Below are 72,089 nucleotides of genomic sequence, written 5' to 3'. Positions count from 1 at the left end.
AAATTTTGAGATTTGGATTCTAGCTTCTGCCTCCTCAACAGAACCATACTATATTCCTGGATGAGCTGTCAAACACCCTGATAACACTGTTTAAAATTCACAATTGGGCATATGTTTCAATTTAATCTGAGGAATAGGAAGGCCCATTCTGGCCAGTGATACGGTGCTTATCTTCCACTTTCTCCTCAGTTGTCACTGTTTCTGAAATGCCAGTGCTACAGGCAAAGCAGTCTGATTAGGACATCAGCCTGCCTTTGAGCAAACGCAGCCAACCACCAGCCTGGGCCTGGAAAGGGAAGGTCCCTGAGCTCTCGCCTAGGGTTGGGGAGCCAGTGAGGAAGTCCCTGACAGATGTAAGAAACCGCTTTGGAGTCCATGTTCCCCAAAACTAGCCCGATGTATTTGGAAATCTGAGCCAATATCGAAAGATGCCTTTTGTAGAGGAACATATCCAGGCACCCTCAGGGTTTCTCAATTTCCATTTTTCATTATAGATGGAAAAGTATCACTTTATATTCATAACAGTAAAAAAGATAACAAATTAGTAAAAATGTTGTCATTTCTTTTCTCATTTCAATTTGTATTGCATAATTAACATGGGGATATATTCATGCTGCAGAAGAGTCAAACATCCAAAATTACATGATTTAAAACATGATCCCTTTCTGTTCTCCCTTTGTATCATTTTTACATGGATTTATGTACATATATGAACACTTTCTTCCCACGAAGGAGATCAGGCTGGCTCTCATCACTTTAGCGACACCAACCTAGAGACAGGCCCATGTCTAAATACACAGCTGTGCTTCAGGGTGCCTGGGTGGCTCAGTGGGTTGAGCTTCTGACTTCGGCTCAGGTCATGATCTCACGGTCTGTGAATTCGAGCCCCGCATCGGGCTCTGTGCTGACAGCTGAGAGCCTGGACCCTGCTTCGGATGCTGTGTTTCCCTCTCTCTCTGACCCTCCCCGTTCATGCTCTGTCTCTCTCGATCTCAAAGATAAAATAAAACATTAAAAAAAATTTTTTTTTAAATACACAGCTATGCTTCATTTTTTTTAAGACTTAATTTTCTTAAAGTGCTTTTAGGTTTACAGTAAAACTTAGAGGCAGGCACACAGATTTCTCATATGGCCCCTGCCTCCACACATGCACAGCCTCGCCCGTTATCAACACCACTCACCAGAATATTACATTTTTTACCATGGATGAACCTACATTGAACATCATAATTACCCAAAGTCCACAGATTACCTTAGTTCATTTCATGCTCCCTCATGTTTTAAGGGGTGACTATACCTTTAATATCTTTGCTTGTATTTCTTATATTTCATAAGGCTTTGGATAGGAGAAGAGATAGATGTATACGCTCCTTCCCTACTATCTCAATCCACTCTCTTGGAATTTATAAAACAAAGACACCAAATCAGTCATAATCCCTCCACCTTTTACATAGTTTTGTTTTTGTTTTTTTTTTTTCATTTTTCATATACTCCCTTCTGGTCTTTATCCACAGACATAGTTTCATGTTGTTATAACCAAAATGTACTTTGAGATTTTACATTCTTCTTTTCCACTTAATATGCCTTAGACATTTTTCTGCGTAATCTTCATAATTACCACTTTAATGGCTACATAATTATAGGTTAAGGTGATCTAGTATCATTTGCTTACTTACCCCCCAATTTTCCACTATTATAGATGAGTGGAAATAAACATTCTGAAACATATACTTTCTTTTCTTCAGATGGATTATTTCCTTAGGATATATACCCAGGAATGGAATTACAGGTGAGATGAAAGGAATAGTTTTAAGGTTCTAGTTCCATTGTGTCATACTGCATTTAAAAAGGATTTTACCAATGTACTCTTTTCACTATAATTTTCTCAGCAATGGGCACTATCATTTTTGTCTTGCTGGGAAAATGAATAAAGTTTTACATCATAAGATAGCTGATGGCACTAAAACAAGCTCTGGTCTCTAGCTTGGAGACCCCTCTTCCAGGTTCTTCTTGCCCTGTTTGCCACGCACATGAAAACCCTCCACAGATATGGAAGCTGACAACTATAAATTACCCTTCCCACTTGCATTCGGCGCTCAGATCTTTGGAGAAACGGTCTCCTCTGAGCTCAACAGTGTTAAATAAACCTCCAATCCACCAAGATCTCCGAGTGCCACTTGGTTTTTCCGCCAGCATTCCAGCCTGTTTCCATAACATATTTGGTTCCCTGACCGGCAAACCCAACCGCTCTGGCCAATTGTTGGCACCAGTTTGGGAGAACAGCGAGGCGGTGACAGAATGATGGATCTCAAGAGAGAAGGTGTGCCCTGCCTGAATTTCCACAGTTTCCTGCTCGGTTGCCTCGGGCCAGCCCCACTCTGCCATTCCCATTGGACTTGAGGAGACTTGGCAGGTGATGACCTGGACCCAACATCAGAACCGGTAAGGCTGGGCCCAGTCTAGTCAGGCCCACTGGCGAGGGTGGAAGGGGGACCTGATCACTCCCCAAGACTTCAGAGGCCTCACAGGTAGGAATTCTGTGGGAGGGAATGTAATAACCTCTGGTGTGTATGTGAGTGTGAATGTGCAACTCAGTCTAGTTTGCCTGCTGAGTTTGATTCTGTGGCTCCATGGGCGGATGCCCTTAAGGTCCCCAAAAGCCCATGGAGTCTGAATGGGCCTGTCTGCAATTCCATGGTGAATGGCACACAGCCTATGGTGGCATTGGAATAGTTTCCTATCATAAGGCACAAAGCTGAGACTGCTATGGCTAAGCGTCACCTAAGTTCCTTCGGGACACGGCCAGACGGGCATCTGACCGATCTCCTCATTAGAGGGGGCACCCCATCCCTCTGTCTGTCTTTGCGACTCTGCCTCATGGGAACATTATGGGGTCAGGACAGAGGAAAGAAGGGGTTTTGGGGAGACTATGGAATTAAGATAACCCCTGGCACATTAAGGACCCTATGTGAGTTAGAATGGCCCCCTTTTGGTGTAGGAGGGCTCTCTGAGGGAATTTTGGATGTCCCAATGGTCCACAGCATCTGGCATGTTGTCTCCAGAGACCTAGGTCACCCTGATCAATTTCCACACATTGACTCCTGGCTTGAAATTGCCCGAAATCCTCTGCCTTAGGTGCAATTCATCCATAGCAAACAGAGCCAGGCAAAGGTTTTAGCTGCTTTATCCAGAGACTCACCCAGGGAGCCAAAGAAGAAACCCACCACTCCCCTAGTGTTTGCAAGAAACCAGAGGAAGATCCCATCTTTCCGCCACCTTGTGACTCACTGGGCTCCCTCCCCACTGCCCGAGCTTGAAACTCCTCCCCCAGCTGTCTCTCCTCCAGCCCCTGACGTGCTGCCCATCTCTCCTCCCCTCCCAGACCCAGAGAACCCTTCCCCACAAGGACTAGCAGTCAGACTGTACCCTCGGCCAGGCGCAGATGCTCTCCAGATGCTGGTCCACATCTGCCGGTACCAAGAGGCTCTCCTCTGGGGGAATCAGAGCAGGGGCTGAGAAGCCCGTGAACAGGCCCAGCAACAAGGGGATTCCCCCAGGGATTATTATGAGAGGCTATGGGAGGCTTACACCCTGTTTGCTGCAGAGGCACAAGAGAGCCACAACAAAAGGATGGAAGGTCTAGCCACCAAAAGGGAGGAGGCCCAGAACCTCCTTAGCAAGGGGTCAGTGAGCCTACTGCAAGGAGAAAGGACATTAAAAGAATAAATGTCCCAACCAGGGAAAGGCCCAGAAACCCAGCCGATATCAGGAGGAACCTCAAGAAGGGGACCTTTTTTGTCTGGCTGAGATAGAATCAGACTGAAGGGGACACTGACTCTCTCTTCCTGTTCCTCTACCCCTAATAGAGTGAGGGATTCTCCCTCATTTCCCAGGTAAACAGCTATAATTGGAGCCAACAGTGGTTAGTCTACCTTGGGATGGGGACTTTAAGGAATGTTCCCAAGCAGCTGCTGAAACGCCATTTGTTTAGAGGAAATTCCCGGTCTTCTCTGGCCTGATGTGGACTCCGTATTTCCACTTTGGTGGAGAAAAAACACGGGGCCTGCTCCTCTGTCTGAGTTAAAGTTTTGAATTAGGTTTTCCTTCTCTGCCTTCTCCTGGCACCTTGCCTTTTCTGCCTTCTCCTCCCCCTGCTGTTTCTGCATCAACTTGGGAGTGGTCTACATAACTGGTTCCTATACCCTCCTCAGTGCCTCAGGCACCATTCATTGGCTCCTCCTCCCATCCTCAAGGTCAAGGAGTAAAGTGCACCCACTTGGCTATCTTTTCCAAATAGAAATTAAATTGCTCCAAATAAATTGCTAACGCTTTGATTACTGAACACAGGTTTGTGTTTTTAACTTCTTATTGCAGAGAAATTAAGGCTATTTGGACTTATTGGAAAACACACTTTGTACCTAATTGGTTCATGAATTTACCATCTAAAAAAATTCTGGTGTAAACACCTCTCAGTTGGTTACTAAGTCCTCAATTGGAGACAAAGGTTTCCTAAGAGTTAAAATTCTGCTAAGTGTACTTAAGACTGATGGAAATAAGGAAAGCAACCCTGTATGTAGGAAAGTAGGAGGTATGTAAGAAAGATACAAGGAATGGAAATACATTTTTGTTGAGGATAGAAGAAAGTAATTTTGTCCTAAATGAGACTGGTTATTTGGAGAGAAATGCCTTTGGGACAAAGTGTGAAGGCAAAGGAAAGTTGCAGAAGGTTCATGAAGGGAAATCTTTGGAAAGGAATTTTGTGTGTGCTCAGGATGGACTAAGGTTGAGATGAATGGAATTTTAAAAGTACACTGATAATAGGTTGAAATTCTGCTTTTTCTCTGCTCAAATGATAAAATTTTCTTGGACTGTTAATCTGCTCTTGATAAGACAATGAAAACAAAGGTCTGTCTTCCAGGAAAACCAAAGTTTTAGGTTTCATCTTTATCAGGTCTTTGCTCACTTAGTTAAAACGTCTCAATGTTAAAGGAGCTAGGTTTTGGTAACAACTATATAATGCTATACATTCACCTTTGGGATCTTTTATTGCCACCTTGGTTGAATAAATAAAATTTTAAGATTTGTAATAATCTGTAATCCTATTTAGGATGAACTTATAACTTCTTAAGGTTTTAATAAACTTCCCAGGATTTAAATGGCAAATGAAGTCTTTTTGACCAATTAGGCCCTTTTATTTGGGATGCTAAGTTACTTGGAAAGGCACTGTCGTACAATGGTAAACCTTAGGTTGTATTGCACAGGTAAATGCTGTAACTGCCCAAATATATATGCAATTCCTAAAGCTTTAATGTTTTGGTATAAGGTTGTCACTTAATATTCTGATTACTTGAAGTGTTATGTGTGACAGAAATAACCAAATTTCTTTGTCAATTGCATCATAATGAACTCTCATCAGATCTTTAACAATGTCTATTCCTGAGATTTTGTCATTTATAATTGTTCTTATTCTCTCACAAAACGTGTTTCTTCTTCAAGGAGATTTATACAAAGGACTTTGGGGACAAATACAGGTTTTTGACATCTTTAAGATTAATACTAAAATGGGTAAGAATTTCCAGAACTAAAAAGCTGCATTCAAATTGAACAAGAATTAGGAACATGGGATTAAATGAAATGAGGAAGATTATAGTTTTGTGATTCTTGTTGAAAATATTGCTGGTTCTCTAATGTTTGCCCTTCCAGATTAAGGAAACTTTCTCTTAAGATACCTATGATATACAGAAATATCATAAAGTATTCATTTATAAACTGAAGCATTTATCTTTTCTCTCTACATAACTCCCCTGAAATTCAAAAACTCTCAGTGAGTATTCTTTCCTTCTTTCATGGCAATTACAATTGTTTGCATAAGTTCAATAAGAATCTGTTCATCTCATAACAGGTCATCATCGTTGGAAATACTGGTTATGTTACCAAGGCTTTGACTGGAATGTCATATTTGAGGATGGCATTCATGGACTCAGATGACCAGACAGCTTTAAGGAACTAAGGTTGGCTTTATGAAACATGGAGCCATAAAGCCCCTTGGAAATGTTGGCCTGATACCTTGCTTACAGAGTTGTCAGCAGCCTCACCAGGTAAATAAAGAAGCTCATTTCCTGGCCAGTCAGGAACCTCAGGATATCTTGGGGATCTCATAAAGAGGAATTTGCCCAATTCTACAGGTATTGCAGGACTGTCTGATGGCAAGTATTTGGCCTGGCTTCTGGCCTGGAGAAGCTACTAAAAGTTCAACCCAGAGATTCTTTATAAAAGGTCCCAGCAAAGCAAACTTTAAAAGATCCTCATGATCAATCGCTATTCTTGCTGAGCTTATGTAAATAATTAGGCCAGGTTTGTTAAGACTGGACTTGTTCCACAAATGCATTGGTCTCAATTTGGCTATCTCTGGAAAGGGGGGTTTTAAAGAGAAAAACTGTGTTTCAACAATGCACCGTTATGGATGTTAAATCCTAGTTCTGATTGTCTTTAAATGTTTGTTGTTTGCCTAAACTAGACAACTTGAGGTAAACTTCAGAAAAATTGTCACAGTATTTTATGTACAGACAATCTTCTGTGCTTATTATTCTGTGGGAATAATAATAAGACCCCATGGGCATATGACTATTTAAACAACTGGAAAATAGGATGGATCTCTAAATATGCAAACCATATCTTCCCTAAACCTGATCTGACAGTTACCAGAAACCCGCCCCTTTTGAAGACTTGGAGGTTAACTTTACAGACAAACAACCAAATAGAGGATTCAGTTTCAGGTATCACCCCATGGGTCCATCACTCCAGAGCTAAGAAGGCCAACTCAGAGGAACCCTGAACCTGGCGAAGTGATCCCGTCCAGTCAACCCACTTAAACTGACCCTCAAAAAGACACTATCCCCGGAGACCTCCAGCCCCGCTCCAGCCACACCCCAGAAGCTGGCTGGCCTGTGCACGGCAGAAGCTTGAGGAACCAACATGTGGAACAAGCCCTGGGGTTCGGATGCAACTCTGCCAGTCCTTGCCCCTTACTGGTGTCATCGCCCTGATCTTGCTTCTTGCTGTCGGGCTAATAGAGACGGCACCAACAAGCTGGCCAAGGAACGGATGGCGGACTCCCTGGTAACCTGACAAAGCCAAATCAACTCCCTGGCAGCAGTGTCCCTCCAAAATAGGCGAGCCCTCGACCTCCTCACTTCAGAAAAAGGAGGGACTTGTATCTCTCTGGGGGAGGAATGTTGCTATTTCATAAGCCAGTCAGGAATAGTTACAACTAAGGTTAAGGAACTCAGGGAAAGAATTCAACGTAGACAACAGGAAAATATCAGTCAATGGAGAGGATGGGATCTCGAAGACTGGGCATCCTGGCTCCCCGACCTGGCAGGGCCCCTCTGTTCCATAATTTTACTTATGACCATTGGTCCCTGTATATTACATACCCTGGTACGTTTTACTGAAAACACTGCTGCTCGCCAAACTGCAGCACGTTTCTTAGCCCTCCGAGGTACCAACCCCTAGAGCTAAAAAGTGATGGCCTAGTAAAAGATTTTTTTAAAAAGGCATCACAGGGGGGAATGTTGGGAAAAATGAATAAAGTTTTACACCATAAGATGGCCAATAGGACTAAAACAAGCTCTGGTCTCTAGCTTGGAGACCCCTCTTACGGGTTCTTCTTGCCCTGTTTGTTGCCCACATGAAAACCCACCACAGATATGGAAGCTGACAGCTATAAATTACCCTTCCCCTCTTCATTCGGGGATCAGATCTTTGGAGAAACAGTCTCCTCTGAGTCTGCCAGTGTTAAATAAATCTCTGATCCACCAAGATCTCCAAGTACCACTTGGTTTTTCCACCGGAGTTCCAGCCTGGTTCCATAACAGCTTCACTCGTAAGTATAAAAAATTACCTTGTTTTTAAAATTTTTTTTTCAACGTTTTTTATTTATTTTTGGGACAGAGAGAGACAGAGCATGAACGGGGGAGGGGCAGAGAGAGAGGGAGACACAGAATCGGAAACAGGCTCCAGGCTCCGAGCCATCAGCCCAGAGCGTGACGCGGGGCTCGAACTCACGGACCGCGAGATCGTGACCTGGCTGAAGTCGGACACTTAACCGACTGCGCCACCCAGGCGCCCCAAAATTACCTTGTTTTAATGATAGTTTGGTTTTCATATCTTTAAGGAATAAACAAATTGAATGCTTTCATTTTCTCTTTTTTCTCTTCTATAAATTATATACCATAAATCAAATGAGGTATTAATTTTATTCCTTATACGTGAATGAGGTTTTTTACATGTTGTAGGTATTCATTAAAACCTCTCTCATAATAAATGCAAATATCTCCTTCAATCTGCTTCCTTCTTTTAATAATTTTGACTTTTTCATTACTTGTAAGTTTTATATTGTGATGGTGGTAGATTACCAAATGTTTCTTTTGTGATTTTTTTTTCTGTTCAAAATTAAGAAAACTAACATACATACCTTGGGGAATAAGCTTAGGAATTCCCTGAGCCTGCACTGATGGGCTAATAAGGCATAAAGATGATAAAGCCATAGGATGAGCACACCCAAATTTGGGTAAACAAGATTAGGTAAGTAAAATTAGGTAAAGGGGGAAAAGGCCCCCATTATAGGACAAAGGTATAGGACAATAGCAGAAAGCTGCTTTCGCAGATAGAAAGGACCAAATTAGGTAAACATGGCTATAGACTGCAGCAGGGTGAAGTTGCCCAGAGAGGAGCTAATCAGCAAAAGAAAGATGCCTTGTTGACCCTAAGGTAGCATGCTTTGTCTTTCTTCTCCCCTAGGCCAGTTTAGGTGGGATCTCATGTTTGCTGTAAATAACCTTCCACCCAGCACCAGAATCTTGTTTTGTAGTGACCCAAACCCCTAACACTGCATATCTCCAAAACCCCCTTTGCCCCACGCCCATGAGTTAATGTTCCTGATTTCACTGTCTCTCTATGTACTCCCATCTCACTTGTAAGCCTTCTGATCCTAATAATAAGGAAGCAAGGACCCTTACTCGGGGCTCTTGTCTCCTCCCAGACACTAGCCTCTCTCCTGTGTCCCACTCTTGCTGGACAAGAGAGGACTCCAGACCCAGATTCTACAACAACATACAAATTATTCTGGTAAATATTTTAACTTTTTAGATCACATGGAGCTGATTTGGGATGTGTCATTAGGTATGGACAGATGTCCCCACCCCACCCAGATACTTTGGAAATATATCCTCAAATACAGAATTGAACTCAGGCAGAGCCACATCTCAAAGGGAGAAGAAAATCCTGTGGTGTCCAATATAGTAGCCAAAAGCCACATGTGGCTGCTGAGCTCTTAAAATCTGGCTAGTCCAAATTGAGATGTGCTAAAAAAGTAAAATATACTCAGATTTTGAAGACTAGTTTTGAAAACAAAGAATATAAATTGTCTCATTAATAATTTCTTATACTGATTACATATATGATGTGAAATAAAATATATATTAAAATAACTTCATCAGATTTGTTTCTACTGTTTTAATGTGGCTACTAGAAAACTCAAATTGCATATGTAGCTTGCACACGTGGCTTACATACGTGGCTTGCATTAGCTTCTGTTGGACAGTAGAGCTCTAACAGATACTCTCTCTGTTACAGCTCTTGATATGAAGCAGAGCTGAGCCAGGAGGATGATGGCAATTACTGCAACTCTCTTAAAGGAGAGAATACTTGCTTTACAGTTTAATGAGACTGAGAGGGGAGAAAAGTTTCACCATCCAGTGTTGCCATCTTCTGTGTCACGACTACACTTGTGCTCATCTTTGAGCAAGATCTTCAAATTGACTCATTATTAAAAACTCTGGGGACCCAGAAGAAGGGCAAGGGTACAACACTAGCATTGGCCCAGCTGTTAGAACCATTTACAGATTTCCAGCCACTACAGGCCTGGAATGTGCCTTCCTGTTCCCCCTACTTAAATTTCTCCCGTTCTTTAAGATTTGTGTAGCTCCCTCTAATCGCTCCTCTCTGCACTGGCCGCCCCACATCACCGAGTTCCTGCACACTCAGCGTCTGTAACACGATTTGGCAAATTGTGCTTTTTGCTAATAATTTCAGGTGACACCAGAATCCAAATGGGGCATTTTGGTGCCTGTCATAACTCTAGGACTGGTTTTTCTGGTAATATTTTCAGAATATGTGGCTAAGAGCATCCATTCCCTTCTTTGGCCTATATTTTCTAAAAATTTAAGGTAATAGTAACTCCATATTCCGCCAGTATTCTCCCAAAGTATTTTCACGCTAATGATCTCATTTCAGCACAAACAAAATCCAGGTCTAACTTGCCAATTTTATGCCTCTCTGTTCAACAATGTATAATAATCTAGGGACAAGGTGAGGGATTCCAATCACTGCTCCTCTACAAGGTCCATGCCACAAGGAGTCTTGGCTCAATCACAGAACTGTTCAGAATGAAGCTCTCCCTTTATATAAGAGAGCTGTCATTATACAACTGCATTTTATGCCATTACTAACTTTTTCACCACTTTGCATGGGAATGCATATTTGTATGACAGTAAAAGTGATTAAATAACCAAGTGGACCTTGTAGTAAATGAGTTATTTCTTTGCTTTCATTATGTCTAATTCACCAAACATTATTCAGTCCGAAGGCTTTTTAGAATCATAAGTAGCCAAGATCATTTTTCACCTCATCATCCCATTATCCATAATGAGAAAATACTTCTAAATGTGAAGATTACTCTTTCCAAAGATCCCTAGTGAACACTCCTATAGAGTAGTGAAATCTATTAACTACATATATTTTTTCACAGCAGAAAGAAGATGCTAAAGGATACCCACATAATCTTTACAGCAACTCCCAAGAGTCAGATTCCTTCCAGACTATAAGTGGGTTCTTGGGGATGATGTTACTGAGGTGAAGTGGCTGACCACCTCACCACCTCTTATTGCATGGCATGTTAATGGGCTTTGAATTCACACCCAAGGTGTTCAGGAAGAAGTCTAGATACAGCATGAAATTTCCTAAGGAATATGAGTGGATCCAACTAGAGCCAGCTTGATTCCACAGCTCTACTAACTCCTCTATGTGCTTTACTTCTACAAAGGGCTTCCAAATCCATTTAGTCAACTACAGCCTGAAAGGTATCATTATCCACAGTTTCAGATGGGGAAAATGAGTGATTTGCACAAGATCACAGATGAAGTTAACAAGAGGGCCAGACCCCATGCCCAGGTTTTCTGAATTCAGATGCTGAAGGAAGAGAAGTTCAAGGAACAGCTCAAGAGAACAAAACTTCAACGTCTGTTTGGACAGTGGCAATTTTGTGACTTTAGGTAAGTCACCTCCCCAAAATGGATTGAACCAGATAATCACTACAACTCCATATTACCTTAATATTCCAAAAGTTGTAGGGAGCTAAATTTAACTCCTACTTTTATATCTGTTCACTGCGGTCCTTGCAATGGATTCTTAACACTGTTTCCAAAGTTAGGTATGTTCTTTGGGTTTCTGCTCCATTTTCTCCTATGCCCAGCATGATCCCAATACTTCCATTTGTCCCAACACAGAGCAAAATGTTTAATATAGGCCAAAAAGTCCATTCACACCGAAGAGTTTCTGAGTCTGTGTAGGAGAAAGCAGAGGAGGCGGAGCCTTCCCTCTGCTTAGGAATTCCCAGAACCCTGTGGTTAAAAGGCAAAGCCAAGTTCATCGTTCCTTAATTCAAAAATTGGATTTGAAATAGACTGAAAGTTATTTCAAAAATAACCCCTATTATTATAGATTTAATAATACAGTGATACCAGGAAATACTTGCAGGATGGGAAGCTCATGTCCTCTTTAGGAAAAGAAGCTCAGGAACATCACAGTCATGCATCAGATGATACAGGATGGATATCTGAGTACATCCACTTGTGTTGAAAAGTGAATGCTCAGGTCAAGATAGATGTCTGTCCTTGGTTGATTTGAACATGATAAATCTATTTTTATAGAGTTAAAAATGTCTTTTTCTCAGTTGTCTCCACAAAACACTAGCCAATAATTCATGGAATTGCCTGCCCCCCAAGAGAGATGCTATATCACCTTAGATACAAACTCATGAAAAATTTAAGTGGTAGATAAAAACCAACTGCAACATTATCCCTTCCCTCTCTCCTTCCTCCCCCCTCTCCCTTTCCAAGTGGAGGAGAAATTTCAGTAGCAAGTCTTGAATGCAGTATAAAAAAGAAACAAATTGCTTTGTAGCACTTAATCTACATCTGTTCATGTTGTCTTTTCTTCTGTAGCACTGGAGTAGCAAGCAGAAGCCCAAATGTGCTCAGGATTCAGAGTGGAGTTTAGACACCATTCCAGACACTAGAACTAGCATGAAAAAAAAAAATTAATTGTATCCATAAAAAGGGATGTAACCCAGAACTTGAGGGGAATATTTTTTTGAATAATCATTTGGTATGGTCCTATGCATCTAAGCAAAAGAGAATTCAATCTTCCTAAAAGAGATGAATATGCCTCATGTACCTCAGGATGGAAAAGTGATCTTCCTACTGCTTAATAATGCAATGTCTGGAAAGGAAATATGCTGATAGAAAGCATATAGGGCTTGCATTCCCAAAACGCAGGTTCCAGGCTACAACTTTTACTAAATGGACATGCTGACTTAGGAAAGTCACTTAACCTTTCTGAGCCTCATTTTCTTCAACTTCATTACAAATTTTTACTATAATCTTCGTTACAGTAAAAGAAAGGAATTTTATTTATTTTTTTAATGTTTCTTTATTATTGAGAGACAGAGAGACACAGAGTGTGGGCAGGGGAGGGGGAGAGAGAGAGGGAGACACAGAATCTGAAGCAGGCTCCAAGCCCTGAGCTGTCAGCACAGACTCCGACACAGGACTCGAACTCACAGACCACAAGATCATCACCTGAGCCAAAGCCAGATGCCCAACCGACTGAGCCACCCAGGCACCCCAAAAGAAAGGCATTTTAAAAGCCATAATATAGAGAGGTGGGCAGCTAACATCAATAGCTGATAAATCATACACACACACACACACACACACACACAAGAAATACCCAGATTATGAATTTTCAAGGAAAAATAAACCTGATTCTGATAAAGCCTCAAGATCTAACTACCAATTTACAGGGAAAACAGTGGGCAGAGGACTATATTAAGCCATACCACGGGGATGTAATCAGCAAAATTCAGACTATGGGAAACATTATAAAATAGACAACCCAGTGTCTTTGACAACAATAACAGAAAAAAAAAACAGCAAGAAGAACAAATATACAGGAAAAGAAGAACAAAATATACATCAAAAGAGACTTAAGGAACATATCAACATTAGGTTATATAAATCTCATTTGGATTCTGACTCAAACAAACAGTTGTGAGAAAAAACGTGTGGAGTCTCCAGTTTCCACTTGGGGATATAGACAGCTAGACTGAACATCAGTCCCACACTTAGTACAACCAAAAAGGAAAAAGCCAGGGGTACCTGGGTGGCTCAGTCAGTTGAGCATTTGACTACTGATTTTGGCTCAGATCATGATCTTGAGGTTTGTGAGTTCAAGCCCCATGGTGAGCTCTGTGCTGATAGTGTGGAGCTTGCTTGGGATTCTCCATCTCTCCCTCTCTCTCTCTGCCTCTCTCTCTCTCTCTCTCAAAATAAATAAACTTAAAACAAATATTCTTAAAATGCCAGAATCTACAAATCTTCAAATTCAATTTTTTTCTTCAAACTCATTGGAAAATGAGGTCTCAGGACAACCAATTGGCCCAAAACTCAATGCTTTCCCATTCAGATCAAACCAGGAATGTCCTCTCTCACCACTCCTATTCAACACCATACTGAATGCATCATACTGGGCACATTCTAGCCAGTGCAATAAAACAACAAAAGGAAATCAAAGGCTTACAAATTGGAGAGGAAGAAAGAAAATCATCTCCATTCACATATGACATGATGGTCTATATAGAAAATCCCAAAATATGCACCAGACATATCTCTTAGAGCTTGCATATGAGTTTGGCACCTCTGCAGGATACAAAGTCAATTCTGCACACTTGCAGTGACAAATTAGAATTCAAATTTTTTTTTAAATACCATTTTTAGTAGCACTCCAAAAATGAAATTTAGTTCTATATATGTCATTCATGTTATAATATATAACAGAATATGTGCAGATCCAAATAATCACATTTATAGACTGGAAGACTCAGTATTATTAAATTGTCAATTCTTCCAAATGGGATGTACAGATGTAACAGAAAATTACTGGCATATAGAAACCCTCTACACTGCTTTTGAAATCCTTCTGTAAAAAGGATTTTGAAAATTATCTCAAAATAAAGAGCTTTTAAAATTTGTAAGATAATTGGGAAATTAATGAATTATTGTTCATTTGGTTTTAAATGAGATGAAGGTATTGGGGTTATGTTTTAAAAATCCCACCTCTTATTACTGGAGGGGTTATGGGAGGGGGGATGGGCTAAATAGATGGGCTACTCCTGAAATCATTGTTGTACTATATGCTAACTAACTTGGATGTAAATTTAAAAAATAAAAAAATAAAAACAATCCCACCTGCTAGACTCATAGATTTAAAGTTTAAATAATTGGAGAATCTCTAAATGGCAGCCACCATAGAATTACTTGTTTCAGACAAGAATCATGGATGCTAAAATGAGCAAGTGAAAGTATTAATAAGAAACAACATACTTGTATTGTCTCAAAATACCTCCCCAAGACACTTATTAAATATAAAGAGAATGATAGCAACTTTACAGTGAAGTAAGCTGGCAATATTATCTTCAGCAAGTACCTCCTGATATCATGCACAGAGAAGGACACAGTACCAATGCTGAAAACTCCTGCCAAAAAGCATAACCTGAATCTTAATCACAAAAGACCATTACATAACCCATACTGAGGGACAGTCTACAAAATGATTGGCTGTACTCTTTAAAAATGTGGAAATCATGAGAAACAGAGAGAACCTGAATTACTGCTCCAGACTGAAGGAGACAAACAATATGAGATCCAAATGCAACACATGATCCTGGGTTAGATCCTGGATCTGAAAAAAAAAATATTCTCTTTGTTGTAAAGGACATGAATGAGGCAATTGGCAACACTTAAATAGGCTTTTACATCACCTAATAATGCTGTGTCGTTTTTAATTTATTGATTTTGGTTACTGTACAGTGGTTATATTTTTCAAGAATCACACATTGAAGTATTTGGGGAAGAGAGGGACACCATATCTTCAATTTACTCAGTTCAATAAATTATATATAATACATAATATAAAATATCCACATAGTGAAATATTAGAGAGAATATTTACTATATTTATATACTATACATTGTAGTTATATGTTTCATGTATATATTTATTTATGTGGAGAGAGAAAATTATAAAGCAAATATGTTAAATTGTTATAATTTAGGTACTTATGTGAAGGATACACAAGCATTCTTTGCACTATTTTTGTAACTTTTCTAAAAGTCTGAAATTATCCCAAATTAAAATTTTTTTTTTAATTAACCAAAGAGAGGTAATAATAACATCTTGAGTGCATGGCCTCCCCTATTTCCAACTGGTTTCTGTCTATTCCAGAAGCAAACCAACTCTATGTCTTTCATCCATTAGACTATTTCAGCCACTTGGCTTAAAACCACACAAATTCAGACTCAGCGGCCACTGCACAGATCGGACTTTGCCAGCTCACATGTCTCACTCAGCTTCCTCTACAACTATGTCTGACAAACCCCATATGGCTGAGACTGAGAAATTCGATACATAGAAACTGAAGAAGATAAAAATGCAAGAGAAAAATCCACTGCCTTCAGAAGAAACCACTGAATGGGAGCCACAAGCAGGTGAATTGTAATGAGGTATGCAAGCCAATACATACTGTCTGTTCCACAAGCATTGTCTTCTTATCTTCTGTCTTTGAGCTGTTTAACTTTGTAAGAAGCCAAGAGGTTGGATCCAGTTTAAATGACTGTGCTGCCCCCTTTCCAAGTCAAAGAACTACTGGCAAGGAAGGCTGAACCTGCCTCTCCAAGGGGCCTCTCTGGCTGACAAGGAAGGAAAAGAACTTGCATCTTGGTGAAGAAAGAAGCTGGGAGGGGTGGGCGGTGGGTGGCAGGCTGGCAGAGAAATCTCTAGTGAAAACCAAGCTGGCCCAAGGTATCCTGCAGGCTGTAAAATATAGTTTAATCAGAGTACCATTTGTTGTTGTTGTTCAAATGATTTTAATTCTTGCAATGCACAATTTTTTCATAATCAAAGTTTTAAAACCAAAATTTTAAAAAATACACAAGTGTATTATCTTACAGTTCTGCAGCTCAGAAGTCCAAAATGGCTCTTACTGGGCTACAGTTGAGATGTTAGCAGAGTTAGAACCCTCCTTTCTGGAGACTCCAGAGGAGAATGTGCTTCCTTGCCTTTTCCCAGCTTCTAGAGGCTGCCTGCATTCCTTTGTTCATGGCCCCTACCTCCAACTTCAAAACCAGCAGCAAAGCATCTTCAGATCTTTCTCTGACTTCCTCTTCTGCCTTCCTCTACTTTAAAGGATCCTTATGATTTAAAATGAGACCCACCACGGAACACCTGGGTGGCTCAGTTGGTTGAGCATCTGACTTCGGCTCAGGTTATGATCTCGCAGTCCATGAGATCGAGCCCTGCGTGGAGCTCTCTGCTGACAGCTCACAGCCTGGAGTCTGCTTCAGATTCCGTGTCTCCCTCTCTCTCTGCCCCTCCCTGGCTCATACTCTGTCTCTCTGTCTCTCAAAAATGAATAAATGTTAAAAAAAAAAAAAAAATTTAAATGAGACCCACCAGAATAATCCAGAACAATCTCCCTCTCTTCAAGTCAGCCGATTAACAAGCTTAATGTCATCTGCAACCTGAATTGTTCCTTGCCATGTAAGGTAATATATTCAGAGTTTCCAGGAATAAGGATGTGGACATCTTTGAGGGCATTATTGTGCCTGTCACAGCTACCCTCTGCCTGAAATGCCTGGAAAGTGTGCCCCATCCCCAAGCTCTTCTGGCTAATCAGATCCTTAAATCATACTTCCTTCAGAAACATGCCTTAGTTAGTTGGAAATGTTATGGTTACTGCTCCATATGTAATTTTCTTAACTCTTCCATCCCCAGTCAACTTACCGATTTTATTTATTTGGTTTTCCGTTTGTTTGTTTATTGTACAGCCTCCTTTCTTTGGCTGTTACGATCGTTGACTGAGTCTATAAGTTGTAAGGCTGATGCAGACAAGTAAAATAAATTCACTCATAAGAAAACACTTCCTAATGTTTAAGTGAAATTGCCTTTGTTGAAAGGTAATCATTTATTTCTGTCTTCACTTTGGAAGTAATAGAAAGCAATTAGTCAAAATCCACTATAAAAACCTTTTAGATTTAGAGTCTTTCTAATGCCAAACAAACAAACAAACAAAACCAACATAATATGTCAACCAACCAGCCAGTCCAGGATAAAAGCCAGTAAAGTTGGGTTTTGCAGTGATAGAGTGATACAGTGAAGCTCACAGATAAGTAGCCATCCCAAAACATAACCAAATGATACCCCCAGCTTTTCCTCCTTAGCCAACAGATTTACTAGGTCCTTGCCTATTTCCTAAATTTCTCATGGCTTAGGTTGTCATCCCTTACTTCTGATTCCTTCCCGACTCTTCTATGTAAGTTGAACTTGGACCTGAACTTTTTCCTTCTCGAAATGGCAAAATCTTGTTCATCTCTTAAGATTCTCACGTGATCCCTTTACCCTGCCAAGAACAATTAGCCATTCTCTTCTCTGTGCTCCCACTGGATGTGCTGGGGGTTTATGCCTCTAATACAACCGTTAACTTGTGGAAATTGAAGTTCTCTCTACATCAATTTTGAACTCAAGTCTGGTTACTGGACTGTGAATTCCAAGGAGGCAGCTATTATGTGTCACATTCATTATTTATTAAATAAGTCAGTGCTCCAAGATTTCTTCCTACCTCTTTGTTTATTCCTTATTTTCAGATTAATTACCCTTGACCTAGGAGAATTCCAACTCAATGTTGGAATGCTTCCACACTTGATCTTTGGTCCGTGGTCCTCTTCTCCTCTCAGTATGTATTCCTCTCCTAGTTAGTTTTATCCATTCCCTCAGTTTCAGGGCTACTTTTATGCAAATTATTCCCAAGCTACATCCATCCCAGAACTCTCCTCTGAATTAACTCCATGCATCCATTGTCTTTTGAAGATCTTTAAAGGTACCTCAAACACATGTTCAGAATAAAACTCAGGAACTTTCTCCGTCGTATTGAGAACTGTTGGTTACTTTCCTAGCACCAATTTTCCCCTACTTAACAGCAGCAACATCTCAATTTCCTTCAAGGACTTCATCCCTCCCACTCTGGGCCAAATGAGTTTCCATGAGACTGACTCCACCCTGATCCACAACCAGGGGTAAGCAGTGATTACACCAATCCACATATCCTATCCCCCTAAACAGGGTGTCTCTTGGCCTGTGGGCATATAATCCAATCAGAGCACATCAGTCACCATGATGCTTTAGCTGGCTCCTGGAGAGAAAAGCCCTCTTCCTGTACTTGGTCATATGAGAATGTGGTCATCTTGCTTCCCCCCTAAGCAGCCAAAGGTACCCAAGGGAAGCAAAGCTGAGAGACTGATCCTTGTCACATTGTTTGTTCCCTAAACAAGTCCTGCTTAAAGCCAGTCTACTTTTTTTTTTTTTTCCCATTTCTGTTAGCCAACTAATCCCCCTTTTGTTTAAGCCAGCTTCTATTAGGTTCATAAAAAACCTTAACTGGTACTCCCTCGCCTACACCTGACCTTCCAGAGTCTCCCATCTGAGGGAAGCGCATCATCATCCATTCAGCTAAGAAAGTCAGACACCTAGGAGTCATTTCAAATACCTCCTTCTCCTTCACTTGCCATAGCCAATCTGTCACCAAGTCCTGTCAATCAGGAGCCCTAACTATTTTTGAAATCTATTTCTCTCCATCCTTATTGTTCCAACTATGTTTGCCTAGACTATTACAGTGCATGAACTATTCCACCCTCACCTACCCTGGCCTTCCTCCAATCCATTTTCCACACTGCAGCCAAAACGATCTCTTTGAAGTGCAAAAGTGCTAATTCACCATCCTGTTAAAACAATCATTTTCCACAGCTTTTAAGACAAAGACAAAATTCCAAGTTCCTTCACATGGCATCTTTCTCTGGCTCCCCCCCGCCCCACCCAAACAACAGAACACAAAAGCTTGCCTGTGCTTTTTCATTTGGGAAGTGACCCCAAGGAACAGGAGTCATGGTTTAGGGAAAGGGAGGAAATGAATGAGCAAGTGGACCACCCTGTGAGCAGCTGTGATCAATCCAAAGGGAACTTCTGAGGGAGTGTGGGGAATGCATTTCAGAATTGCTCCCAGAGACAAAGGGGAGAAGCTTTCACCTATAGGCTTTCATCCACCAATGGCTGGGGTGGGGGGCGGGGGGGGGGGTAGCCTGTGGGTGCTAATTCCCTGGCACTTGAGACTTGCTCACATGTGACTGCCGGTGGTCTCCTATAAGGGAAGCAGGCCTGGGGACCAGCGAAGCCCCAGGCACAGTTGGAATGAGGTCAGCACAGAATTGGTTGGAGCTTGCATGGTAGGATCCACATAGCCTTGGCTGAAAGCAGGCTGAGGCCATGCGGTAACACAGTACAAGCATCTGATACCATGCACAGTCTGGCCTCTACCTGCCTTTCCAGCTTCCTCTCAACCTCTTATTTTACTCAAACCATGCTAGTCTTACAGTTCCTGGACTCCACATGTTCTCACCCACCACAGGGCCTTTGAATGTGTTTCCTCTGCCTGGAATGCTCTTTCCTTCCCTATTTGTCTAGTTCCCTCTGCTTATTCATCACAACTCAACTGGAGTACCACTTTTCCCTGACTGCTAAAGCCACCATAATGGGCACTCACAGCATCATGTGCTCCTTCTTTGAGGCACATGTGAAAGTTGCAATCGTCTACTCATGTGATCCTCTCAGACTGTCTGACTCTCCTCCCTGGACTATCTGCAACATAAGGACAAGTACAGAATCCCCAGCATATGCATGGTATTTTGCACATGTCGGGCACTCAATAAATCATCACTGAAAGGATAAACAAAGTTATCTTTTTATTCAGGATGGTATCTGGAACAAACAGGTGCTCAAATATTTTTAACATAGTTAAATAACTAGTGGAGCTAATGCTTTAAGAAGAAGTGTTACTTTCTGGTGGAATTTATTTAACTTTCACTGAACTGCATTCTATTCCTTAAAACTGCTATAGTGAGGCTCTTCTGTGGGAAGCCAGACATTGTTTTTTGTTTTGTTTTAAGACAAATATTTCTTTAAAATGTGTGATACCTGTAAACAGCAACTAGATTCCCCCAGAAAGAATAGTTGAGAAAGAGAGAAAAGAGAAATCATCGGTGTAGATAAGAAAGCTTCATTGTGGACTAAGACAGGGATGCTATCTAAAACAAATGGGTACAGGTTATTGACCACAAGAAGAAAATTCATTGGTATGTAAAAACAAACTCCCCAGAATCACTCTGAGCTCTCCCTTTTAGCCAGCACCATCAATTATGGTTATTAAGCGCCTGCTCGGCTGCTGTGCAGTGGAAGAGGCAGGGAGGTTTGGTAGCTAGGCAACGGCCTGGAAACTCAAAGGGTAGGAGTTGTGATGCTGGCTCCTCCATAAAAGTGATAAGTGGCCTTGGGTAAAACTCCCCCTGCCTTGTTTTCTTCATCTGAAAAAATAGTATCACCAGTCTGCCTTTCTACATTGAGGGAAGAAAAACAGAGTGAACAGTACACGGCAATTGTAGGAAAGTGAGCTTATGGGGCTTAGGGAGTGAAGGACTCAACAGGGGACCAACTTTTCAACTGAAGTCACCGCTTTATTACTAACAGGTTGAGCCCGAATAATCTGTGCCTCAGTTTATCCATCTGGAATGATTCATTGATAATGGTCAGGTCCTGACTTAAAATACAAATTAAAACGGGGGTCTTTATTTCTATAAGACCTCTCCCCCAAAGTGTCCTCAGAATTTCTCAGGTAGCCCTAGAGTAAGCACCACAAAGGCAAATGTCATATTTACCAGATTCACTACATAAGCCCCAGCACCTGGCCCAGGGTCTGGCACACAGTTAGTACTCAGGTGTTTACTGAATGAGCTCCTTGATTATTTAAATAATACCAGCTTTTTAAAAGGGGACAAGAGAGTATATAACCTTAAGTGACATGTTACTAGTCTTGAAGAAAAAAGTCCATGGAACAACCTTAAAGGAAATGGTCTAAAGAGAAATCCATGCCGGGTCATGAATAGTCATGAAAGAAATTACATTTTGACTAATTCTCTTTTGTTATTTTTACTATTATTTAGAACAGTCCCAAATAATATAGTTCCAGCCCAACAGTGTTCCTCTCTCCAAATATAACTGTCATTCCTGTAGAGTAAGTTTAAAAAATGTTTATATATTATCAAAATTAAGTTTCAAAATGAGCTACAGTATCTGGAAAAAGGGGATAATAATATTTCACAGAAACTAATTGGAAACTTGTTTTGAAATAAAGTAGTTATTATTTCCATCATGGAGAGATGAAAGTACGAAGATTTCCTTTTATCTCACCCAGCCTAGTATCTTACATTATTTATTCAAGCTAAAATTAAAACCTGGCCAAATCCTACTGAGGCATTGCATATCAGTTAGAGATTATTCTTCTGGAAATGAACTTTTGTTCACAAATTTCATTATGCAGTTACAAATGACTATTATTAAAATGTAACATATAAAACTAAATTGTCTTTTTTTTCCTCCTGGCTATGCACAAGGTCCACTTTCCTAGGCAGTATTCTTCTTTTCTTCTGCATCTGGCAGTATGCTGCCCCCCCCCCAACCCCCGCCCTGCCCATTGCCTCGGCTTCCAGAGAACCTCACAGCACCCATTCCACTCACCTGGGCCCCTCTCAAGGCTACTTTTTATTGCTCTATTGCTGGCACCCCAAGGAACAGACACCAAGGGACATTTTCTACCTGGTGACCTTGCTAAGGCCCATTTTCATCTTTTCTTCAGATTCAAACTCCAGGTAAAGTGATTATCTACAAAAAGTACCTGAGGGCACCTTGTTGACTGAGTTGGTTAAGCCTCCAACTCTTGGTTTCAGCTCAGGTCATGATTTCATGGTTCATGGGATTGAGCCCCACGTCAGGCTTAGGGCTGACAGCACAGAGCCTGCTTGGGATTCATTCTCTCTCTCTCTCTCTCTCTCTCTCTCTCTCTCTCTCTCTCTCTTCCTTCCTCCCTCTCTCCCAGCTTGTGCTCACTCTCTCACTCTCAAAATAAAAAAACATTAAAGAAAAAAAAAGCACTTGGAGTGGTTGATTTCAACCCACCTGCAGGTTTCTGAATGCCTAATTCTTTCTTGGCCACCCCAAGGCCCTGTCACATCCTACCCACTTTGCTTGGAATGCTCTTCCTTGATTGCCTACCTCTGACTTGTCCTTCAGGAAGGTCTCAGTTTAGATGGAACTCCCAGCTGCTAGGTCAGGTACAGCCTCTGTATTGCCATGGCGCCCTGCACCAGGTAGCACCTGCGACTTTTTCTTTTTAATTGGCTCTACCTCCCCTTAGATTGTAAGCCCCATGTGAGCAAGAGTAGGTCATATCACAGGGCAGCCTGGGTGGCTCAGTGGGTTGAGAAACCAATTCTTGATTTCAGCTCAGGTAATGATCCCAGGGTCATGGGACTGAGCCCCATGTCAGGCTCCATACTCCGTACGGAGCCTGCTTAAGATTCTCTCTCTCCTTCTGCCCCTCCCTCCCACTCATGCACTTTCTCTCACTTTCTCTCAAAAATAAAAAAAGCAAGAAGTGAGTCAAAAAAAAAAAAAAAAAAAAGGAAAAAGAGTAGGTCATATTGCCTACTGTTCACTGACGAGTGCCCAGTACTGTGACGGTCACAGAGCAATCAACGAGTAAGTATTTCATGAATTTTGGATTTAGAGCCCACTCTGGTATTTGGTCCCTTGGAAAACCAATCTTCCATCCGAATCCCAAAGAGTACTTACTATCTTCAAGCTTTCCTGGTATTAACTTTGTGGTTCCCCAGAGTTCTCCTTGGCTCTTCAGCTTGAGAACTGTAATTTCTCCTTTGCTCATTTCCTTCTACTCCTGGAAGGTCCTGCCTGGCACATCTTCTCTTCTAGCTAATCTGTTCCAATTGTGCTCATTAACCAGTTTCTAAACCTGGTTCTACTTTTGGGGTTCTCAACATCTATATCTATGTCTCATCTCCTATACATCCAGGCCACATTTTGCTTTCTTTCTACCTTCTAGTTGACTCCATAGCTCTCTCTGGCTCAGCAAGAATAAAATGTGGTATGCAGCTGTTAAGGGGGGAACTACAAACGTATCTAGGAACAGCATGGATTGTTGTACAAGACAACAATTTTAAGAAATTTCTCATCCTAGCTTCTCTGCACCTATATTACCTGTGCTCTTGATCTTGCTCAAACTTCCCGTTGGCCCCAGGGCACTGACACTCTGCTACTTTCTATTCTAAATAACAGGAGGTCCGCCCCAATCCTGAGAGTCATTTTCCAATCAATTCCTTCTAGCTTTTCCCTCCACCTAGTGCTGCCAATAGCTGTTTTTCCATCATGAGTTTCCAGATTTATTTATTTGTTTGACCCCAATGAAAGACAGAAATGAGGGCAGATTTACCCAGGGGGAAGTCAATCAGATAATTTTTTTTTTAATTTTTTTAAATTTTTTTTTTTCAACGTTTTTTATTTTTTTATTTTTGGGACAGAGAGAGAGACAGAGCATGAATGGGGGAGGGGCAGAGAGAGAGGGAGACACAGAATCGGAAACAGGCTCCAGGCTCCGAGCCATCAGCCCAGAGCCTGACGCGGGGCTCGAACTCACGGACCGCGAGATCGTGACCTGGCTGAAGTCGGACGCTTAACCGACTGCGCCACCCAGGCGCCCCCAATCAGATAATTTTTGTACAGGTTGCCTAAAGACTGTCTTGGTTCAGGGACACCTGGGTGGCTCAGTCAGTTGGGTGTCCGACTTCGGCTCAGGTCATGATCTCCGGCTCATGAGTTCGAGTCCCGCATCGGGCTCTGGCTACCAGCTCGGAGCCTGGAGCCTGCTTCGGATTCTGTGTCTCCCTCTCTCTCTCTACTCTCTTCCGCTCATGCTCTGTCTTTCTCTGTTTCAAAAATAAACATTAAAAAATTAAAAAAAAAAAAAAGACTGTTTTGGCTCACACCTTGGTTACATGTAAAGAAGGGAGCTAACGAATATTGCTTACCTTCACTCTTACTGTTTGCATTGTTTGAGATATGAAAGAATCAATAAATAACATCCCTCTTGCCTCTTCTTAAGAATCTCTTGAGAAACAAGACAGAGGAGACAAACAGAAATCAAAGTGTCAGCTTTATTATTATTACTGATAAAACTAATTAGAGAATTTGACTTGAGGTCTGGACAGAAGAGACTTGCTAATACTGCTTCTCAGTTAGGCAGATTGACCCACCAATCACAGTCATCACTACACTACTGTAGGACCTCCCCCACCCAAGCAGTGGCTGCTTCTATAAGTTTCTACCAGGAGTCAGTATCCTGTAGAAAGGAGAGCTCCAAGGAAGAAAAGCCTAAGTATATTAGTTCTTTCTCCAATCAGAGAAGGCCAAGAATGCAACGGTTGTCGTGCCAAAGAAAATCCATTTTGAAAACATAAAGGCAGGAGGATAAAGAATCCTCCCATACAGCAACCAACCAACTTCTATCAAAGATTCCAAAGGCCCTAATATGGTCCAAAGATCTGAGAGGCTCAGGGTTCCCTTGGTGATTGCAAATTTACCTTTTCACACTGCTATGAAATAATATTTTACAATTCCCATGAGGTATTACAGATTTGTTTGGCCTCATCTGGGATAAGTCTTCCTTTATCATTCAAACTAAGCCAGAAGGCTTGGAAATGGGTGCACTGGCTACTTGGATTCTCTGATTGAGAAGAAAGTTCTTTTTTATTTCAAACTAGACTCAAATCGGAGACTTTATAAAAATGCGTCCATTTATTTTGCCCCTGCCATAAGTACACTAAATGTAATTTAATCTTTCTTTGTTAATTCGTGGTCTTTGAGAGCCTCACATCATCATTGTCTATACCAATTCTCACTGTTTGACATGGGGTACACAAAGAGATACAACATATGAAAAATTGGATTGAATGTGCCCTAACCACAGGACAAACTGTGGCTCATGAGGAACTCTCTGATTAGGTCAGAATTTTTAAAATATATTTGATGGGGCGCCTGGGTGGCGCAGTCGGTTGAGCGTCCGACTTCAGCCAGGTCACAATCTCGCGGTCCATGAGTTTGAGCCCCACGTCAGGCTCTGGGCTGATGGCTCAGAGCCTGGAGCCTGTTTCCGATTCTGTGTCTCCCTCTCTCTCTGCCCCTCCCCCGTTCATGCTCTGTCTCTCTCTGTCCCAAAAATAAATAAAAAACGTTGAAAAAAAATTTTTTTAAATAAAAAAATAAAATAAATAAAATAAAATAAAATATATTTGAAAGATGATAGGAATACATTAGAAATGATGATGGTGAAGGTGTGCCAGATACTATTCTAAGCCCCTTGTATTAAATCGTTTACGCTCAAATTCTACCAGGTAAGCATTATTATCTCCACTTTACAGACAAGGCAACTCAGATGCAGAGAGGCTAACTGACCTGTCCATGGTCTCACTGCTATAGTAAGTGCAACAGCCAGGATTTGCCCTTGGTTGTGGCTCGAGCCCTCACTTACAACTGCATACTAAACAAGAGAAAAATGTGCACAGGAGTATTAAACTGAAATAACATGATAGGAGGGTAATCCCTCAATGTCCTCTTGTGAAATATGCCTATGTGAAACACACTTAAGGCTTTCATCCACAAACCTGGAAGCACACACACCCCTTATCAGCTACAATCAAAGTAAAAGAGATGAACCTTAAAAACACACTCACTTCTTGGGACAGATGATATAACATTAACAAACAACAAAGAGAAAGTCATAGATCACAACTTCTGTTGTATTTCCATCTTTGGTATCAAGGAGAATGATCTTTAAGCTCAGGAGGGCTGAATAAATGTAGTTTAGAAGAAACTGAAGTATGAGATAACTAAAGTGATAGCAGGAGACCATCTTGCTGTTTTAAATGAGTTCAAGTCTCCAGGCCTAAACAAATTACATCCTAGAGTGTGGGAGAGACTTTGCAGATGTAATCTAAGAGGCCCTGTCAGTAATCTTTAAGAAATCATAGAGAAGAGAAAAGGTACTGGGGGCAATGGGGTTAGAAAAATAGTATTCCAGTTTCTCAAAATGAGGAGAGAAAAGTGTTATTCTGTGATCTATAGATGTGCAAGCTTGATTGTGAAACATGGTAATATTCTAAAACAGTGAGACAGATGATGTGTGAGTCCTTAGAAAAGGAAGTTGTGATCATGAGGAACCAAGATGGATTCACTGGGGAGAAATAATAAAGATCCTACATGCCTCTTTTTCACAGGTGTAAGGACAGGTGAACGTGGGGTGCTGCACCCATAGCTAGGGATGTGAGAGCAACTGAATGAGGCTTCTATCACCCTGTGCACCACAAGGGTCAATTCAGAGGATCGGGATGAATGATGGGTCCTCTTTGCTTTACACCTTATGAACTTGCACATTTACTCAGAGAGCAACACCAGAGGCAGAGAGGCCTTCATATGGACAAGGAAATACAAATGCTATGCCTCCCCATAGCCCCCAAACAATGTCAGACCCATCTGACATTTTTATGAATGAGGGCAAGCATATTTAGAAAAAAAAAAAAAAAATCTCTTAATACTCTTGGGACCTGGTGGATAAGACAGTATGTTTAAAGAAATAAATACCTGGTTGACCATTCATACCAAAAACGCTTGAATTAATGAATCAATGCCCTTGTGACTAGAACCTTTCCCTTCATGCATAGCTCACTTCCTCCCTCCACAAGGACTCTCCCCAATGTTGCCTTCTTAGAGAGGTTTTTTCCAACCTATCTGATATAAGAGAGCATTTGCCCTCTATTAAACTCTGAGTCCCTTGTTTTATCTTTCTACACAGTTCTTGCCATTCTCTGATAACATATTATATACTTTCGCTCTTACCATTATCTAAATATTGTATTATATATACTATGTATGATACATATATGTGTGTGTGTGTGTCTATCTCCGTATGTCTGTTTCTTCCTCTTGCACAGCCAACAAATTCTCTGTGAATGATATCCCTACATTATGTGGTAGCCTTGTCCTTTTGAATGCTAGCTTCATAAGGACAGGGACTTTACCGTATTTTTTTTTTTTTTTTTTTTTTTTTGCCACTGTGACCCTAATCACTAGAATAGTACATAAACATAGTTGAGCTCAATAAATATGTATCACTCAATAATATTTGTCTAATCAATGGATGTCAACATGGAGAATGGTATCTAGAGGCTACACAACCCTGTCCTTGGCCCTATCCAAAATATTAACTCTGACCCAGATGAGGATAAAGAAAATAAGAGAATTGATTCTGAGTCCATGTCAATGAAACATTTATTATTACTAACACCATCACCTACTACGTGATAGACACTTGTGTTATTATAAATGCTCACAACAAACCTAAAGAAAGTACTGTCTTCTTCATTTTCATAGGAGTAAACCGGGCTTGGGGGGTTTAAGTAACATGCCAACATCAGGCATCAGGTACACAAAGCTGGGTTAAAAACCAATATCTGGCTCACTACAAAGTGCATGCTTCTTTACAATACTATGATACACATATGAAGACATGGAAAAGCTCTGTAAATTTGCAGCTGGCAGAAAAAAACAGCACATTTGATGAAAAATCGAGATTTTACAAGAATTTGATGGATTTGAATGGCAGGTCAGAATTCAAAATATAAATATACATAGTACGTATAAAGGTAAAGTCCCATATGCCAATTTTAAGAATCAAATGCCCAGGTACATATGGTGGAGGTGCAGTGGGGGTGAGGGTCAAGAGGAAAGAGTCATTTATTTGAAATAGACCAAGAGGCATCAATGGATCACAAGCTCAGTATGAACCCACATTAAGCTATGGTTGTCAAATGAACTAAAAGTATGTTAAACTGCATTATCAGAGGCTTTTAAAGGAGAGTGGGAATCCAGTTTTACTCTGCACAAGCCAGATCAGGAAAATCACAGCCAAAGTAGTGTTAAAGCCCTAGGGTAGTGATAATCTTGTTACGAATGAAAAGATTAAAGGGCATGGTGAAACTTGGTCTGAAAGAGGATTCACTGGTGGGGGAGGGGGGGGGCAGGTTGGGGGTTAAAGTAGCTCCCTGCATATCTGAAGAACCATCACAACAAAACCAGAGGGAGGACATTCTCTGTTGGCCCTGAGGAAACAGGTCTGGCTACAGATGCAATGCTTACTTATAATTAGATGCCTTCTGAGCTATGAGCTCCCAATCTATCAGGGGAGATGCTCAAGCAGCGGCTATGTGACAACCTGGCTCAGATACTTTAGTATCTACCCAAAGGCATGAGAAACACCCCTTTGGTGTGGATTGATTTTCAGTCCAACCTCATACAGTGACCTTATTTTCTGAACCCCAAACCAAGACCTGAGATCCTAAATAACACTTCCGTGTTGCTTTTGAGTTTCAAAGACCATCTAGCAAGCATAGTACTATTAGCCACAAAAATATGGAGTTTCTGCAAGATGTCAATGATTGAAATAATGGGAAAATATTTGAAATTGACACTTGCCTGAGAAAGTCAGGATGTAAAATCACTCCAGGACAGGCATTTTTGTCTCTTTGAGTACTCCTGGGTTTTTATTTTGTTTTGTTTTTGGTTTTTTGGTGGGTTTTTTTTTTTTGTTTTTTTGTTTTTGAGTAGTGCTGTTTTAACCAAATAGGCAGAAACTCTTAGTTAAGAGTTCACTCATTACTTTTCTAGCAGTTTTCTTGAACCATAGCCTCTTCCTCCAAAAGCTGAGTACCAAAATACAGCTACCTATTTTAGTTCATTCAGATTCAGAATATCAAGACATCCTCAGAAAAGCTTCTGGGACCAGAGTAAAACTCCAGGCCCTCCTACAGAAACTATGCAACCCATCCCTCACAATGTCATGTCGACCTTTGTGGGGATACTGCAGTTTATGCAGCCTTTCAAGGTCCCAAACTATCCTAATTCCTCCAGCCTAGACCAGAGTGCCTCCCCAACAACTACCCATAGTGGGATTCGTGCAGCAAGAGGTCAGGGTGGGTGGGGAGACTACCTCCCTACCCCCAACCCCTGCCACAGTTGGCCAAATGTGGACTCTCCTTTATCCACAGGCACCAATCAGACTGATTGAGATATTGTAATTCCAGAGAGCATGCACTGGGCTGGTATCAGCTGTTCCCTATTAGACACAATGTTCTTTTCAATAGACTACTTTGTTTCACACTGACAGTCATTTTTCACCCTGCATGGCAGAATTTCAAAGCCAAGAATCCTGTACTACACAGTAAACAAACAAAATTAGACCCAAAATTGCCTTTTTTGATTCCGATATATTAATCAACTCTTCAGGAAAGCTTCTAAACATTTTCAATTACATAAAAAACAGGCTGGTAACATTTTCCAACTTCAAAAAAAATCAGGCTTAGTTAAAGGTTTGTTTTCTATTCCACTAATACTCTATATTACATATTTGCAACTGTTTCTGTTTTAGGACAGATTGATTAATAGCATCGTTCTAAAATCCCACCATGTCCACAGGAAAGAAAAAAAAAAGTATTTCCATCTGTGATCTTCATTAACCAAGGCAGATCTATCTATTTTTGGTGTGTTTACTTCTTGCTTCAGCTGCAGCCTTGGGTCGCTAAATATCTCTGAAACTATGGCCCCACGGTTGCTATCAAATGCTAATTGTGGGTCAGGTGGGTACTCTAGAGATAGAAAGCAAACAATGGATCAAAGGAGCCAGCGGAAAAGAGAAATCTTGATACTCCAGAGACCCAGCCTCCCTCCTGTACTTAACATCTACTTGACTGGGCAGGAAAACTATCATTTGAACTAACAATGAAAGGTTGTTCAAAAACAAAATAAATATGAAGTAAGATATGGTCAAATGGGATGTATTTTTAAAAGCATACACGGAGCAATTACGTGCTTAATAGATTAGACAATGACAGTAGCTAAAGTACTTAAATTATATCTATTGTTACCTTTTTTTAACCATTTTTTTAAGTTTATTTATTTATTTTGAGAGAGACAGAAAGCACGTGAGCTGGGGAGGGGCAGAGAGAGGGAGAGACAGAATTCCAAGCAGTTTCCACGCTGTCAGCCCCAAGCCCTGGGGCTGGAACTCATGAGCCCCCAGATCATGACCTGAGCCAAAATCAAGAGCTAGACACTTAACAGACTGAGCCACTCAGGTGTCCTTATCACTTTCTTTAAGAAGTGTAAATCTGGGCACCTGGGTGGCTCAGTCAGTTGAGCATCTGACTCTTGATTTGGGTTCAGTTCATGTCCCAAGGTCATGGGATCCAGCCCTGTGTCAGGCTCTGTGCTGAGCTGCTGAGTGTGGAGCCTGCTTAAGATTCTCCCCCTCTCTCTGTCTCTCTCTCTCTCTCTCCCTCCCTCCCTCTCTGCCCTTCCCCTGTTCACTCTCTCTAAAATAAGTAAGTTTAAACAGAAAAAAAAGTTTTTAAGAAGTGGAAATCATAGGAAGAGTGCTACCAAATCAACAGAAATGTATACACATCTTTCCCTAAATGTATTCCTTAAGAGCTTAAATACTGACTACAGTTAATAATGTATTGCATACTTTAAAATGCTAAAAAGAGTAAATCTTAAAAGTTCTCATAACAACAACAACAAAAACCCTCAAAACAAAACCAAAAACCTATAAGTATATATGGTGATGGATGTTAACTAGTCTTAATTGTGATTATTTTACAATATGTATAAACATCAAACCATTATGTTGCATGCCTAAAATATAATGTTATATGTCTGTAATATACCCCTATAAAAATATCTTCATTAAAAAAGAAAGAAAAGAGCTTAAGACCACTTCTGCTGTTAATTGCTAAAGTTTTTTGTAACCTTGAAAGAGCTATCTTCTCTACTAGTTAAAACTGGCAAGTTACCAGGATTTACTGAATCCCTGCAATCTGCAGTGGGTGTCACATACAAGAATACAAAGAATTTGAATATAGAAAATATGTTCATGCAAAGGACTCACAATATATGGTAGAAACTGGACCAAAAAATGCTTGCAAAACATGTTAAGAATACCTTAAATGTCAAAACAAATGTGATCTATTATATAATTAGATAGGGCTGTGTGTGTTACATTAGAACTACACCTCCCTTATTAAAATGAAACAGAACTTAAAAGCTTTCAGCACTGACAGGGCGACTGGGTGGCTCAATCAGTGAAGCATCCTACTCTTGGTTTTGGCTCAGGTCACGATCGCACAGTTCACAGGATCGAGCCCTGCATCAGACTCTGTACTGCACTGGCAGCACAGAACCTGCTTGGGATTCTCTCTCTGTCTCTCTCTCCTGCCCCCCCCCCCTTCATGCTCTCTGTCAAAATAAATAAACTTTAAAAAAAAAAAACAATTTTTCAGCACTTGAAGGAGCTGTTCCCAAAGGAAAGAGGGGCTGACGAAGTGACCACAGCTCTGCCCTATGATTTTTCACACACACACACACACACACACACACACACACACACACACACAGTTTTCTTGGTACTCCTTAATACAAACGAAACATACAACAATTTTCAAAAAGACTTCATTATTTCACTTTTTATTAGATACATAAAAGCAGGATGCCTGGGTGGTTCAGTTGGTTAAGCATCCACCTACTGATACCGGCTCAAGTCATGATCTCATGGTCATGAGATCGAGCCCCAGGTCAGCTCAGCACTGACAGCACAGAGCCTGCTTGGGATTCTCTCTCTCTCTCTCTCTCTCTCTCTCTCTCTCTCTCTCTCTCTCTCTCACTCTCTCTCTGTCCCTACACCACTCACACTCACTCTTTCTCAAAATAAATAAACTTTTAAAAAAAAGATACATAAAAGCAATCAAGCTTATAGAGTCTAGCACAATAGCTCTACAACCATTGTGGCTTCACCAATATTCACATTCTTACTCCCCAAAAGAGCTAGTGATTCAACATTAATCTGAGGGCTGCGGGCCTTACGAAGGCCATTAAAGACAGAATTTGTAGGTCTTGTCCTAGGATTCTCCAAAATTAGGGATGTCTCTCATCTCCAACATAAAACTGTACTTTAATTCTTTATATTGTGATGGGGAGGAAATTTCAGGATGCCAGGGGATATAGACTCATAAAAGGATACCATGCACTTTTTATTTCCTATAAAATCCAATGCCAAAAATATCTCAATATTAATCATACCACTTCCAGCATTCTGACTAAAGGTGAGATTTTTTTTTTTCTTTTATCATCCCAAGCTTGCACTGTTCAATTAGGGAGTGGAGAGTGGAAAGGAGTTTCACCCCTACTGGTGAGTTTCTGTAGGAATGAGTTGGAGGAAGCAAGCAGCAAACAGAATCCTAAAAAAAGGTTTTACTTGTTTATGGGCAGAAATCAGAAACACAGCAACATCCTGTTACATCTTTGTTCTGTCTTATATGGAACAGGAAAGAACAGGTTCCTTGCCATTCTCTCTCTACAGATGTATCAACTAAAAAGTGCTGGCAGGCAGGTGTTGTAAATTAATAGGCATTACACAAGTATTTTTAAAGCTTTCTGTAGATATTTCTTATTTTCCTCCTCAATGTAGATGTAGCCTATCTACATCTACAGATGTAGAACCAAGAAAATAGGTCTTGGTTCTTTGATTAAAACCAGTGATCACAGTCTATTACTTTATTTATTATCAAGAGATAAAGAGATCACAACATAAGATGTCAAGGGCTAAGGACTCACCTGGGGACTTTCCTAAGGGTCTCTCTGAACAGGCCATCTGTTCAGTTCATTCACAGTTTGCTTTGCCTAGACAGAAATCCCTGACTGCCTAGTGTCACCCTTAACTGAGCCCCCATCCTCTACATTCATGGTTTGGTCCCTAACAGGTCCGATGACAAATCTGATGAAACCACAACATTCAAAGAATTATGCTCACAGTAAAGAGAGATACTATTATGTCAGCAACTGTACCTGTTAAGGCCAGGGATGGTAGCAACTTATTCGGGAGTGAAATTAATTGAAAATGATTTTCTTTTTTTTTTTTTTTTTTTTTTTTTAATTTTTTTTTTTCAACATTTTTTATTTATTTTTGGGACAGAGAGAGACAGAGCACGAACGGGGGAGGGGCAGAGAGAGAGGGAGACACAGAATCGGAAACAGGCTCCAGGCTCCGAGCCATCAGCCCAGAGCCTGACGCGGGGCTCGAACTCACGGACCGCGAGATCGTGACCTGGCTGAAGTCGGACGCTTAACCGACTGCGCCACCCAGGCGCCCCTGAAAATGATTTTCTAATGGTGGTAAGACCTCCCTATAGGCTTAATCATTATCCAACTGCATTCATTTTATAAGGCACCTATAAAATGGAACCCTGGTGATTTACATGAATTAACATCTATGTTTAATAATCACCTAGCAAAAAAATTAAATATAACTGAAATATACGTCAAATTAATTTTTCGTTTCATTTATCACAACACAAATCCCAATTCACATATGTTCAGTCTTCTAAATTTCAGCTGCTATTGCACGATTCTGTGCTCAAGACTTTAAAAAAAGGAGGGAAGTTCATTTTTAAGACATCTAAATTTAGCATTTTTGTTAGGAAAACAGTATGTCAGCCCAAAGGAGATGGCTGTGTGAAGGTCACAAAAGGTCGACAGCATTGCTTGCTCTGACTGAGGTGATCCTCCATTCATGTTGGCCCCCTTCAGTGCACTGTGCCCCTTCAGTGTACTGAGGGTAACCAAAGAACTTAAAAGCGAAAAAGAAGGGTGCCTGGGCAGCTCAGTGAGTTAAGTGTCTGACTCCTGATTTCAGCTCAAGTCATGATATCACTGTTTGTGAGTGAGATCAAGCCCCACATCAGACTCTGTGCTGACAACGCAGTGCCTGTTCAGGATTCTCTCTCTGTCCCTCTCCCTCTGCCCCTTCCCTTCTTTTGTGCATGTGTGCACGCGGGTGTGCACTCTTATTCTTGCTCTCACTCACTCTCTCTCTCTCTCAAAATACATTTTAAAAAGAGGAAAAAGAAACTGCAACAAAAATGGAACCCTGTGAGATTAATAATCGTTATCATTTACTATTTATACAATTGTACCTAAAACATTAAGTCAAGGTATAAAGAAATGTTGTTGGTTAATAGAAGTTTAAATACTTACACTTCTAAAGAGACTGGACATTGGCGAGTGAAACCATGGGACAAGGCCCATCCTATGCCTGGTCATACTGAGCAATTTCCAGATGTCAGCTCATTTTGGCAACTACAATCAAAAAATATAAAGAGACCAGAATTATAATTACATGATTTTACATTGTATCAGTTAGCATGTTTCTGTTGAAAAAAGAAAGCTGAGTAAAATTGGCTTAATGTCTTTTGTTATATTAGAAAATAAGAGGTCTAGAGGTAGAGCAGCTTCAGGGGGAGTTCACTTGGTAATTCATAGACATCAAGAAGGACCCAGTTCCTTTCCATCTGTCCACTCTGTCAATTATAAGCATGTCAGCTTGTCCCCTGAGGCTGGTCCTCCTCAGGGTACGAAGATGGTTTCTGCAATTCCAGGCAATATATAAATGTGACAATAATCAGAGACACAAGTATCTCCTTATACACATAAATTTTACATGAAGCACTGTCCTCCTCAAAGACTATCTCCAGTTCTCATTGGCCAAAATTGTCTAGATCAATCACTGGAAGGGTAATAATTAGAATTGGAATATCTGGCTTGGACTATTCAAGATTCACTTCCCCCTGAAGGCTGAGGGAAACCCCAAATTCCCCTAAAGCTCATGGCCACCCAATATTTGAGAAAAAATAGGGTTCTACTAGGAAGAAAAAGGCTAGTGAGAATGACAGGGAAGTAGAGAGCCTCAAGTGACTACCTAACAAGACTAGCAATAGGGCTGAACTCATGGCACACATCTTAATGTATACAGCTGGCACTAACAGTGTAACTGGTAGACAGTATCATGCATATAAGATTGGCCACTGTTGCTATAACAGTAGGTCTTCACAGAGAGCTGCAAATCTCTTTAAAAGGCACTAAGTGATTATAATCAAAGAACAAATCATTGCTAAATCCATATCTTCTACATGAACCCAGAATAGATATTTCCCCTTTTATTGAAAAAATCAAGGGTTCCCCTTACTGGAAATTTCAGTTCCAATGAGTTTCCAGTAAGTTTCACATTCCAGATATGCATTTGTGATACATTTGTATTGGTTAGTTGGGCTCAATTTATCTAACGAGCCACTAAAGTGGTCAATTGTTTATGCAAATTAGGAATCAGAGATGTATTAAAAACTAATTTATTATATAATGGCTACCTGAATATACTCAGACATACATCATTTAATTTTTCATTTCATTCCAAATTCCTCATTTATTACATGTCCATCTCTCAAATGGGGAAAAAAAATGGTTAAGATGGTATTCGTTAAGTATGTGTTCTGTTCTGAAATATTTAATCAACTCTAATGAGAAATAACTTTATTAAAATATTTTACTCTAAGGGATATCAGGAGAAACAATGTGGTGCAACTATAAAGCAATCAACTGAGAGGTAGGAAACATGAGCTCTAATTCTAATAGCATTTATTCACTACTCACTATGTACCAGGCACTGTGCCAAGTGTTTAAATCATATTCATTTATTTAATCCTCATAATAGCCCTGAAAACTATGTATTATGATCATCCCATTCTCAAATGTGGAAATGGAGGCACGGAGAGGTGATGTAAGTTGCACAAGGTCATATAGTTCATAAGTGGCAGAAGCAGGATTCAAACCCAGACTCTGGGACAACAGAGCCAAGGCACTTAACCATAGTACAATACAACCTCTCTAGTCCTGCAATTGCCAGTAATTTCTTGACCTTGTTAGAGCCAGTTTCCTAATGAATTAGAGAGTTGGCCAGAGATCTTTAAGAAAATTTCCCACCCTAACACTTAAAGTGTCAAGAAAGTTGTGACCTTACAGACATTCTTCTCTGCCAAATAATTTATATTAAAGTTACATTTATCATATACAACCAAAAACACATGTCTGGACACTTTCTACTAACATCAACTGCAAGATGATCCAGAGGAAGAAAAAACTAAAAAGCCAACAATGGTATGTAAGTCACAGGAAAATACAACTCCTTGGAGGAACAAGGTTGCAGTTTATCAGACGAAACTTCATGAACTGCCCCAGACACTGGTGAGAGACCTAATTTAGAAGCCAGGCTAAAGAGTGGGGTTTCCTACCATATGGCTTCTAAATTAACCAAAAATCTGCCAAAGTATGCTACAATATTTTTGGACATTAGGCAGTGGAAAATTCTTTCCCCCTTAGAGCAAAAAGTCTCTCCTCTGTCAGAGCCTCCTACAAGAGTTAGAACTGAATTATTTTAAACCATCTCACCAAAAATAATTACTAGTACTTATGAGATTCCTCAAATATCCTCTTTGGGGACCCCAGACACAGAGACACAGAGTAGAGCTACACATTGCAGAAGAATAATATTAAATTTATTTCTCAAAACCTGTGAACTTTCCACTAAAGTAACCTGTAATTCAGCTTGTCTGGAAGGCAGAATTTGTAGGTTTGTTTTTGTTTTTTGAGAGAGAGAAAACATGAGCAAGAGAGGGGAAGAGAGAGAGGCAGAGAGAGAGAGAGAGAGAGAGAGAGAGAGAATCCCAAACCCAGGCAAAATTTTAAATCTAAGTGATCAAAATCTAGAATCATTTTATTTTTTTTAATGTTTATTTATTTATTTTGAGAGAGAGAGAAAGAGAGAATCCCAAGCAGGCTCCACGCTGTCAGTGTAGAGCCTGAAGTGGGGCTTGATCCCATGAACCATGAGATCGTGACCTGAGCCGAAACCAAGAGTCAGACGTTTAACCAACTGAGCCACCTGAGTGCCCCTGTAATCTTATTTTTATAACACAAGCAGGATTAGACAGTATCTTCCTGCTGTCAGTGAAGTAGTTCCTACTTGCTATACTTTTTCACTGTGTGTAAAGAGAGACATCAAGTGGTCTAAGTTCTGGAAGACTCTGTCTTGTGAGGAGCATTTTCTCAAACTAGACTCTGGAGTTCCTATGACCCTTGATGGGATGGCTACAGGAAAGGAGTTCAAAGGGTAGAAAATCTCAAACTACTCACCTTAAATAATCACTTGAATAATTTTAGCAAAATTTTCTAAGGATCAAATGTATTTGGGTTAAAGACAGTTTTCTTTTGGGCACACAGTAAGTTTACTAAGTATGCAGGAACTAATCTATAACAACTTTTTTAAAAAGATAATTACAGCTTGTTTACATTTATGATTTGGAATGTACTACAAATAAAAGTGCTGGGCATTTCTATTCTCATACACTTGTAATCTCTTTGTCTTATGTTTATAGAATAGATAAATTAAGAAGAGCTTTATGACATTTTCCACCAAGAAAGAAAGGTTAGGCAGCTGGAGAACTGCACAGAAAGGCACTAATGACAAGAACCATCTGCCTGTCATTTAAATGTTTCTTAAACCAGAAAAGCACGAAGTTCTTTTTGTGTTGTTTCTCCCTTTAGTCCTTCAGGGCCAGATTCTATGGACACGGCGGAAAATGAGAGGTATTACTCTTCTACCTTGCCTGAGCATTGAGTTTATAGTAAAATAGAGCAGTTAAAGCTAATATGGAACTTTAAGAAAAGAGTCAAACCAGAACGAAGTGAAATAATAAAATTCATTCTGTGGAGTGAGAACTTCAAAACCAAGGGAAGTGGAATGTTTCATGGAAGTAATGAAAGCATGGGCAGGGGAGCCCCAGGATCTAGGTCCCTGAGCCTGGTCAGCCTCTTCTAAACTTCTGGCAGGTTAGTTAACTGCTCTAGATTGTGCGTCTGCATCTGTGAAATGGGGATACTCACCTCAAAGAGTTATGGTGAGAAATAAGTAACCAGATTGGAAGGACCTGTGAAAGTGCCTGGTAACTGCTACTCTTATTTATTAACCCAGGAGTAAGATTATTCAACTTGAGAGACAGTATCTGGACAGGACATACCTGAAACTGTCTCTCATGTTAACTTGTTTAAGTTTTTCCTTTCATAAGTTATTTTTTCAAAATTTACTTCCAAAACTAATACACATTTTTTAACAATAAAAACCACTTAAGAATAGGTTAAAAGTGAGAGCCCTTTTCTCATCCCCATTACCAACTCTGATTATTCTTACTTTAGAAAGTAACAACAGGGGCATCTGGGTGGCTCAGTTGGTTAAGCATCCGACATCAGCTCAGGTCATGATCTCACAGTTTGTGAGTTTGACTCCCGTGTCAGGCTCTGTACTGACAGTTCAGAGCCTGGAGCCCGCTTTGGATTCTGGGTCTCCCTCTCTCTCTGCCCATCCCCTGCTTGCTTGCTCTCCCTCTCAAAAATAAACACCAAAAAAATGTTTTTTATAAAAAAAGGTAACAACAGTTCTTGGCTTGAAGTATGTTTCTAATTTTTGCTTAAACAAAAATAGATATAATTTTTAAAATAGAAATTGAACCATGTTATAAAAATTATTCTATTACTTGCTCTTTCACTTCCCAACATATCCTGGATATCTTTCAGGATATGTTAATATGTTTAGACTTACTGTTGACATAAAATTTAATATTAAATTTTAAAAAACAAATAATACAAATAAAAAAAGAATAAAGTGTTCTTTCATCATTAACTTTTAAGAGTGATGACAGTATTGTGATTATGCTGTGTGGTTTTTTCTTTTTGAAATCCTTACCACTTAGAGATACCTACTGAAATTTTTACAGATAAATTATAGGATGCCTAGAATTCACTTCAAAATAATTGGAAGAGGGGTGGAAACACGGAAATTAGGGGGACATAAGTAAAACGAGATTGGCCATGAGTTGACAAGAAAGCTGATTGGCGAGTACATGAATGTTAGTCTAGTCTCTGTACCTTTGAATATTTTTGAAGTTTTCCATAATAAAAAACTTTAAAACATGTTCTATCCTTAAAATCTATTAAGTGCCAAACTATGTATTCAATTCACAGCAATTAATTTCTGACTAGATAATTTAATCAGCAAAACTAATCATTCCTAATACCTATCCCCTAAGCAGCACAAACAGAAAGTAACTCAGCTTCCTTGTAGTTTGAATGTTACTATAAAAATCCAAATACAATAACCAGCCCAGAGAAGCAATGTTCACTAATGTTATGGGAGGTATTTATCAATAAGTATAAATTATAAAATATTATAATTATTGCTTTTTAGAGTTAATGAGGAAGTGTTCTCCTTTTTCTGTTATATTGGAATTATTGCAACTGAAGGAAAACGGGAAAACAGTCCTCTAAGACTCTATGTAGAATCAAGAAATCAAGAAGATAATGTATGCTCTGTTCACTCAGACACAAGGATACATACAAGCACTGCTGAAGCCAAGAGAAAGTCTTTATTTTGCTGGAGGAGCATAATAATTTTTTGAGTTTTTAGTTTGTGTTTACTCTAGGCACACTACAACATTTCCAAGAAGGCGACCAAGCCCTTAATATCTAACAGGGCACAGAGCAGAAGTTGCATGGATTCTACAGCTCTTCCAGACTTTTGTCAAAGCTGACACTGACTAAAGAGGTATATCTATGTGGCCTGGAGGCAGATGGGATAGCCAAAGTAACTTCTAGGGCAGAAAAAGGAAAGAGGAAATGTTTTCTCAATATTGGAAAGAGGTCACGGTTCCAAAGGCTCAGTGAGACCCAGAACCTAGAAAGGCAAGGAAGTCTATGTGGTGCACCCAGAGAGGTTGACACTTGGCCCCCAGTCCTTTCAAAGATTTTTGAGCACCAAGCATGGACTACAAACAGTGAAGAAGAATCTAAAAGGACCAAGCTGGGGGTGCCTGGGTGGCTGAGTCAGTTGAGCATTTGTGTCTTGATTTCAGCTCAGGTCATATCATTGTTCATGGAATTGAGTCCCACATTGGGCTCTGAGCTGACAACGTGGAGCCTGCTTCGGATTCATTCTTTCTAAATACATACATACATATATACATACATTCATAAAAGCACCAAGCTGGCTGAACAATGGCCATCTCCATAGTGTCCAGTGAGACCTAATGATCAGTAACCAGAGAGATTTTTAACTATGCTTCGCAGCAGCATTTAAGACCCTGAACATTTGCACGTTTGGAACAGGACAGCACTAATAAATTTAGTTCATTCCTGCCAGCCCAGAAGTATGAGATCTTACATTTGGGTTTAATCGAACTTAGAGACATGCAATTTATTTTATATAGATTTTAGCTTGTGTTTGCTAATTCATACAGAATACTCCATTTAAAAAGCAACCATGCCAATAAAAGTGGCTATAAAAGCAGCCTGCATTTGTGCTATAAGAATAACCATCTTTCACATCTGCACAGTTTTGTACATTTGGTAAGGTGTTTCCACATATGTTATCTCATTTGATCCTCACAGAGTTAAGAGGGTTTGGTGGCTCTTGAGCTGTTGCAAATAGATGTGCAAGAGCAAAATGGCTTAATGGAAAAGAGGATTTTCTTCCAGACATCTGGTCACTAGGAATATCCTTTGCTTTGCTGTGTTCTCTCGCTCTCTGTCTCACACATTCTTGTTCGAAACAAGAGGAAATTTTTATTCAACACTTCATTTAAAAACATCTGTGCAAAGTTACCATTTGTAAGGTGAAACGCACATCACCCAAGACAAGGATGAATTCACTTCTTAAGGGGTTCCAATTCAGGCTGCCACCCAATGGTGGTAGTAGGTCATGGCCAAATCTTCTCCAGAAACCGAGAAAAACAATGAAACAAAGAAACAGCTGCAAGCATATCTGACAAGGAAAAGAGATTATAACACTTTGCAAAGCCTTCTTACTATCAAAACCACATCTCTTTCTTAAAACAAAAGATACAAAGTTTTTTTAAAGGTTTTTTGTTGTTTTGTTTTTATTGCCAACTTTTAAAGCCAAAGGATGTAACCGAAGTTGCCTCTGAGGGATGGGAGTTGGGGGCGTAAAGTAGCTAAGGCTTTTTTTTTTTTTTTCAACATTTTTATTTATTTTTGAGAGACAGAAAGAGACAGAATATGAGCAGGGGAGGGGCAGAGAGCAAGGGAAATACAGAATCTGAAGCAGACTCCAGGCTGTGAGCTGTCAGCACAGAGCCCAATGTGGGGCTTGAACCCATGAACCATGAGAACATGACCTGAGCCGAAGTCGGACACTTAATCAACTGAGCCACCAAGGTGCCCTGTGACTTTTTCTTAATACATTTCTGTATTGGTTACAGTGAAATATATTACTTTTTTAATACATTGTAATTTGCAAAACTAATGGAGTTTTTTTAATCAAAGGAATCTAATATCTAATTCTTTTCCTTTTTATCACAAACATCATTGATAGTTCTCTTCTCCTTTTATAATTTAAAGGGATTCAAAAACAGAACTTCATTTCTTTAATTGTTCACTTTTGAAACAAAACCCCCTGCCCTGCCTTGTTCATGTCCTCTAGGCCAGGAATTTCCAACTGTGACTCACAAGCAGCATCAGAATTAAGGATTCACTCTCCATCAACCAATGCCATCTAGGTGAGGGTACAGTGCTGAATGCGCCTGCCATCGATTTTTCAGGCATACTCACAGCAGACAGGTAATAATCTAGGAGAGTAGGTACTTGTTTTCTAATTTTAAAGTTGTGACAGGAAATATTCCTCCAAAAGGCAAAACACATTATAATGTCTGCAAAATTTACAAATAATAACAGAAAGGCTACAAACATTAACTATCCTTGTAAGAAAAATAATGGGTTTTTTATTTTTGTAAAATAAAAAAGGACTCATATTCTTAAGAGTGGTAGGGGATATAAAACAGTGAGAGCCAATGATTTGGTTTGGTTCAAATTCCCAACAGCCTCCTTTTCAACTACAGACTGGGACTTCTGTAACCAGAGCTCTCTTTTTTATGAGGAAGAAGAACCTGCCATGGGTAAAAAAGAAGACTATTTAGTCTCTTCAGCCCTCTGCTTTAAGACCTTTCCTTTGTTCCTCCTTATTATTAGTCAACGCACAATTTCCCCTTGGGGAAAAATAAATGTCCATCTTAGCTGTGGCTTGACTTCCACAATCATAGCATGTTCCCCTAACATTTTATTTCCACATTCTTTTTCTTTCTGAGAACTTCTTCTGTCCTTCACAAAAGTCTTCCAAGTTTGGACATAGTGGTTTCATTTGTATAAATTGGTCATATTTTTTAAATTTTTTCCTCTTCATAATCCCCATGGCAACTGGCTCCTTTGGAAACTTCCACAGAAAGTCCAAAGATATCATATCTTTTAACTGAATAGAATATTTTGAATAGAATTAGTACAGGAAAATAAGCTGGTTTCATTACCACATCCTTGGCCTTTCAATTATTTTTTTGTTTTGCAAAATGAAAAAAAAAATTTTTTTAATGTCAATTCAGCTAGATATAATTGGTTAGGTATTCTGGGGCTTACACATTAAAGAATGTGAATATTTTTTAAAAATGCTGTCTTGCCTATTTTAAAGAGCAGTTTTTCACTTATTCATTCAGTAAGTATTTATTAAGTATATTAACTGCTTGAAGCTGTGAAAGATTCAGGTAACTATAAAACTCAGAACTGTCCCCCAGCACCTGCAATCATGTTAGGTAACAATAACTGAAACTATAAAACAGCCCTATCAGCATTTGGAAAGAAAAAGGAAATCATCATTTTCAGTTGATGTAAGAGGAGGGCAAAATCTGAATTGGGTTCAGAGATGGGCAAGATTTGAAAAGTTGAAAGGCATTCCAGGCATCATTCCAGAAATCAAAGGCAGTATGAATATTTACACGGTGGGTAAATGTGGAATGTGTATAGGCACACGGTCTAGATCTGTTTGGATACAAGACACTAATTTGAGGTATACAAGACAAGGCTAGGGGCGCCTGGGTGGCGCAGTCGGTTAAGCGTCCGACTTCAGCCAGGTCACGATCTCGCGGTCCGTGAGTTCGAGCCCCGCGTCAGGCTCTGGGCTGATGGCTCGGAGCCTGGAGCCTGTTTCTGATTCTGTGTCTCCCTCTCTCTCTGCCCCTCCCCCGTTCATGCTCTGTCTCTCTCTGTCCCAAAAATAAATAAAAAAATGTTGGAAAAAAAAAAAAAAAAAAAAAAAAGACAAGGCTAAAAAGCTAGGAGACAAGGCTAGAAGGCTAGAAGACAAGGCTAGACAAGGCTAGAAGACAGAGGAAGCCTTGACCACCAGCCTTTACTAAAATAATAGGATTAACTACTTAAAGTAAGAAATTAATCTAGAAGAAATTAGTAATAATCTTGAGAATATTTGAGATGACTTAAGGATCAGGCTTTCTCCCTGCCTTGTTTTGTTTTTACTTCCATTTCCCTACTCCACTTTCAGCAAGAGTGATCTCAAGAATGACATAACTCTATTGTACAATTTTGAAGTGTCATTCTCCTGCTTAAGACACTAGCTTCACAGCATCTTTCAAAATTCTACCAAATTAACATATGATCTTTAGACATCTGGCCCTTGCCTCTCCAGACTTGTCACTTACACAATAAGCATCATTCAAACCCCTTTCCACCTGACTGAAAGACTCCTTCACTCCTGGCCCTTTTCCTTGTTTGTCTGGCATATTCTTAACCCACTCTGAGGTCTCAGCTTAGATGTCACTTCCACAAGAAAGGCTCTCCAAGGTTCTCAAATCCAGATTCGTTTCCCTGCCATAACCCATCTTTCTCAGTATTAAGGACCTGTATCTTGTCTGTGGCATGTCCTCAGGGGAGGAGTGGTTTCCCTAGAACCAACCAAAGGGCCAGGAGTAAAGCAGATACTCAAAAATATTTGTTAAAGAGTGAAAAAGACAGGAGGTAGAAAAAATATGAGTCTATGACTATCACACAATCATAAAGTAGTAAGATTTAGCCAGTAAGTCCAGGGATAGGTTCGTAACAATGGAAAAGAAAGGATGACTAGGGCACGATGAAAAGAAAGCTAAATGCAAAGTTCACAAACCTGAATTCTGAGTTGATGCAATTTGGTATACACAGTTAGGAGATTCGTCTAACTCAGCAGTTTCCAAAACCTGCCTGATCATTAGAACCATCCAGGAATAAGGAATGATTTTTGGTTTTGAAATGTTTTAATTTTTCCTGATCATTCTATAACCACATCTGACCAATGTTTAGGAACTACTTACCTGGATGTCTTATAAGGTAACTTTAAGCACTAAATTCTAATTTAACCAAGATAACCACAAATAATTGATAGAGGACTTGGCAAGCAACTAAATGTAAGAACAGAAAGGATGTATTATACTAATGAGATTTTTTTGGCCCATTGACCTAGTCACAATTTCCATATAAAAGGTGGCCAATAAACACTTGATTATTAAACAGGTGAGCAGTAAGAAGGAGCACATGAGGAAGGGTAGATTTGATGCTGGATGTGAGTTTCCCAACTGAATTCTTTGTCCTTCAGGGCTACATCAATAGAACTCTCTTCCTTCCTGCCTCAAACAGGTATTTTTCCTTAACACTGCTGTTTTGGCTGTTACAAACATTATCTCTTCGGGTTACAGCACCCAAATTTTCTTTAAAGAATTACCCTCCTCCATTCTGTATAGTCCTGCAAGGACTATAAACCAGGCCTTGACGCTCTCCTAGACTTTGACATCTTGAATGCCCTGACAGCAGAGAAATCTGTTGGTGTCTGTCATTCTTGTGGGGGCACTAAGTTAATTCCTGCTTCTGAGATCCTTGGGCTGCCCTGGTTGCTGACCTTTTAACTTGGCCTTGTTCTCAGGCTGTTATTACTTCTAGGGACTACCCAGTATCATTCTACTAAATTCCCATTTTATTTAATAAGCCATTATCAATTTTTGGTACATGCAAAACAAACAAAAAAACAATAGAGAAACAGACAGGGAGAAATGTAAGCCAAGTAATTTTACATTTTATCACAGCCTCATTAAAAAAGAAACAAATGAAATTAAGTTTAATGCTAGATTTTATTTAAACCAAATACATCCAAACTATTATTTCAACATGTCATCAATCTGAAAAACAACATTAAGATATTTTGCATTTTGTCTTGTTGTTCCAAGTCTTTGAAATATAACATGTATTTTACATGTACAGCTCACCTAAACTTGGGACACTAAGTTTCCCAAGGTTAAAGTGAAATGCAGTCCTTCCAAAACAATAAAATGGGTATAATGAGAAAATAATTTACACTGTTAGTTTTCAAATTTAACTAAAATTAAATATTCAGTTCCTCGGTCACAACAGCCACATTTCAAGTGCTCAGTAGCTATATAAGTAGGCTTACTACATTGGGCTGTACAGCCTTAGATAATATCTGCTACATACAAGAGCAAAGACACTCAAGGGACCTTTTCTTGATGGATCCAGTAATCAGAAGAAATGAGAAGTTTTCACACTTCAAACAAATTCCATGATAAAAGAATTCAGAATTGTGTGAAGACCTATAGAAATCTCTTCCCCAAAATGACATTTCCTTGGGTTTGTAACTAAAACAGGTTAACATACTGAGTGTGAGACTTATCCTCTGTATTCCAGAACTTAGGAGCATAGAGCGATCCAGGAGTTATCTTCCCAGTCAGGTGGTTTAATTCAAAGTTAAAATTACACTATTACTCTTAAATCACTTCTCATTACATTTTGATGGGTGGGAAGAGACTTTGGGGACTAGTTTAATTGTATTTTCACTGTCAAATAAAAATGTAGAAATTTGAGTGTCAGGTTGAAGAATCTGACCTTTATCTCTCAGACAATAACAGTTACTATAAAATTTGGAGCAGGAGAGTGACATGATGAAGACAATGTTTTATGAAAATGAATCAGAATCCAGTGTGCAACACAAGTCCATAGGGAAGGTGTGGAGCTCCTAGCACCCTTAGCTGATGTATATATGCTCTTATTTCTGACAGGAACTGTTTTCCTCTTAAGCTGTCAAGACACGTGCTCATTCTTCAAGATCTAGTTCAGAGTCAGCATTGTTTCCTGGATGCAGACAGGAGACTGGGTCACTTCTTCACCTCTGCTCCCAAGAACTTTCAAAATTCTGAACAGAAGTCAAAATCAGAGATAAAAAATACAATAGTGGTTACAGGAGAGGAGGGAATGGAGAGTGTTTAATGGGTACAGAATTTCAGTTCTGCGAGACAAAATGTTATAAGGTGGAAGAGAGACAGTAAAGTATACCCCCCCAAACCGAGAAGGCACTTTGAGACTGGAAAACAAAGCAGGCCACTTCATACAGTTCACAGGTACTGTGTATGAACTGTATTCAAGGTAACTTACTGACAAGGTGGAATCGGGCAGATGACCCACAGCAGCTGCACAGTTATTCTCTGCAAAATCCAGACCTTAGTCTACAGAATTTATAAAGGGAAGGGACATGCAGAAGAGCAATGTACTGAGATGAAAGGGTTCAAATGCACCTCAAACAGCTTGCACACAGCTGATAATCCTTAAGAGGATCTGTTGGCACCACCTGTATCAAGAAGAGAAAGAGGGGCGCCTGGGTGGCTCAGTCGGTTAAGCGTCTGACTCATGATTTCGGCTCAGGTCATGATCTCACACGTGGTGAGTTTGAGCTCTGCACTCCTAGCACGGAGCCTGCTTGGGATTCTCTCTGCCTCTCCCCACACACACATATGCTCGCTCTCTCTCAAAATAAATAAACATTTTTTGAAAAGTGGGGCGGAGAGGTTATGTTATCTCTAAGAGATTCATGGGAGGCCGAAACAAGCCTCTCCCAAGCATCCCAGCCTTGGTGGGCATTTCTAAGGTACGTATGTTCATCTCCAAGGGGCCTGGAATATGTAACCCCAAGACAGGTCACTAAGGAAAGATGAACGAGATGGGAGTCAGTATTGTCGGCAGGCCCACAAATGTGTTCCATGGATGTGTGGGAGTGATGGTAGCACAAAACTAAGATGGACTGGAAGGCTTTCCCCGGGGCCAGCTCCTCCTCTTTCAGATCTCAACTTTAACATCACACCTTTAAGAGTCTCTGCTTTCCCAGGCCAGAGAGGCTTAGGTGCCTTTGTCATACTCTCATGAACCCCATATTTTTCTTACAGGGTTCTTATCACAATTGTTATCTGTCATTAATTATGTGGCCTATGAGTTTGCTCCAGCTACTACAACGAAGTAGTACAGACTGGGTGGCTTAAACAAAACTTTATTTTCTCACAGTTTTGGAGGCTAGAAGTTCAAGACCAAGGCGTCAGCAGAAGTGATTTTCTCTGAGACCATTCTCCTTGTGTGCAAATGGCCATCTTCTGTGTCCTCACACGGCGTTCCCTCCGGACGCATGCAACCCTGGGGTCTCTTAGGGTGTCCAAATTTCTTCTTACAGGGACACCGGTCAGGGTGGATTAGGACCTACCCTAAGGGCCTCACGGTAACTTTATCGCCTCTTCAAAGGCCCTGTATATCCAAACGCAGTCCCATTCCAAGACCAAACTCTTGACTAGTTTTGGAGGGACACAATTCCACCCAAAACATGATTACCTCTGCTGTTTCCACTGGGTAAATTACAACAACTCCTGTCTTGTTCTCACTTCAGGACCTTTACAGTTGTGGTCTCCTCTTAGATCTCCAACTCTTGACGGAACAGGCTTTCCTCAACTTTTAATCCTTGGAGCACTATCATCTGACGAGAGCCATCCTGGGCCACTTGACCTAGAGTAACCCTCAAAGTCACGCCATCACATCGTCCTTTTCTTCCTTCCGCGGCACACCCCCTCGGGGCGGCTCCAGGGAAGGGAGGTCGTGTGTCTTCGCCCACGGCTGTAGCCCAGAGTCGCGCACTTCGTCACGGAGGAGTTTCTGTAATCACTTACCATGTTAGCATGGCTTTGCTGACCCCGCCGAGAAAACCTGCGGGGGGGAGGGGAAGCGGGGAGCATCTTTTCCCCCAGTTTCCGGAATCTCGGCTCTAACACTTCCTGGCTGTGTGAACTCTGGTTAAGTCCCCGAACGTCTCCGGGCCTCACGTTCCCTACCGACGCGACGACGACATTTTCTTCGTGCGGATTAGGTGAAGTCGCGCAGGTCAAGTACCCAGCGCGGAGGACCCGGCGTCGCGCGGGCTGCCCGCCGAAATGGTATTGTCAAGGCCGGGTGTGTTCCAGCGCGCGGCACCTGCGAACGGTGTGGGGCTCGCCCCGGGCGGGCCACGCAGCGCCGAGGCCACCGTCTCTCCAATCCTTTAAGACAGGTGGCCGCCCTGTCCTCGCGCCTTCGCTTTCACGCCCGGCACTTCCACAGAAGGCCCGTTCGGGTTCGAAGACGCGCACACCCGCGCAGTTTCCCACGCGTTGCCGAAGCCGGATGTGGGGAGCGGGGTCTGCACACGCCTGCCTCCCTCCCTCCCTCCCTCCGACTCTGGGCCAGCTGAGCGGCCTCCCAGTGCCTCAGTTTACCCAGCCGCCGCACGGGGTGACCGTGAACGTGGGAGGCAGTGGTATACGTGATAGACTGGGTCCAGCCGGGACGGTGGGGCAAGCGTCTCAAAGGTCTCGCCGGCCCGACTAAGTCGGCGACGCGCGGCAGGACGGAGTCCGTGAGGAGCGGCGATATTCGGCCACCGGCCGCCGCAGGCCGCTCCGAAGGGCCCGGCTGAAGCCGCAGCGGCCGGCGCTCGGGCCTCCTCCAGGCCCTTAGACGTCTCCTTCCCCGTGTCAAGTCCCTCTCACCCCGGCACCGCTAGCCGTGTCCTTACCCCGAGCTCCTCCGTGAGGCGAGCGCTCCCTGAGGCGACGCGCGGAGATTCCGGGGACGCGCCGGAGCGCGAGAAACGGGGCGGAACCACGGGGCGGGACGACGCGAGCTGCGTAAGACGACGCCGCGACGCAGGCAGCAGTGCGCGTGCGCGGCGGGGGCTGGTGGTGGCCCGCGGCCCGGAGCAGGAGCCAATATGGCGGCGGAGCGCAAGACGAAGTTGTCCAAGAACCTGCTGCGCATGAAGGTGTGGGGACGCCGGGGAGGCGGGCCGGGCCACAGGGGTACCTGGGATTGGCGACCCGGCCGGGGCCGAGGCGGCGGGCGCGCGGGGCCACTGGGGAGGCCACGGAGGGCCTCCAGTTCGGACGTTCATTCATTCACTTAGCGCTGGCTCTGCCTTAGGTACCGGGAACTAGGTTATAAATCCGGCGGCTTCCCTCATAAAGCGCGCGGACAGGTAGGACAGACACGTAAGCAAGCAGGGTGGCGCAGCACTAAGTGAGGTGATGCTCAGAGCCCCGGGAGCCCTGGGAACTTACTTGCGCTGGGGCAGGAACGGGCCCTTAGGTAGAGACTGCAAGGGTCGGTGGGAGGGTGGGGCATGGCAGCACAAACCGAGGGGAAAGCGACTTCAGAAGTCTGAGACGCAAAGACCACAACATCTTTTGAGGTTTCCAAGAACTAAAAATAAGTCGATGTGCTTGGAAGACAAGTAGCAAAATGTGGGCCTGGAAAAGTAGCCAGTGGCCACAACATATGAAGAATTTTAGGCCAGATGAAGGATTTTTTCCCTTTATCTTGTGAACATGATGAGGAAGCTTTAGAGCAGGGGGAGCGGCATCTTAGCTGTGCTTCTTACTTTTCAAAGTTACCTTAACTGCCCTATAGAGACTACATTGGTGAAAGAAAGACCTGACAAGAGACAAAATTGCAGTCGGAAAGGCCAAACAAGAAGCTCTGATGATCTGGTTGCAATGGCAGCGGGAATGGAGAGAATTATAACAGTTGAGGTGAATGTCAGCTTTAAGCGAAATTGATTTTAGATTCGAAATTGAATCAGTTTTTTAAAAAAAAAAAATTTTTTTTTAACGTTTATTTATTTTTGAGACAGAGAGAGACAGAGCATGAACGGGGGAGGGTCAGAGAGAGGGAGACACAGAATCCAAAACAGGCTCCAGGCTCCGAGCTGTCAGCACAGAGCCCGACGCGGGGCTCGAACTCACTGACCCTGAGATCATGACCTGAGCCGAAGTCGGCCGCTCAACCGACTGAGCCACCCAGGCGCCCCCGAAATTGAATCAGTTTAACAATCAAATGATTTTAGGGGCGCCTGAGTGGCTCAGTCGGTTGAGCGTCTGACTTCAGCTCAGGTCACGATCTCCTCGTCTGTGAGTTTGAGCCCGGCGTGGGGCTTTGTGCTGACAGCTCGGAGCCTGGAGCCTGTTCCAGATTCTGTGTCTCCCTCTCTCTCTGCCCCTCCCCCGTTCATGCTCTGTGTCTCTCTCTCTGTGTCAAAAATAAATAAACATAAAAAAATTTTTTTTAAAACACATGAATTCAAAGTGGAAGAGAGAAAAAAAAAAAGACAAGTGTAGATAAAATGAATACAGGAACTAAAACAGGAAACAACCAGGCCTTCAAACTTGAATAATAACAAAGATTTATACTTTCTGCTCTGTGTTCAGACAACTGTTCTAAGTGCATGTATCAACCCATGAAACCCACATAATAATTCTGTGAAGTAGGTTTAGTTATTATTCCTCTATTATAGCTGAAGCACTGAAAAAGAGAAGTAAGTAACTTGCCTAAGGTTACACAGCTAATAAGTAGTATAGACAGGACCAAACCCAGGCAGTCTGGCTCCACATCCCCTGCTCATAACTACTATTCCATACTGCTTGTCTCTGAACCCTACTGCGCAGTGTTAGATATCATGCTTAAAGAGTAATTTCCAGAAAAAAGGAAGCAAGGCATAAATAATGTTTCGAAAGATTGAAGAATAAATGTTGCATGTGCCAGATTCGAATGGGATTGAGCTAGGGTATGACTAGGGATGGATAGGATGAGTGAGGGTGGAGGGTAAGTCATATCATTTATAATTTCTGAAGTTCTTTTTTCATACATATTAGCAAATTTTGAATTTTTACCCAACAGAGTCTTCTTTGACTTCTCGTTTATAATCAGAGCAGTGGGGTGGATTGGCAAAGCAGGTACATCAAATGAAGATACGCTGAGTAAGACTTTGACCAAAGATCTGACTCAAGAGTTAGGAAGGAAGAAGTTACCTTAAAAAAATATCAACCCCTACCCTAGTGGTTGGGAAAGACTCAACAGGACATTGGAAGCAAAGAAGAGGGGGGAGAAGGTTACACATATTTTCTAGGTGAGTTATCAGCTTCAATCATTGATGGAAAAGAGCTTTTTGGCAGGACAGCAGGAGATACTATGCACAGAGTGGAGTATAATGCACATCCATTCCTACGAGAATGAATGAAGCAGCTGCATTAGGTTGCTGTATCCAGTGTAGCTGTTCAGCCAGAGCAAAGTATAGAGCAAGAATAAAAGAGTTGAGGATTTAATACTAATACAGTTGTTTTCAGGTGTACTTGAAATCCTCTGACTTCGTCAGCTGTTAGGAGCTGGAGATGATGGGGGAAGTAGAAAGTGAAGGATATAGTTGGCAGTTCTCAGTGTCATTTTAGCTCTGTTGGACTCTTAAGACAGGGGTTGCTGAACTACTTCTGTAAAGGGACGGATGAAAAATACTTTAGGCTTCTGGGCCACTCACTATTGTAACTACCCACCTCTGCCATTGTAACTCAGAACCAAATGAGCATATCTTTGTCCCAATAAAACTTTATTTACACCATCAGACATCCAGCCTAAGGACTATAGTTTGTGGTACCAGCTCTAGGTCCTCTGTTGTGCGTAAAGCCAAATCACTAAGCTTTTATAGAGTGTTCTTAGATGCTGTGGAGTCAGGAGAATTGGATTGCTACCTAAATCGAGTTGCTTGATTTTATATTCACAGGGTGTTCTAGCCTTGCCATGTGCACAGAGCATACATATATAGATAGCTATTTTGTATGCCATAAATACTACTTGACTAAAAATAGGAGATAAAAAAGCAGTTGGGCAGGATTGGTGAGTTGTATTACCAAGAATATAAGATGAAATGAGGCATCTGGGTTTAAAGAGAACCACCCAGGAAAGAGAGTCTGAAGAAATAAAGCAAGTCCAGACTTACATTCAGAGAACCTTTATTGAACTCTTCCTGAGTACCAAGGGCAGCCAGAGTCCTAGTTATATAAGATGAATAAGAGATATGGTCTGCTATTCAGAATCTCAGTCTTTTGGGAGACAGAAGAAGCAAAATGAACAGTAAGCTGTGTTTATAAGGCTTTTAGACATAGGGAAAGGTACTCTGTTATGGGAACAAGTCGGTGAAGAGCTTGGCCAAACACAGTCAGGGAAGACCCAAAGGACATGTGCTCTGGGCCTTTACAAGTTGATATTTTGCTGAGTAGAAAATGGAAACATGATGTTGAGTAGCAGAGACAGAAGGACTGGGAAGTACAGAATATGCATTCCAGAAACTGCCAGTTCTTTCCTGTGGTGAGACTATGGACACAGGTAAAAGGAGAAAGGAAGACTACAAAACACTTGAGAGTGCAAGCATTTCTTTTACATTTATTTAAAATTATGAAAGGGGCACCTGGCTGGCTCAGTCAGTTGAGCGTCCAACTTCGGCTCAGGTCATGATCTCACAGTTTGTGGGTTCAAGCCCCGCATCAGGCTCTGTGCTCACAGCTCAGAGCCTAGAGCCTGTTTCAGATTCTGTGTCTCCCTTTCTCTCTGCTCCTCCCCTGCTTGCACTCTGTGTGTCTCTCTCTCAAAAATTTACGTTAAAAATTTTTTTTAAATAAAGAAGTAAATAAAATAATGATGGATGCACGGGAAGTTGCAAAAAATGTACAGGGAGAGCCTTTGTACTCTTCTGTTCCCTGTCTTATATCGCTAGAGTACGGTACAAAGCCAGGAAATTGACAGTGGTACAATCCACAGAGTATTTCATTTTACTGTTTTACGTGTGTGTGTGTGTGTGTGTGAGAGAGAGAGAGAGAGAGGAGAGAGAGAGAGATTTCCATACAGTTTATCACGAGCAGATTTATGTAATTACTTCCACATTCAAGATACAAAACTGTTGCATTACCATGAGATTCCCTGAAGCTGTCCCTTTGTAGCCAACCCAGTCTCTTCTTTCCCTAAGCTCTGGCAACCATGAGTCTGTTCTCCATTTCTCTACTTATGTTATTTCAAAAATGTTATGTAAATGGAATCATACAAGATGTAACCTTTTGGGATTCACTTTTTTCACTCAGTATTATTCGCTTGAGATCCATCTAAGTTGTTGAGTATATCAATAGTTCCTTCCTTTTTTATTACTGAGTAGTATTGCATGCATTGGAAGTACCTTAGGACTTAACCATTCACCTGTTGAAGAATATTTTGGTTGTTTTCAGTTCTTGGCTATTAACAAGTAGAGCTGCCATGAATATACCTGTATAAGGTTTTGAGTGAACATAAGTTTTCATTTCTCTGAGATAAAATGCCCAAGAGGGCAATTGCTGGGTCATATGGTAAGTGCATGTTTAGTTTGGTACGAAACTGTCAAGCTGTTTTCCACAGAGGCTGTACCATTTCATATTCTCACCAGCAATAGTATGAGTGATTCAGTCTCACTACGTCCTCAGCAGAACTGGATGTTATCACTGTATTTTATTTGTGAATGTTTTTCAAGTTTCGTCATTTCATTTAGCATTCATTGGCAAAGCCCTTATACGTAAAAATGCTTATGTTTGGGGGAAGGTTGGAATGAAGGGAAAAGTAATATAGAGCTTGGACAAGAGAAACAAATAGGGATAAGTGGAAACCAATGGAAGTCTAGACCTAACTGCTAGAGGTAGGGGCTCCTGGATGTTTTCTAAATTTATTTTTTTCCCTTATTAATACATTATCGTTTTGCTGTGATCAACCTCTTAGTGTGTTCACTGGTTCCCCTGAGGAAATGTAGTTGTTGTGGGAAGAGACCAGCAGCTGGACTGTGGGTTTCTCTACTGGCCCATTTTGAATTGTACTTTTGCACGTTTTAGAATAAAGAGCAGCCGTAGAGATGAGCAGCCTTTCAGAGGATAGAGATACGTGAAGAGCAGGCTTATAGATACAGCTTTGCTTTGGTCTGTGTTTACAGAGCCCCTACTATGCATCATTCATCATGCTAAAAGTGAGGAAGGAGACAATCTAGACAAAGTCCCTGCCCTCAAGGTCTCCAGAAGAGGCAGATGGTCAAGGAATTAAAATGTGGTGAGACTATTTGAGGGTGTCATATGAAGCATCTGGGAGAGAAATCCCGATTTTGCTTACAGGTATCAGAGATAATTTCACAGGGATGGAGTAGTTTTTCCTATACCAGAAGGGCCAGGAGTTGGCCAGGTGGAGGAGCATGAGAAAGGCCATTCCACACTAAGATCAGCAGGTATGAAGACCAGTGGGCTCCATGAGTCGGTGAGAGATTCAGAAAGTACTGAGTCTCTCACCTTCTTTTGGCCCCTCTCACTTTCTGTCTCCACCTGCCCGTCATGATCTGTGTCTTTTGTCTTAGCCTTTCCCCACTGGCCACTATGTAAAACTGAAATATTTATGGGCTACTGATTGAATACAGTTTTTTATTGCTCGTTTTACTAAATTAGACAAACTAAAGTGTGGTAAAGATCTTTCTGAAGTCTTCTGTAGGAAGTCCACATACTTTTTTGTGTGCTCTAGTCAGCTTCCTGCTAGTCTGGTGTGATGCCATCTAGTGCAGAGCTAAGCTACTTTGGTCACACCACCTCCACCCTCACCCCTGAGATGGGATTCTTGAACAAACGAGGGAAAGCATGTGGAAGAATAAAGTTATCTGTGTTTTCCTCCACTCTAACTTGGGAAAACCAGTTGCTGACACTGATTTTGTTTTGTTTTGACAGTTCATGCAAAGGGGACTGGACTCAGAGACCAAGAGACAACTAGAAGAGGAAGAAAAGAAAATCATTAGTGAAGAGCACTGGTACTTGGATTTGCCAGAGCTTAAAGAAAAGGAGTAGGTTTATTAGAAATTATATCAGTGATGCTTTGGGCATTCAGAGGGAAATCCCTGCAAATATGACATCTTCATTCCAGTGACACAAAGCCTGTAAAATAATACCTGTTTGGTTTCTTGAGTTAGCTTTGCAAATAGTTTTCTAAAATTATTAAATCTATATAAGTTCTACTTGGATTTATACATTTTTACTGGCCCTCATTTATAACATTATTCTTTTTCTATATTGAATAGATGAATCTAACCCGCTTGTCTCTGGTAATAACCGGGGGGCCTTTATAAGACTCTGGCCCTGTGCTCCCTGTCATATTAAGTTTGAAGATTAAGTTTGAAGGTGTGTACTTTAGGGCTTTCCAGTTCTGTGTGAGTAATAGAGTTCTTCATCAGGCTGAGCTTCTTAAAAGCAATTCAAGAGTTTTAGGTTCGTTTCCTTTATTTATTTTTTTTAATTTTTACTGCTGTTAATACTAATCATCTTAGCTAACATTTATTGAGTCTCTAGCATGTATCAGGAATTGAGCTAAGCACTTTATATCTCTTAATTATTTAATCCTCAGAGCTGACTTCGGAGCTGGCTACTCTGATTCCATCCCTTTTATAGCTGAGGCATCTGAAGCTTAAGAGAGAATAGCTTGCCCAGAGTCCACCAGCTGGTCATGGCTAATGCTGGGATAACATGCTAGATTGTTCCTCCTGGTTGGTGCTTGATAAATAATTTTCAATGAAGGAGCGATAGATTCATATCATCCATTGATTTTATCTAAATTCTTCTTAAAACTCTCATTTCTTCTAGTTGCTTTTTTTTTTTTAACCTTAGTAAGCTCTATGGGACAGTAGTTTTATTTAAACTTTGTCCGATGATTGAAGATTTTGCTGATTCGGGCAATTTAAGTTTTTATTTTCTTTACCTAATAATTTTTTTCATTTTTAACATGTTAAAATTCCCTTGTTCACTTGGCTGACCTTCTCTGGATCTTTTCTGGAAGGCTAGGTGTCCTTCTTTAAAGACAGAAAGCATGTCCCCCCCAGGAGATATGGAAGGAAGGTACTTTGTTTTTCTGCTTGCTTCTCTGTTTGCTTCTTTCCACTGCTTCTCAGAGGAAGCAATATGGCAGTGAAGGAGGGGAAGATAATGCCAGGGGCTGTGCAGATTTGGGGGCAGGGTGGCATAGGAAGGGACCATTACTGGTAAGAAGCTGTAATTTAATTTTATACCTTGACTAAACTTACACAAAGTATTCCAGATATTTTGTTACTTACTTTTATTGAAAGGCAGGATGGCTTCTATCCTGTTTTCAGTATTCTTCCCTCCCCCATCCCCCCAGCATATTATTCCCAGAAAAATGACCTTTAGGTTCCTTTCCTAGGAGGTAAATGTCTCCATCCTTTCAAGCTATTGTAACAAAATACCATAGACTGGGTAGCTTATAAATAATAGAAATGTTATTTCTCACAGTTCTGGATGCTGGAAATCCATAATCAAGATGTGGTCATATTTTGGTGATGGCCATTTCCTTGGTTCATAGCTAGTGCCTTCTCACCATGTCCTCCCCTGGTGAAAGGGGCTAGGGGTTTCTGTGGAGTCTCCTTTGTAAGGTGCTAATCCCATTTATGAGGGCCCCACCCTCATGACTCTGGCCGCTTCTGAAAGGCCTCACCTCCTAATATCATCTTGGGAGTTAAGATTTCAACATACGTATTTTGCAGGGGATACAAAGAGTCAGACCCTAATGGTAAATAATAAGCTTCTGCCATCATTCAGCACCTGTTTTGTGTATAGATGCGTGTATTGGGTCAAGTTGTTGTCAGGAAAAGATGACACTGTCAAATTGGGTAATTTGAGGAGAGTGTAACAGGTATGGGCAGGACACAGGGAAGCCACCAGGGACAGTGCATTCATCATAGCTTGTGTGATGGGAATAATTCCCACTCCAGGCCCAGAGGATCAAGGAGAGGGAGTGGTTACTGAATCGGAAGACAGGCCATGTGGCGAGTGCATCTTACAAGAGCTGCTACCCTCATAAGACGGCATAGCCAGCCTGAGGTAGTCCCACAGGAAGGAAGCCTGGTTGCAGACTGCAAAGGACCACTTCCATTTATAGCATTCATATCAGCCTCCCAAGATGTGGAGTAGGGGAAGATAATGAGAAATAAATGTGGAGAGGAAAATGGATGAATGTCCTCAGGATGTGTATTTTTATCCCAAGTAGGGAGCCAGTGGGATGGATTGGTTAATTAAGCGCATGGACTCTGCAAAGGGGCAGACCTGTGTTTGATGCCCAGCCCTGCCACTTACTTACTTGTGACCTCGGGCAAGTTACTTAACTCATCTTATGTCCTTTGTATATTGGGTGTGATAATAGTATCATAACTTATGAGAAGTAAATAGATAATATATGTGATGCACTCACCACAGCAGGTCAGTCCTATAAAGCACAGTAAACTCTGGTGGCACATGTATTTCCTTATACTTGATTGTTATGGAATCCGCCCATTCCTTCTTGCTCTTTTGTGTTTGCGAATCCTTCCGTGGTGGTATCATCTGAATTATCCCAGAGGGTCCCTGCTATCTGTGGAATTGGGGACTTTGCTCTAGAAGTCTAGAGGATGCCATTTGTAATGTCAGCCATATCACTACAATTCAGTGATGACATTTAGGGCTATTCAGTCCACACCTCCCCTTAAGGGATACCCCTGGCCAATGCCTAAGCTGTGTAGCGGATTGAGGATCTGGTTGCTTTGCTTCAACTTAGAACAACCACAGGACCTTCCGAAGTCCAGAGCTGTTCGTAAGGGCTGAGGCCTTAGTGTAACCACATTGCTGGTCACCTTCTCCTGCCGTCCTTATTTCCATAGAGGGGCATCTCCCAAACAGCACCGGCCAGTAATACTTCTGCACACAACTCTGTCTCAGAGTCTGTTTCCAGGGAACCTGATAGAAGATGCTTGGTATAAATTCCTAGAAGAATTTACCAGATCAGAGATTTCACTGTATTTTTGCCATATTGATTTTCTCCAAAGGATGTGCCCCAGTGCAGAGAATAGCCAGTTTAATTGCTTTTTTGCCACAGGATGTTGCTTTAAAAGTATGTATTTGGCTACCATGCTTCTTGTGCTTGCATATTGTGGCCTAATGAATGTTAGGAACTGTGAGAGCTGAGATCATACTGTAAACTAACAGGTTAGCTTGCCACAGTTTCACGGATGCTGGTGGAAGGTACAAGACTCTTGGGTCAGACGCAAGGACTTCATTACTCACAGCACAACACACAGTGTGGGTATCTGTTTTGTGTCATTTCCTGCTTGCTCCCCAGATCCCGTGGGGGGTGATGTGGTGAGGCCCACCTGTTTGTGGTACCCACAGTAGTTTCGCATCACAGCTGAGAAGTCCTGAACTTAGGACTCCTGTTATCTTTGATACTGGAATACAAGCCAACTTACCCTTGGCCCCAAGAGAGACATTATTATACTGGACATTAAGCAAGTCTGCACTTTGCTCTGAAGGAAGACAGTAGCTCTGCCTTTCAAAGCCGCTCACTATACACACATCCCTGAAAAGATGTTCCAGAGCAAAAGGGCAATTAACGCCTCATTCACAGGAGAGACCCATAGAGAATTGCTTCCCTACCAGGTGTTTTTCCCCTGCTTTGCCATGCATGTTATTTGTGGATTTAGGGCAAGTCTGAGTTTTTTTGAGTACTTTCTCATCTATAAAAATAGATGAAATCAGTAATATCCTGGATGTGTTTTGACTCTAAAATTATAGGGGCGCCTGGGTGGCTCAGTCGGTTAAGCCGCTGACCTCAGCTCAGGTCATGATCTCGCAGTCTGTGAGTTCTAGCCCCGCGTCAGGCTCTGTGCTGACCGCTCAGAGCCCGGAGCCTGTTTCAGATTCTGTGTCTCCCTCTCTCTGACCCTCCCCCATTCCTGCTCTGTCTCTCTGTCTCAAAAATAAATAAACGTTAAAAAAAATAATGATAAAATAAAATTATGGGTCCTCATTAATAAAAATTAGGATACTAAAATAAAGAATGCTTATAGTTAAGTTTTAGAATATTTAATTTTTTGCTAACTCTATTAATTTTCCTAATTATTGAAACTATGCTTGTAGATAACATCTGTGTCCCTTTTTATATTAAAGCTGTTGTGTTAATGGAAACCCCTGGGAAAGGCCCTCTGAGGGAGCAGTGGTCCTGCTGTGAATCCATTCCTGGCCCCTGCTTCTTTCTTTTGTCTGAAGTGAGAGTAGTTATGATGCTTTCCTGAGGGGGGTAATTGATTTGGGAGATGGATGAGGTTTTATCTGCTGCACTGCCCAAGGACCAAGATTAGGCAATTGAGAAGGAATCTCACATTTGTGGAAAAGGCTGAACAAAAATTCAGGAGAATGTGTGCCTGAATTTAGGCTGTCTCAGGGAATGGGAGGTGCTGAAGGAGGTGAGGTGCTGGCTGGACTAGAGAGCCAGGTAGAGAGGAACCCAAAAAACAGAGGTTCTCAAAGTTTTGGGCTCAAGGACCATTGGCATTTTGTAAAATTATTTGGAACCCCTGAAGAGATTCCATTTGTGTAGTTTATTTCATGTTGATATTTACTGTGTAAGAAATTAAAATGAAATTGTTTAAATGCTCACTCTATAGGTAGCCTCATTAACATGTTAGCACAAATAACATATTTTTCATGAAAACATAACTGTTTTCCAAGATAAAAAAAAAAATTAGTGAGAAGAATGGCACTGTTTTACATTTTTGCAAATCTTTCAGTGTCTGGCATAATAGAAGATGTGTGGATTCTCTGGGTGATTTCTCTTAACCCTCGCATTCAACCTATTGTAGTCTGTTGGTTTGGTTGAGGAATATAAAGAAAATCCACCCTCACACAGATGATGTAATTGAAAAGAGAGGAGTATTATAATAGCTTTTCCAGGTAATTCTTTGACACTACTCCAAAACCCAATAAATAGTTTCTTTACAGTTAACTGCAGCATGGAGTCTCAAAGCATCAATAAATTTTTCATAATCATTAGTCTACCTTACATTTTGAATAGACCTTTTATCCATGCATGATTTCATAACATCATGCATTTCTCATTTGGAAACTGCTAGTTCGGTGAGTTGTATAGATTTTCTAAATGTTAACTCATTTCATTGTATGCTTTCAAAAAACATTCATTAATATTACCATCGGTTTCATCAGAAAAATCTTTTAAGTATTGAGAAGCTATCAAACCCAAGATGCCATACACAAGCTATTCAAAATTCTAATTTTTGCTTAAAAGCTTGAATTTTGTTACTGGCAACAAGTATTGTCAGTTGTTCCTTTGAAGTGACATATATATATACATATATATATATGTACATATTATGTATTATATATACATATATATGTGTATATATAATATATATATTTACTCTTTTGTATGCAGAATATTGTTGAAGACTGAGATTAATGAAAATAAATTTTTTACTGTTTTATCAAGAACGTTCTTATTGGCTTCTTTCCCTTTTTAAAGACTTTGAAAACCAACAGTGAATAATGCAATGATTACTAGTGTAGTATGGTATCACGAGTTTAATTCATGCTGAGGTGAACTTTTACTCATAATTGCTTTTGCACCCTCTGTGTAAGGGTCAACACAGTGAAGAAAACAACATCTTACTGTCACTGTGAAAATAATACTGACTTCCTACCAGCATTCCCTTCTGTCACTCCTTCTCCCTCACGGAGGCCTCCTCCCTGTTTCTCAGACAGGTCATTTAACACTGCCTTCTCAGGACCTTTATCTAGCTGCTCTTCCCCAGCTGTCTTCACATTTTCTTCTTCATTGCCTTCCAGACTTGGCATAGAGTCCTATTTTCATTTTGTAGCCAAACGACAAAACTACAACTAACGTGAGTTCGCTCCTTGCTGAGTTACAGATAAGGACTACACGAGATGGAGTTGTCCACAAAGCAAACTTTATTTGCAGCAAATAAGGAGATCACAGGGAATGACTTCCAAAGCCATGACTCTCCCAAGTGGGTTTCTTTTACTTAGGGTTAGGATGAATATTCAGAAAGCGGAACTTTGTCATTGCATGTAAAGGCAGACATGAGGCAGTGCAGGCGTACGTAGAAAACATGCCTGTACATGCATCCTATGTTATGTGAATGAAGCTTGTGCTCCTCCGAGGGTGGAGACTAACACTGTAGGGAGGCCAAGGGAACTGTCGGCAGAGGGGAAGGGACTAATGGGCATGCTCCCACAGTTAGCATAAACTGGATGGATGGTCTTGGGCTCCTGATACTGGGCCTTTCTTACTTTTGAAACAGCACAGGGAGTTTTACACGTGGTTTATTGTCTCTGGTTAGGCTATTTCCTGGCCTGGTAGAGTGTGTGTTTTTGGTTTCTCTTTGTTCCTTTAAAATCTTTACTGAGAATTTCGCATTTCTTTGTAATTCTGACACCTCCTAGGAAGTTCTGCTAGAAGTGTGCTTGAGCAGGTAGGGCATTGATCACCCAAAATAGCTGGGGGCCTAGAATGACTTCTCTGGTATCACGAAAGCTGTGATTTTTGTCTTTCTTTTTCTGGGGACCCCCTAACTCTTTCTGCTTAAAATTTGTCTTCGGTAAAGGTGGAATTGTTGGGTTGTAAGGTTGGCATATATATTTAACTTTATGAGAAACTCTCAGACCGTGTTCCACAGTGATTGCACCATTTTACACTTTAACTAAAGAAGTGTAAGAGTTCTGATTTTTCCAGTCCTTCCAACATTTGATGTTATCTTTTTCTTTTTACCTATTCTGTCATTCTAGTGGTGTCTCATTATGCTTTTTAATTTGCATTTTCCTGGTGACTGATGTTAAAGAACTCTTATGTGCTTATTGGCCATTTCTATATCTCCCTTTGTGAAGTCCCTATTCAGTTCTTTTGCCCATTTTTAAAAATGAAATAGTTACATTTTTTCTACTATCTTCTATTACATATTTATCCATCCCTCTATACATCTGTCATTCCATTTTATTTTTAGTGTATTTCAGAGTAAGTGGTAGACATTTTCTCTCTGAACACTTCAGCATGCATATCATTATGTAGGGTTTTGTTCCGTTTTGTTTTTTACGTAAAACTTACATACTTCTGTAGAGATAGGAATTCTTTATATTTTGAATACAGATCCTTTAACAGGTGTATATATTGGGAATATTTTCTCCCAGTTTGTGGGCTTGCCTATTTATTAATGTTGTCTTTGATGAACAGTAGCTTTTGTTTTGTTTCATTCATTTTTTTGCCTTTTATAGTTAGTTCTTTCTGGGTCCTGTCTAGTGAATCTTTGCCTGTACCAAGTTTGCAAATATAGTTTCTATGTTTGCTTGTAGAATGTTTGTAATTTTAGCTTTTACATTTTTATGTATGATCTGTCTTTGATTTTTATGTGTGTGTGATTTTGTGTGGTGTGAGATAGAAATCAAGGTCTGTTTTTGTTTTGTTTTGTTTTTCTGTAGAAAATCAATGGTCCCAGTACCATTTATTTAAAGAAAATATTTTTCTTTACTCATTGTTTTGATGCTGTGGTCAGAAGCAATATGCTGTATTAGTATGGGTCTTTTTCTGGACTCAATTCTTTTGCACCATAAGTTTTTCTATCCTATCAGCTTGATTACTATGGATTGCAATCTTGAATCTTGCAGTCTCGAAGTCGTAAAATCAGATAGCGCAAGGTTTCTTTTATTATTTTCAAGATTGTTTTGGCTAGTCTACATCCTTTGTATTCTCATATAAATATTAGAATCAGCTTGCTAATTTCTTTCTGTGATTCCCTTCCTCCTCCAAAAAATAGGATTTTGATTGGCATTGCATTGATTCTGTAAATCAATCTGAGGAAAATTGGTATCTTAACAAAATTGTGTTCTTCAGTCCATACACATGATATACCCATTTATTTAGCTATTATTTAATATCCATCAGTAATTGCTAGTAGTTTGGAGTGGAGAGGTTTTGTGTATATATCCTTAAATATATCCCTATGTATTTCATATTTTTAATCCCTATTGCAAATAGCCTTTTTCCCAAAATTGTTTGTTGTATTTACGTACGTAGAAATGTTGTATATAGACCTTGTATTCTGTACTGTGCTAAATTGATTCACCAACTCTAGTGGTTTTGTGTAGATTTCTTGAGATTATCTCCATATGCAGTTGTCATCTACAGAGAAGAAAATTAAAACTTTTATTTCCTTTTCTTCCTTTGTTGTTGGCTAGCATCTCCAGTACAATGATAAGAATGGACATCCTTGCATTGTTTCTGATCTTAGGGAGAAAGTATTAACTATTTTACTGTTAAGTATATAAAATGCTGTATGTTTTCCTAAATGTCCTTTACCAGCATGAGAGATTTTCCTTTCTCTTCCTAGTTTCCTGAAGACTTTTGTAAATGATGTTGTATTTTGTCGAATGATTTTTTTTTAATTTTTTTTTTTTTAACGTTTATTTATTTTTGAGACAGAGACAGAGCATGAACAGGGGAGGGTCAGAGAGAGGAAGACACAGAATCTGAAACAGGCTCCAGGCTCTGAGCTGTCAGCACAGAGCCCGACGCGGGGCTTGAACTCACGGACCACGAGATCATGACCTGAGCCGAAGTCGGCGGCTTAACCGACTGAGCCACCCAGGCGCCCCTGTCGAATGATTTTTAATGAGTTGATCATATGGTTTTTCTTCTTTCCTCTGTTAACATGGGAATTATCTTGAGATTTCAGTTTCACAACAACCTTATGTTTCTGAAACAAATCACCCCTTGGTATTCATATGTTTTGTATATATAGTTCTTTCAATTTGCTAATATTTTAATAATGATTTCTGCATTCATATTCATTCCACTGTAGGTTTCTTACAATGCCTGTAGTTTGGGCCATAACATGAGTTTGGAAGTGTCCCTTCCTTCTCTTCTCATTTCTTAGTTTGAGTAAAATTGGTATTGTTTCTTTCTTAAATTTTTGATAAAATTCACCAGTGAAGCCATCTGGATCTGGAGTTTTCTCTCATAATAATGAATTTAGTTTCTTTAATAGATAGAGGACAATTCTGATTTTTCACATCAGATACTGTATTTTCTGTTGTAAAATTTCTATTTGATAAGTTTTCATAATTTCCATATTTTAATTCACGTTCCTTATTTGTGTCTTCATTACATTTCTGTGTTCCTTTAAATCCTTGAACAGGGGCGCCTGGGTGGCGCAGTCGGTTAAGCGTCCGACTTCAGCCAGGTCACGATCTCGCGGTCCGTGAGTTCGAGCCCCGTGTCAGGCTCTGGGCTGATGACTCGGAGCCTGGAGCCTGTTTCCGATTCTGTGTCTCCCTCTCTCTCTGCCCCTCCCCCGTTCGTGCTCTGTCTCTCTCTGTCCCAAAAATAAATAAAAAACGTTGGAAAAAAAAATTAAAAAAAAAAAAAAAAAATCCTTGAACATACTTAATATAACTGTTTTAAAGTCCTTTTTGTACTAATTCCATCATCTCTTTTTTTCTATTTGTTTGTTTTTCTCCTGTTTATGGGTCACATTTTCCTACTTCCTTACATGTTTAGCAACTTTTTACTGTGGCCTCACATTATGTATTACATTGTTGAGTACCTGGAATTTGTTGCCTTCCTTAATAAAGTGTTGAATTTGTTCCATTAGGCAATTGATTTACATTCCAATCAGCTTGGTCCCTGTTTTTGTTAGAGTAGGTTTTATGGCCTTGACTGTCTTGCTAGATGAGTCCTACTCCTAAAGGGTGACCTTTCTTTTCGATGTCACAGGATGTTCAGCTTGGTCCCCCCACTCTAGATAGACACAACTGAAACATTTCCCTCCTTTGTGCAAATCTTGTATTTGTTTAACGTACAATTTTAGGGTAAATTTTCTTTCTCAGGGATGGTAAGCTAGAAAATGGTCCGCCAAATAAAATTCATGTCCTCGTCCCTGGAACCTATGTTAGCTTATATGGCAAAGTTGACTTTACTGGTGTGATTAAGTTAAAGATCTCTAGATGGGGAGATTATCCTGGATTTTCTGGGTGGGCCCTAAACGCAATCACGTGTATCTTTATAAAAGGGAGACAGAAGAGAAGGCAGAGGTTACAGTGATCACAAGCCACAGACTGCTGGCTGTCAAAAGAAAGCTGGAGAAGCAAGGAATGAATTCTCTGCAGCCTCTGGAGGGAGCATGGATGGCTCTGCCAACACCTTGATTTTGGTCCAGTGAGGCTGATTGCAGACTTCCAGAATTGAGAGCATAAATTTCTTGTTTCTTTAGCCCATCCATTTTGTGTAATTTCTTATAGCAGTCCTAGGAAACTAATGTACCAGGTAATTCTTCTCCTGGAAATTGTTTTTTTCCCCTGACACTGTTGGACTTGACCTGCATGTGTACAGTCTAGTATTTGGCCAAACATTCAAGGGAAACAAATATGCAAAATTTTGCATAAAGGATCCTAGAATTCCTCTATATATCTCCCCACCTCTGGTCTCTTGACCCGTATACTTCATCCCCAAACTTCAATTTCCCTTTTCCTTTCAGTAAGACCGGGCTTAGTTTGGGCTCCCACTCCCACTCCACAGTCTAGATGTTGCCTTCAGTCAGAAGGTGGGCATTCATTGCCTTTAGTCAGAAAACTTACTTCATCTGGTTTTTTTCTCTCAAGCATCACAGCGCTGTGCTTTGACTTGTTCGTTGTTTCCTACTTAGTCCTATTTTATCGTTGGCTAAAGTCGGAGGACTAGTTTGATACCAGCTGCTCTCTTAAGGACGGGAGTGAAATAACCTTCATCTTTTTCCACTGTATAATGTAAATCTTTATCATCTGGCACCACTCTTGAATGTGACCTCCTTGAGAGCAGAGACTTACTCATGGCTGTCCCCCCAGCTTCTAGAACACTGCCTGGCACACAGTTTGGCTTAATAGGTGTTGGCTAAGTGAGTGAATCTTGACAAGGAGGACCTGCTTTCTGCCAAAGAAGCCAAAATGGCCAGGTATTTACTTTCCCAGTGTTCTTCATGGTTGATCCCTTTATGGTTTCAGGCTGTAGTCAGATATGCTTACCTGGGACTGGGGTAATAAACTGGTGACTCAGAGGAAGCCCTTTTGGAGTCTGAAACACATCTGCATCCTCCTTCCAGGGCAACACAAGTTGCCGCCCAGTGCCCTCTGCTGTCCAGAGATTAGCCCCCTGAGGTGCAGCAGCATTTTTACCAGGATAGATTTTACCATGTTTCAGTTGGGGGTTGACAACTTAGCTACCTTTATTTCTGCCTATTTTCCATTCCTGCTCATCCAGCTATCCCAGAGATTCTGTGAGATACCTGGTATCCTTTCAATAAATTCCTTCTCTGCCCAAGTCAGTCATTGTTGTTTATAGCTAAGAGCTCCAGCTAATACGCTCTCTTAAAGCTGGCCGGGACTCTGATTTCAGGGTATTTAATCAGAACTTAGTAAGAAGTTGGTGGGGTTGGGGATGTAAACATCAAGGAAACTGCTTCAGATTTGGAAGATTCAAGTGTTTTGTTTTTTTTTTAATGTTTATTTATTTTTGAAACAGAGAGATACAGAGCATGAACAGGGGAGGGTCAGAGAGAGAGGGAGACACAGAATCTGAAACAGGCTCTGGGCTCCGAGCTGTCAGCACAGAGCCCGACACGGGACTTGAACTCATGGACCGTGAGATCATGACCAGGGCTGAAGTCGGACGCTCAACCGACTGAGCCACCCAGGCGCCCCCGGAAAATTCAGGTTTATCATAAATAGTCTAGGTCTCTATGTTGTGTAGGCATTTATGCCAATTAAATGTGTTTAGGCAAGGCTGTGCCTGCAGCCTCCAGCTCTTGTCTTCTAATGGCTTTGCTGGCCAAGGTCATCAGTTTTTATTTCTACCCCTACTTTAGAAGTCTTACCTTACTGGGGTACCAGGGTGGCTCAGTCGGTTAAGCGTCCAACTTCGGCTCAGGTCATGATCTCGCGGTTTGTGGGTTCGAGCCCCGCGTCAGGGTCTGTGCTGACAGCTCAGAGCCTGGAGCCTGTGTAGGATTCTGTGTCTCCCTCTCTCTCTGACCCTCCCCTGTTCATGCTATGTCTCTCTCTGTCTCTTAATAATAAATACATAAATGTTAAAAAAATTAAAAAAAAAAAAATAGAAGTCTTACCTTACTTTTACTTGATTCTGCTAAGAACCGGAAGATCAATTTTTCATTTGAAATCCTGACTTTTATTTGCTGTGCTTTGTTACAAGAAGACATGCCATTAACACAGGCTTATTTTCCTGCTTAGGTGTTTCATAATAGAAGAGCAGAGCTTCTTGTTATGTGAAGACCTTCTCTATGGAAGAATGTCATTCAGAGGATTTAATCCTGAGGTTGAGGTATTAAATATAATTGCTTCCCATTTTAAAATTTTCCAGTTGAATTCTTTCTGCTAATAATTGGGTTTAGGTTTTTTCCCACAGGGTAGCATTTCTTCTCATTATATAGAAAATAACAAGTCTTGAAATACCGCTGTAGCTATTTAAAGAAATTGCAGTGTTGCTGCCTCACGTTGTGGTGGAGTTGAGTAGATAATTTAATACAGCAGCACACACTCCTGACAGCGCTTCCATGAGTGTTAGAATCTCAACTCCAGGCTTTTACAAGAACGTCCAGGTTTTATTCATGCAATGCTATTATGAAAAATTGTTTTCTTGCATCTAGAAACATATCTTTTCTAATGGAAAACGTTACTTAAGAATCGAGTAATTTGACTTTTTAATGGACAGGTTTTAATCTGAGCTTGTAAATAGAGTTTTAAATGAATCCTTTGGAAAGTTTGTTTGAAAAGTAAATATTCACCTTATGAGCTATTGATTTGAATTTCCATGCCTCAGTTTTGTAGAGAAGCACAGACATTCATTTAACAAATATTTATTAGCATTCTAGCACATGTACCAGAAGCCATCGTATCAGGTACTTGGCCAACCAAATGGAGGTTTATGATGTAAATTTTTAGTTTGATGACTATCATGTGAAGCCAGGGCTTCTTAGCCCTGCCACCACTGACATCTGGAGCCAGATGATTCTTCGTAGCTATCTGTGTATTTTGAGATGTTTAGCAGCATCCCTGGCCTCTCCCCACTAGATATCAGTAGTGTGCACGTGCACACACATGGCCCACTTGTGACAACCAAAAATGTATCCAGGCATTGCAAAGGTCCCTTGGTGAACAAAACTTCCCCTGGTTGAAAACCACTCTATAAGGATGCCTGAAGAGAACCAGAGTTCACCAAGCTAATCGCCAGATTAGCTAAGTCTTTATTCAAAGATTGTAGGTTTTCTTTTTTTTCCATTTTTTGAGGATGCATGATAATTAAGATGTTATATTTACCTTACACAAAATCAACCCTAAAAGTGTTTGTTTTTAATATGTAATTTCCTTGCCTTGGCCTGCTTAAAGATTTAGAGGAAGAGAAAGAGGGCAGTGGGGTAAAGGGGGAGGCGGGGGAAGCAAAGATTATGAGTGTTCGATGCCCAGGGACTGGGGCTGGGGGTAGGCAAGCACTCCACAGTATGTCTTGTACAGTGAGAAAAGAAGTTGGCCTGGCCCTTGGGTTCCGATGTGGGAGCCTATTAGAAAATGGCTTTCAGGACTGGTACTCTGAAACACAGAATACATTCTCTCTGGGAAAATGTTTTGAACTCTTTGGCTTACAGAACTGAGCTGTTATGAAACATGAGAAAATTTAGGTACACACCTGGTTATGAAAAGGTACCAACTTGAGAGCACTTACTTCATTATAAGCAGGATGTACTTAGAACACATTTTTAATGTTGCATGTGTCTTTACTGGCACCTAGCATGGAGTTCATTTATTCAGTAAATATTTATTCTGTACCTGTGGTTCATCAGCCCTCTTGAGGCATTGGAGTGCAGCAGAGAACCAAAGTCTGTGCCCTCACAGAGCTTCTGTTCCCAGAATTATTTTCTTTTCAGTCCTATAAATGTTGGAAAAGCACCTGAATCTGGTTTCTCTTCTGCTGTCCCTTCCTTGTCCTGCCTTTGTTGTAAAGAAGGTATTGTACGTTAAAAAAAAAAAAAAAATTTCTCAGGGGGTAACTATCAAGAAAAGGTTAATGTGAAAAAAAGAATGGAGGAGAGATCCGTGGCACGTGGACATCAGGTAGAATGCATTATCCACCCTCTTGTTCCAGAGTGAAGCTGGTCCTTCCGGGGATATCAGAGCCAGCCTCCCAGTTCTTCCATCCAGTAATGTGCTGCCCGCCCCCCCCCCCCCTCCAAAAACTGCATTTAGGGGCACCTGGGTGGCTCAGTCGGTTAAGCATCTGGCTCTTAGTTTCAGCTCAGGGCGTGATCTCATGGTTCATGAGTTTGAGCCCTGCATCCATCCCTGTGCTGACAGCATGGGTCCTTCTTGGAATGCTCGCTGTCTCTCTCTCTCTCTATCTCTCTCTCAAAGTAAATTAATAAGCTTAAAAAATTTTTTTTAAAGATTGCATTTAGTATTACTCTTGAGTGTAGTATTCTTCCATTCATTCCCATTTGGAGGAAATTTGAAAGTTTGCTTTTTTCTTTCCCCTGCTCACTAGAACATGTTGGCAGTGTGCCTGCTTTAGATATAAGTAACTAATAAGATTTACGATCAAGGGGCACCTGGGTGGCTCAGTCAGTTAAGCATCCGACTCTTGATTTCAGCTCAGGGCACGATCCCAGGGTCCTGGGATTGAGCCCCACGTCAGGCTTTGTCCACACCAAGCATGGAGCCTGCTTAAGATTGTCTCTGTCTCCTTCTACCCTACTCTACCACTCATGTGCACACTCTCTTTCAAAAAAAAAAAAAAAAAAGATTTATGATCTAAAATACAATTTAAATGTATTAGCAGGAAGTCTAATCTAGTGGCACTTTCTTTCTTACTATTTTCTTCATTCAGAGCTGACTTCTGTTAGCACATTGTGGAGTAAAGTATTACAGAGAATTCCCTATAAATTTTGGTGACTCCTGTAGATTCTGTGACTTCTGTTTCTCTACCTTCAAATATAATTGATAACAGTTTCTTTAATAAGCCTGTTCCAGCCCTGATAGTGCAGTTGTATTTTTCAGAAATTAATGCTTCAGATGAACTCCAAGAACAAAACAGAGGAAGTTGAAGGTGAAACAGTGGAGCTCGATGTATCAGATGAAGAAATGGCTAGAAGGTAACGGTCACCTTGGAACCACATTATAATCTGGGCCCGGCATTCTTTGTCTCTCACGTGGGTTCTCTTCTTCCCCACCGTCTTCCTTGGAGTGCCCCAGCAGGAAGATGACTTTCTCCTTTCTCTAAATTGGGCTCAGGCAGGTTCATGCCTGTCACACACTGGCAGTTGAGGGCTCATGACCGGTACTGCTTCTAATACATATTTTAAAATATACATCCCAGTTTATTCAGGATAGTGCAAAAACAAAACACAGTGAAGAATTTAATCATCCATAGAAAAATTTATAAATTTTAAATCCGTTTATTTTGATCACAGCTTTGATTTTTTTTATAATCTTTGAATATTTGTTATAATTCACTGAATATTTAGTTTGATATTCTTGACAAGACTTGATTCCTATCTTGTTTGTGGATTTAATTAAACTTGTGCTGCATACCGTCTTAACAGATATGAGACCTTGGTGGGGACAATTGGAAAAAAGTTTGCCAAGAAAAGAGACCGGGTCAACTATGAAGAAGATGAAAATGGACACGTAAAACCAACAGTTAAAGTAAAGAAGATGTTCTTAAAGCCCCAGGATTGAAGTGGATGCTTTAAGACAGAGCTCAGGGGTGCCTCATGAGGGTTAGTGTATTGTGGAACTCATTCTGATGGCTTCTCTGTAGTTATTCAAACTGTGATGTTTACATGTAAAGAGGTGGATAATTTTGGAAACATGCCATTTTTGAAACAGATATGTGGTGGATGTTATACATCCTTTGCTTCATGGTGTTCATCAAGAATGGATTTTTAGCCTTCGAGTTTCAAATGTACATAGGGATGTGGCTGCTTCCGAAAGACTTTTTGACTTCAGATTTTTTTTTTAACGGAGCTCTCTTGTCACTGACCTTGAGTTGGCACATATAAATTAAACCAGTGTTTAAGTTGCCCTTATGTTTCTATTTACTTTAAATTATGAATCATGCCAAGCCAATGTATACATACATTCTGGAATCAAACATAATGAGGGTTTATTATATATAGATTCATTAAGAACAAACATGCCTCTCCAGCCTACAGTACTTGCATGCTACCGAGTCATCGTTGGTTTGTGGAATTATTGGTTTTTGTTTAAAGCTTTTACTTAATTAAAAAAAAAATTATTCTCTAATAAATTAAATTTTCATATATTTTTTCTTGTCTCTTATGCTTTCAATTAATTATTTTAGTCTAATTCAGTATTGGAACTTTAATCCAAATACTAACTTGAAAAAAACAGCCATTAACTTAGAATATGGTAATGTGTTAGGTTGAACTGTAAGAAATTGGCTTGTATGGGTCAAAAGCAATCATCAACTTTTTATTTTAATTATTATGAAAATCATTAACCCGTAAATATACCCTGGTAAGCTCTGTTTGGACAAAGAAGTCATTGGCACTGAGAGGACACCACTTTCCAAACCAACAGCTGGCTTGTGTATCCTAGAGGTTTTTTTCCAACATACTGACATATTTTGCTTCTTTTCCGTGGGGCCTTGAGTTTTCACTGGCCCCAAGAAAGAAAATACACAGGGTTTTAGGATGTTAATTGTAAAATTAGGAGAATCTAGGGAGATTCTCTTGTACAAAGTCACAGTGTTTTCCTTAAGGCGTATTTGTTTAATCTGAATGGTATCTCGAGCTGGTA

The 72,089-nt window shown here is 40.7% G+C and overlaps 1 protein-coding gene across 1 annotated transcript; it reads left to right on the top strand.

Moving 5' to 3' along the window:
• The first annotated feature begins 49,207 nt into the window (after positions 1-49,207).
• Positions 49,208-71,592, top strand: MPHOSPH6 (M-phase phosphoprotein 6). The gene is made up of 5 exons (XM_058706253.1): positions 49,208-49,339; positions 55,119-55,231; positions 67,509-67,599; positions 70,326-70,420; positions 70,871-71,592. Exons 1-5 carry the CDS (start codon positions 49,289-49,291, stop codon positions 71,004-71,006), a joined length of 486 nt encoding a protein of 161 aa, XP_058562236.1. The 5' UTR covers positions 49,208-49,288; the 3' UTR covers positions 71,007-71,592.
• Positions 71,593-72,089: the final 497 nt, after the last annotated feature.

Source organism: Neofelis nebulosa, chromosome 17, assembly GCF_028018385.1.
Source record: "Neofelis nebulosa isolate mNeoNeb1 chromosome 17, mNeoNeb1.pri, whole genome shotgun sequence".
NCBI lineage: Eukaryota > Metazoa > Chordata > Mammalia > Carnivora > Felidae > Neofelis > Neofelis nebulosa.
This window is presented reverse-complemented; position numbering and strand designations above follow the sequence as displayed.

Excerpts from the sequence above, each read along its gene's own strand:
- MPHOSPH6 (XM_058706253.1), top strand. The coding sequence starts at position 49,289 with ATGGCGGCGGAGCGCAAGACGAAGTTGTCCAAGAACCTGCTGCGCATG. Across the intron at positions 55,232-67,508 it reads CCAGAGCTTAAAGAAAAGGA|GTGTTTCATAATAGAAGAGC; the intron begins GTAGGTTTATTA and ends TTTCCTGCTTAG. Across the intron at positions 67,600-70,325 it reads GATTTAATCCTGAGGTTGAG|AAATTAATGCTTCAGATGAA; the intron begins GTATTAAATATA and ends TGTATTTTTCAG.